Source organism: Dryobates pubescens, chromosome 12 (genome assembly GCF_014839835.1).
Source record: "Dryobates pubescens isolate bDryPub1 chromosome 12, bDryPub1.pri, whole genome shotgun sequence".
In the NCBI taxonomy this organism is placed as follows: Eukaryota; Metazoa; Chordata; class Aves; order Piciformes; family Picidae; genus Dryobates; species Dryobates pubescens.
The window spans coordinates 33,693,578-33,764,986 of record NC_071623.1 but is presented as its reverse complement, the minus strand read 5'-3'; the positions used below and the strand labels follow the sequence as shown (position 1 = coordinate 33,764,986).

The 71,409-nt window shown below is 44.7% G+C and overlaps 1 protein-coding gene across 3 annotated transcripts; it reads left to right on the top strand.

Moving 5' to 3' along the window:
• Nucleotides 1-21,486: 21,486 nt before the first annotated feature.
• On the top strand, nucleotides 21,487-47,816 carry VGLL3 (vestigial like family member 3). 3 transcript variants are annotated; one of them, XM_054166083.1, is made up of 4 exons: nucleotides 21,487-21,780; nucleotides 31,249-31,501; nucleotides 37,733-38,233; nucleotides 46,709-47,816. In XM_054166083.1, exons 1-4 carry the CDS (start codon nucleotides 21,676-21,678, stop codon nucleotides 46,750-46,752), a joined length of 903 nt encoding a protein of 300 aa, XP_054022058.1. In that variant the 5' UTR covers nucleotides 21,487-21,675; the 3' UTR covers nucleotides 46,753-47,816. The 3 variants fall into 3 exon arrangements, with proteins under 3 accessions (XP_054022058.1, XP_054022057.1, XP_054022059.1); XM_054166082.1 differs by having other exon boundaries at nucleotides 31,246-31,501; XM_054166084.1 differs by lacking the exon at nucleotides 21,487-21,780 and adding an exon at nucleotides 21,974-22,026 and having other exon boundaries at nucleotides 31,246-31,501.
• The last annotated feature ends 23,593 nt before the right edge of the window (nucleotides 47,817-71,409 follow it).

Genomic DNA, 71,409 nt, shown 5'->3' with positions numbered 1-71,409 from the left:
TTCACTGCTACTGGAGGTTACACTATGCCCTTAAACATCTGCATTTTCTAATTACAGAAACTGTAATGAACACCAAGCTTGGAGCCGTGACTTCCTTTATATTCACAGAATCAGAGAATACACAACCACAAGACACTTCCACCTTTCTGTGGATGTGCATGGGACCTGGCCCCAGATGAGTATCTCTATGCAAAGAAAAGTGGGATCTGTATACACTTAATTCCTGAAGTCTACTGAAAATGCCAGCTGTGAGCATTTCTGGAATGACAACAGCCCATCACTGGAAAGAGAACAATTCACTGCCTGTAAATATGCAAAGAGCTTACAGATTAAAATTGTTTTCAGTCATTACTTGCATGGTCTGGTCTTGATAGGATGATCAGTTTTCATTTTGTTCTATGTAATAACTGAATTACTCATCTCTCAATTAATGTACTGTGACCTTAGAAAGGGTAGAGAAGATCTTTCAGTCATCCCACTCCGAGACTGTGCTTTTCAAGAGGGCAGCATCTCTTCCCCTCACAGCAGTTACGGAAGGGTAGAGCTATCAGTGGTGCTGTCCAGATGTATATTTTCACAGCCCTGTCCAGGCAAACTGGAGCTGTTTATCCTTGTCTAGTGAAACTGCATGCTCCAACATGGCATTTTGTCTTCTATTTTTCTACCTGTGGGCCTGCCTGCTGTGAGCAATCATTACATAGTTAAAAATAATCAGTCTACTACTAAGACTTGTACCTATAAAGCTTCCTCATGTTAGACTTTGCCATTAAGTGGAAAACATGGGTTTGTATCTAAAAACTCTGAGTACTTTAATGGAATGTACATATGCTATATGCTGTACTTCCATTGCAGAATTTCTGATGTTATCAAGGACCCAGCCAAAGTCTGTGGCATGATTTACTAGCTGATCAATATTCGTAACTAGAGTTTCCTTTAAGTACTTACAGACTTTCTCACTGATACCTGTAAAGCTGTCACAATAGATATTACACACCAGATGACACTTGCCAAAGTCTTGCCCCCTGTATCATAAGCCTGTCACCCTGCAGGTCTCCATGCCTCCACGGAGCTCTGGGAGCTGCCTCTCCTGTCGTGACTCCTTGTGCCTCCACGTGAGTGTTCATTTCCCCAGTCATGCCCTGCAGACTGCTTTGTCCATAAGGTTTTGACTCCCTTAAATTTGTCAAGTAATTGACAAATGGAAGCTTTTTATTTGCAAAGTATGAAAACTGGCTTGCTAACTGAGGAGCATTATAAATGAAGGCTTGAAAGAATGTGGTGAAAAATTATTTGAGTAGCTTCAAACTTCTTTCACTATTTGTATGCAACCTGTATGAAATGGCATTTTTAGTTTCAGTGAATAAGGTTTTGGTTTGCTCAGAGGCTCTCACTGTTTGTCCTAAAATAAACTCAGGGAATAAAACTCAGCTTCCGTCATGTTTCTAGAAATCTGTATTTGTTAGACTACAGCATCTTACTTATCCTGCACCACTTCTCTACAGAGCCCTTTTCTTGCAGGTTTCCCTCTGAAGCCTGGAGATCAGACTACCTGCAGCAGTGGAATTCCTCACTTCCCAACCTGACCAGGGGCAAGGGTAAGAAGGAGGAGGGGAAAAAGTCCTCTTAGATAACTTCAGTGAATTTCAACCTTTTTTTTGGGTGTGAGTTGACTGAAATGTGTTGCATTGGTTAGAATTTGTTGTGACTGTGTAAATGACAACTGTTATGATTCTTGAATTTGTGAAATTGAGGAGGAAACTGCTACACATGGTTCAAAGTGTGTCATCTTAATTTCATGCTTGGATAATTTCTGCTTGGTAGCAAGATTGATGCTTAGGAAGTACAGCAGGGAACAGTGAGCAGAGTATGAATATTCTGTTGTTGCATCTTGCAGTCATAGGAAGGGTGTTGTGAGCTCTGAATTAGTTAGCTGGACAGTAACTGGAAACATACTGATGGCCAAACAGCTAATTCACATCAGGGTGTCATTAAACATGTTATCACTAGAAGGCATTAAACACATGAGTAGCTACCCAAAATGTTTAGGAGGCCTCAGACTGGAGGAATATTTGGTTACAGTAGCCCCTTCCTAGCTTCTTTGGAGGCCACTGTTATGCAGCAAGGAGCAAGCTAGCAGCAGAACTGCTGTGCGTATGACACACATCTTTGTTCTAGTCATAAGCAAGGCATACTCCAGCAGACCTATGGAAGTATTCCATGCACTGAGTAGATCCACAGGAAATCAGGGTTTTCTGTGTTTGCAGGGTAGGTGTGGATGTATTTCATGAAAGAAGCCACTTAAGGCCCTAAGTGGCTCTGTGTTTGTAAAAGCCAGTCCCCAGGGGCCTGAGTGCGAGAGCTACTGGTTAGATTATACTTCTTCCCCTATGAAAAGGCAGCTGTGTTGTTGCATTCCCAAAGGACAGCTTAGTTCTTGTGGACTGGAAAAATCACCTGTGAAAGTGCTAAAAAAATTGGGCTGAATTTCCCCAAACTCACAATAGAAGCAGCCTTACACAGTAAAGAGAGCTGAACCCAGCACTTGTTTCTGTCATAGGTAACTAGCAGCAGAGCTGCATTTTGCAAGGAGTGGTATTGTCTGAATTCAATGTGCCAGTGTGGAGAAGCCTTAATTTCTTCAAAGGAATGTTTTATTACAATTAGGTTATGATTATCTGTATCAAAACAGAGGCATAAGCCGAGCAGGGCAGACCTTGCACTCTCATGAACAGGCAGTCTGTCCCACAGTCGCACACCACGGCGAGGCAAGGGTCCTCGGTTAATCTTGCATCTGTGATTGATGTTCTGCTTGACTTCCTCAGAAGGTTCTTCACATTTCTTGGATTTTGGAAAACAGAGTGGTAACATGATAAACTTTGATCTTAAAGATTTAAATTCTATTTGTTCCCCCAAATCCTTTGATACCTTCTTTGTTTTCATGCAGCAAATGCATTAGTTAATTCCTCTAAAACCACCAGCAGCTGACCGGTTATATTCCTGTCAGTGTTAGTCACTTGCCTGACTTTAGCATGACTTGCTACTCTTACAAATTACCTCCTATTATGTGCCACTTTGCCTTAATTCCTCTTCAGCAATTGCCATTAGTGCTTATATAATAAAAGCAGAGCAACCTGTACATACTTCACCCAAGAATCTAGCTCTCAGGGCTGTTATTCTTCTCAGTAGCTTTTCTAGAGGTAAACCCAGCAACATCTTAGAGGCTTTTATCAATGATTAGCCTATTGCAGAACTTATCTCATATACCAAGAAATGTGCTATGTACCATTTTGGAATGGTATTGTGGTTCATAGCATCCTATCAGCATGTAAATACTGCAGTAAGAAGTGCCTGGCTCGTGCTTAGCTCTTACCTTGCTCTGGCATAGCTCCATTATTTCAAAAAGACATAAATGAGTTCAGGTAGATCCAGCAGAGTTGCACAGATGAGCTGGTGAGCTAAGCAGAAATTCTTGGACTTGGTTGGTAGCTATAAACATTCTTAATTCTGCAGGCAAATCTTACTTCATCTCCCTTGGCTTGTCCATAAATGTATCGCAGTCTCGGCGCTTGTAAGCCCCAAACCTTTTGGCTGCCAGTTTTATTTGGTTCCCAATGTCCTCTTACCAGGAGAGTATAAGTGGAGCAGTACCAAGCATCACTCACAGTGGAATTCTGCTGCTTTCATGGTGTTACTGCTGCTCACAGGGCACTTCCCAGATTAGGTTTAAAATACCTGCTTGAGTCCCTCTGAAAATACAGCTATGATTGCACAGCACACATTGAAGCTGCCCAAGAAGTTTGGTCCCTATCCAGTCCTTCAGTCTGTGCTGAGATCCTGATGATGCAGCACAACTGTCAGCACATGACCTACTGAAATTGAAGTCAGTTTGAGCAGTACCTTAAGCAGCACTCCCCCCTTTTTGTTCCAGGTGCATGAAGTCGCAGGTCCAAGTGTCTCTCATTGCTGTGCAAGTACAGTGTTATCTATGTGCTCATACACTTGTATGCAATTAACTGCGTAATTTCCTCTCCATATTACCCCCAGTGTAGTTAATGAGATGATTGTACATTGGCAGCTGTTTATGGGTACTAATTTTTTAGAAATAGAAATGTTGCTTCCCTTGAAGTTTTTCACTGTGGGACGATGAGAGAAGTCTGATGTAGGGAGTTTTTCCTTTGTAGTGGCTAAGACTTTTTGTACTATCCAGCATGGGTGCCCATTTTGCACTTCATAGAGTCTTGCAGCCAACCAAAAGGACAATCTAAATTTCATTCTCAGAAAGCCAGAGTCAAAATGCATCTGAAAGTATTTTCCTGGAACTGCTCTACACATCCACACACCCAGCTTCAGTTCCTTTTCCCCCCCCTTCCTTTTCCTACATCTCAAACCCTTGCAGGCCCACATCACAGAAATATGAACCTGCATTTTTGCTGTGCTGTATTTCAATTGCTGTTTCTGCACTGTGTATCCTGGTAATGACTTCCATGATTATCTGTAATTGGAAGCACTGCCAGTTTAATGAGTTTCCTGCTGGCTATGTTGGCCTACCCATCTACCCTCCTTCTTGGAGCTCTGGTGCTTATGGCTCTGTCCTCACCGGAACAAGCAAATAATACAGACGAGTTTTGAAGTTCCAGAGAAGCTCTCCTCTCCTCTCCTCTCCTCCCCTCTCCTCTGCCACTGTGAGCAGTGTCAGACCCTTGACCAAGGGTACTGCAGTGCAAGTTGTGTGACTAGGATTGCTTGCCTGCTTCTGTGTTCATCTCTCTGATAACGTTCACTTTGCTCAGCAGCCAAGGTGTGTTAGAGACAGCATTAATAGCTCAGGCAGCTTTGGGATTGCTGTGGTGATAAGACTAAGAAACTGCCTTCTGGCTTGCGCTCGATGTGCATTGTATCTGCGGCTGGGGCAGTCAGAGCAGCTGTCTGGGGAGACGACATGAGCCTGTCCACATCCTGCTGTTCATTCCCTTGCTGCTGTTCTAGAGTCAAAATTTGTGAGAGAGCAACAGAACACTCCTGTATATTCCTTTTAGTGTCTGACTATGGACCTGTTGTCCACAAATGTGTGCAGCTGCTTTTTGCACCTATCGATACTCTCTTACTCCACAACCCCCCATGACAAGTGTGGAAGGGGAGAATTCAGCCTAAACCACCACAGTTACACAAAAACAAGCAGGTTTGGGGAGTGTTTTATGAAAGGTAACTTCTGCCATAAATACAATCTGTCAGTACCTTGACTTTTTTCTGTAGTAGATATCAGCATGAACCATGAAATCAGCAAAGCATAGTGGCATTTTAATCTATAAGACACTGAAATGCCAGAAAAGCAGTGCTGGGGCAGACAAAGGTCATGGGTTTCATTCGGTCTCATCTTCCCAGCACTGGCCTGCATGCAAAGGAAATACCTAGATTACTTTCCCAGTACTTTTTCCAAGCTTCCAGTGATCTGCAACTCAAAAGAGATCCTGATCCAAAAGATCCAGGTTCAGTAGCAGTTTTCTGGATTTTTCTTTCACAGAATGATCTATTGAGTCCCTGCAGTCTGGGCATCCAAACCACTCTGTGGCAGCCTGCTCCCTCCATAGCAATCCTGAAGCTCCAGCATTTGCACTGAGGTCAGGCAGCACCTCATGTGTGTGGGGAGCTGCAGAGATAAACCCCTTATTATTTTGAATAACGGATTCCAGCATGTTTATGAGCTGTGAACAGAAAGAGGGAATGATTTGTTTTCATTTATTCATTTGAATTTTCTATTAATGCTACTGACATGAGATCTATGGACCTACTGCCTGATTCCTGACTATAATGATGATGGAACAAAACCAGACACTTCTGAGAATCACAGTTTTAATTCGTGCCAGGCCCTGGAGAATACGCTGCATTTTAAACAAAGGTTCCTTCCTGCTGCAGTCCACAGTAGTGTTTATCCGAGCAAGCCAGGCTTCAGCCTTCAGACCTGGTGCTGAACTGGAGCCTGTCGACAAAACCGGGATGGTGAAGTGTGGGGAAGGTTTGTAAACAGGTGAAGTGGAACCTTCTGGGTTTAGTGTTCCATAATCAGTTCCAATTGGGCAGAGACTGAAAACCTTAGATGTCAGAGTTATACAACAGCTCCTTCAGAAAAGCAGCTTTAAGTTTTCAGTGGGCTTTATAATAAAGAGCATGCATGAAATGTTCACCCACAGATAGTGAAGTGTTTGCTTTGCTAGCAGTACTCACCCACCATCAGCTCTCAGCTCATCCTTTCATAGGGGGAGAAATGCATTTAATATTCTTCTTCATCCCTAATGCATGTTTTTACATTACCCTTATGTTATCGTGTGTGGGTTGTGCAGAGCAGACTTAATGCAGCAATTTGTAGACCTGCATCAATTTAGTGCTTTGTTGTTGTTCTTAAAGAAATGCTATATAGAGTGCAAAGAGTGAAGCTTTTCCACCTGGGCTAAGGTTAAGGACTTTATCTAAAAAGAGAGGGGTTTTTGAAAGTAACAGAAGTTGTCTATTCTCTATTCATACCTGTAGCTTTGTATGCCAGCAGGGTTTGATTGCATCTGATCTATTTCAGCCACCTACCAGGGGATGTGACAAGCTGCATCCTATGAGCATCTGTTTCTCCCCTGCTTTGAAGGGTCACGTCTAAGTACAAGCTGCTTAAAGATTCTCACACCAGGTAACCTGGCTTTGCATTTTCAACATTTCTGAAATCTCCCTATGAAGTTCTGCAGAAGTAGTGTTTCTTGTGGACTGTGAAGCCAGGTTCTGGGCTGCACGTGCATTTGGCAGAGAATTCTTCCTTTCTACTGTGTTAGGCATGTGTAAGAGCACTGCTGCTTGTTTTACTGTCTTGCCATAGCTGAATTGAAAACATTCAGTCTTTTTAAATAGAAAGTTGTTTTGGTATTAAGGAATGATTGAAAAGGACTAACACTGGTCTTTGTATTCTCATTTTGGTTCAGTCTAGTGCTTTGGCTTGGTTAATAGTCCAAACGATGATGAACTCCCAGTAATGTGGACTCACATAGTCTCTGGTATCAGTTTAGTTAACTAGCTTTACTTTAATGCAACCTTCTCATAGCAAATAAAAAGAAGGCTGTAGCTCTGCCATCCTTTAAAATCCAAGCTGTCATCTCCTCAAATTTCACAGTGGCAGGCCTACTTTAATGTGGAGCACTTCAGGTTCTGAATGCTGTAGGCCAGAGAACTTCACCTGATATTCATTGCAAGGCTCAATGTGCCTCTGCTGCATCGTACATTCCCTTGTTATCATGTGCAAGACTCTTTGGCTTTGATGCTTCCCATCTGCTTTTGTGAACTCAATTTTGTTTTGAAGGGTCAACTTTCATCTAAATGATGAGAAATACAGGAAAATAGCCTCTTCCATTTATCAGCCTATAGATATTTCTTCCATAATTTGTGTGAAATAAAAATAGAAGTAAGGTAAAAATGTGACAGAATTAATGCAGTACATAACTCTGGAGGCACTGCTGGAGGCATAAGGAATCCTAATGAAATCATCAGTCAAAGGATGCTCCAGGTTACAGCACGAATATGAGAACTGTAGATTAATGTGCTTAAAAAGAAAGTAGATGAACAGACAGGAGGCATGACTGAAAGACATTCAGAGATCTTGGGTAGTTAGCATTTAATTCTCTATTTATGAATCCAAGTTATGGATGTCTAGCAAGGACAGCATTTCCCCCTGATTTTCCATCAGCAAATAATCACTGTGGATTTCTCTGCTGTACCCCTGGTTGATATCACTGACTGTCCTGTGGCAGCTACTCCCCAGCAGTTTGGCACATCCAGATTGCTCATTTTTAATCAGATAAAGTATTTTCCTCAGCAGCAGCTTTCATCCTCAGCAGGCTTTCTTTAAATTTATGTGAGTGTTACTAAGAAACATTGCTTTTCTTGCACTGTAGAGTAAAACTTGCTTTAAGGACTGCTTTATGATCACACTTGATAGCATTTAACAGGAAGTGATGCCTCTTTCACTTAAGGGGCTTTATCTATGTCCAAGAAGTCACAGCCTCATCCTTGGAGTCTGCCTCCTCAAGCAAGTGTCTGAAATGAGACAGTTTTTATGTGCTTCCTGTAGCTGTTCAGAGGGGCATACTTTGCTGGCTTCTCTTTCTGTGATGCCTGTAGTTCCTGTGCTCCCATTAAAATGCACATTTGACTGTGATGCCTGAGTTGGTATCAGCTATTCCACACCTCGAGAGAACTCCACGTGTCAACCTCTGAATTTCTTCTCCCATGATGAGCCACTTTCTCTCACCAAGCACAGAAAGGCATCACTCAGCAGGGCTCAGCACTGCAGTCAGGAGCAGTAGTTTCATTTCCCTTGAGGAATGGTGGTCATATTACTCAGTTAAAGTGGTCCAAGTTTGGATTTTTCATTTAAGAAACTTATTGCTCACGAATAGCCTCAGTTATGAAAGATTTACACTGAAGAACCCTACAAAACTGCTGATGCAATTAAAATGAGAATACTATTCAGAGGTAAGGTTATAGGATGAACAAGGATGTATAAAAGCATTTGATTTAATAGCTTTGGAAGAATTACCCTTCATCTATTTCAGATCTACTTTTATACTAAAACAAATCAGCCTGGAGGTTAATTCATTTTTTACTCTCTGTTTGTCTTTCAGAAATTCAGTGATTTAAGCACTGTTTTGCACGGCAGTGCTCTAGAAGCTCCAATTCACATGCACTGGACTTCCTCTGAAAACTACACAGATGGCTTTTTAGTCAAGCTCCTTTCAGTGGGTTGGGGTTTTTTAGATAATGCTCAGAGCAGGCTGCTCCACTGCAGAATGGTTCCATGATCCATAGTGTAGTTTGCTTACACAGGCTGTGCCCTATATCTGTGGCCTTTCCCATGATGATCTTTCACATTTACTCCCATGTAACACCATCAGATCACTGTGCTCTTAACTTCCCTTTTTTGTCCCTCAAAGCCTACATGTCTCACTGCAGGCTCTACCTTCCTTCTCTGGCTTGATGGCTGAACCAGAGGCAGAAAAACCTGCTGGCTGACCATCTGGCTAGCACCAGACTGTCTTGCTAGAAACAATAACTTCTGGAGTAATGAGTGCTCTGTAGTGTTAATTAAAAGGGTGTTCATCTAATCCGTACATGGTGGCAGGTCATACTGTGAGGCAAATCTTTGACTGACAAAATCTTGTGCACTCTGACTAAACCAAGCACTTCTTTTGGATGTAAACCAGAACCTAATCCTGAAAGTGGTCAGGTAAGAAACTGCTGGGTGATCTCAGAAGCTGAATTTATCACATCTCTTATCCTGCAGTTTTCTGCAGGTTACTATACTAATTCATTCTTTCTTTGAGCCTGCCCAGTGCTTCTGTGCTGCTGCTGCTAAATGCCTCTTCCAGAGATTCAGTATGTTCCAGGACTGGCTGGAGAAATCCACTGATTTGCTTGGTTTTGACACCAAATGGCATTCACCTCCAGAAGAAGAGGGCTTGTTTTGCAGGTTATTAAACAGAAGCTTTGATAGCTCAAGTCTTAGTTTAAAATATGTGTGGTTTCAAGCAGAGCCATGTGTTTACATGAGTGCCTGGGTGTGCAGTGCCAAGCATCAGCCTAAGACAGTAAGAAAACAAAATGTACGTCTTCCAGTTTTGTCCAAGTGTTTTATTCATGTTGTGAACCACAAAGTAATCGCTCAGTTTACGTGGCCTCAGACTCATCTGACTATTAGTTTTACATTCCTTACCTTGCATATAAAATGCAAAGCAAGCTTTGTTCTCACAGTTACTGAGAGAACAGCAAAATGGTGTTTTCCAGACAATCCAAAGCACATAAAACCCAAGGCAGGGTAAAACCAGAGTCAACCAAAAGCTCAGAAGTCCGGAGTCCAACAAGGAATCCAGATGGGCTCATTCTTGAAGCAGTTTTTGTAAAAGCCAATTTTAAGTTATTATTTAGAGGCACACCAACTCTTGGGTTTGATTGCATTAGGCCAAAATGAATGTCTTCATTATAATCAGATAATTAACATGGAGAAAATAACCAGCAGCTCTTACCTTGTGGGCAACCTTCCAGAAACAGTCACATTCATTGCCTGTTTTCCCTAATGCCGTGGCAATGTGGAATGGACATATCCCACCATCAGCGGAGGCTGTCACAGGCAGCTAGAGCTACTCGAGTGTCAAACAGTGCCAAACAGAAAAGAAAGTTCCCCGGAGTCGTTCAGCTGAGCCCCGCAGCCCGGCGCGGACCCAAGCCTTCCGACTCCTTGAAAATGAAGTCCATCTAGTGGACACAAGGGGGTACTACAGCAGCAACCGGCGCCTGGGCAGGTATGCCGGCGGCGTCTGCGTGTATACATGCGCTTGGTTTCGTTTACTTAGTTATTAGTTATATGGTGTGGTTGGTTGAAGTTTCGCCCCAGCATTAACTTTGCCAGGGCAACTCAGTTGAAGCAAATGAAGCTGTATTTACAAGCAAAATCTCCACTCTAGGATGGAATGCAATGTGTACAAACTACACAGCATGTGCAATATGATACAGGTATTTACAATTGATAAACTGCACAAGGATCCCCCTGGCCAAGGACCAGGGGAAGCTACTAGCTTCTCCATCCCTACCCCCTGTACAAAAGGGACAAGAGAAAGGAGCAGAGAAGTTAGCCTTAGCCAAAACCAGCCGAAAAGCAGGTTATCTGTCCTGGGCAAAGCAAAACAGCCAGAGATCAGAATAGAAAAGGAAGGAATTATTATGGTACAGCTCCTCTTATTCTAGATATTTACCCAATGAATTTGTTTAGAATAATCTTTTGTTTTCCTTTTCACACCCAATAGTGATTTATTTATATTTTTCGACTTTTCTGCTCAAAATCTGTAGCTGAATTTTAAAGGCATAGCCCAAAACCACCACAAAAGGTAACAGGATTTTTGCACATTCCTGAGGCCTGTGGGGAAGTTACTTTGATGGCTGCTTTCCTCAGTAAGCCTTGATGGAGAGAATGTTTGTAAAACATATCCCCCCCCAGCTTCTTACAGACATCCTGATGAGGCTGCTGGAATTCCCTTCAAATACAACATCTAAATTTATCACCAGAAAACACGTGGCATCTTGAAGAAGAACGACTGATAATGGACTGAGAGACAGGTGGGGGTTGGTCTCTTCTCCCAGTCAAGCAGCACCAGAACAAGAGGACACAGTCTCAAGCTGTGCCAGGGGAGGTTTAGGCTGGAGGTGACAAGAAAGAGTAATTGGCCATTGGGATGTGCTGCCCAGGGAGGTGATGGAGTACCCATCCCTGGAGGTGTTCAAAAAGGGATTGGACATGACACTTGAAGCCATGGTTTAGTTAGTCATAAGGTGTTGGGTGATAGGTTGGACTTGATGATCTCAGAGGTCTTTTTCAACCTTATTGATTCTATGATTCTATGACCTAAGCTGCATAAATGAATTAAAGGAACAGTTCTGCAAACCTTCTCCATTTGCTTCAGCAGATGTTACACCAGGAAGCCTCCTGAGAGGTTTGAATGCATCCTCTTACTTGAGTACACTAGATCTTGCTGCCTAGGAGATGCACAATTGACATATGTAATAGCACAGGGTTACCTCAACTGTGTTTAAAAACAGGAACACTGTGAAACAGAAAGGTAAAGTCGTGATTAACAAACAGGTTCTCATATAAATTTTATTTATGAAGAATAACTGAGAGCACCCCAAGTACTTTATGATCTTGACTACCATAGCCCATGGAAGTAATCATAGGTCAGAGCACAAGAAACAAACCACAAAACAGTTTTGAAAATGTTGTGTGCCTTTAGAGATCATCTAATCAAAATTACTCAGAATTGAAGCCTTTTGCAGCACCAAACCAAAGAGCTGGACTGCCAGAAATGAGAATCCTGCTGCATTTCACATCCTCCTCTCATATCAGAGCGGAAGGGTAGCACTGCTGCTGCCTGTATGCTGCCGTCCGTCATCTACTCTCTCTGGAGCCTCTCTTTACCGGTGATGCCTGAGAGAATTAACTTGGAGATCCATGTCTCTGAAGCCCAGCCAACACAGTGATCATTTACACCAGTTGTTTAACAGAAGGGCCGAAACCACAGTGTAACTGGAAAGTGGCTGCAAGTCTTGCTTTGATGGCTTCTGAGCAGTGGAGCATCCTGCTGTGCATGCTCTATTTCTCCTTCAAGTACCCGTATCAGGCTAATTAATTACCCAGGGAGCTGTGTTGTCCCTAATGCTTTGCAGAACGAGCAGGGCAGCATTCTCAACTATTGATGTCCCTTAAAATCGATGTTTGTAATTTGACAAGACATTTTCTTCTTGTGATGTGCTCTCTATGCTTGTTAGGGCAAAGAAATTCCACTGAAATGGTATAGCACTGTCGAGAAGTTTCAGGATTACCAGCTCAGCAATTCTGCATGAAACCCACACTTTCCCCAACAAGTTTCACTTCTAACAGCCTGTAAAGGCTAGTCTAAACAGAGAGAGTCAACAAAACCCTACTCAAGCTTTCATTTGGAAAAAGCAGACAATAAATAGACCATTGGTAAGTTATGTGTCAGTGTGTGCTCGTGTTTAAAGAAATGCAATAGGTTAACTTTCTGATTTGACTGACTTAAGCCTTTCCACATCAACTCAGCAGCTCTTCTTACTTTTCAAGGGAAAACCCATGAATGAATGTAACAACTTTATTCTCCTTTTCACATAAAAAATGTTAGTGATTGCTGTCAATGCTAGCATTCATACACCAATCCTACTTCTTGCAAATAGCAAGAGAAAAATCTACTGTAGTATCAGAGCACTTTCCAGCAGTGCACAGTAATGTTTGCATTCTCTTCAGAGAGGTGCAAGTGTGAAAGCAGAGTTGGTTCAATGGGTGTCACTGTCTATGTTTTAGAGGAAGCAGTTCCTTATACCTGATGGAAGCACTACTGAGGATTGCAATGACTCTGGGGGAGGCTGTCCTCTTTATATCCGTCTTCTGTGGAGATTTGTGTCACCTTTGCTCTAAAGGTTTGGGAGCTCTACCCTCAGAAACCTCATGAAAAAGAGGCTTTGTTTCCAACTGGTTTTCAACATGGAGCATGAGGCAGTTTTCCCAATATCCTGGAGCAACCTCCGAGCACTGAACATAAAAGCAAGTGATCACAACTATTCCTGGACCATAAGCCCTATGCTGATGTAAGTTTGCTACACAGATGCCATTCAGAACAAGGGCAATGTCTCTGCAAGGTTAAATATTCCAAGGAAAGAGCACTTACTTTTATAAAGGTTGCAACTGCTGTGCTTAAAGTTTACAGAATGCAGCAGTGCATGTAAGAGACCTGGCAGTCCGATGTCTGTCCATCCTGAGGCACAATGGAGGGGATCAAGAATAGAACAGCCGCCTGATTTTTGAACCACCTTGTTTTTGTAGGCTCTTACATAAGCCTTTTCTCTTCTGACTCTGTATTCATCAAGTCAAGGATCTATCTCTTTGTTCCATTAGTGCACTACCTGAATTCACGGCAAACTAATGAAATGTGGCAATAAATCTTATTAGATGCTACATGCGGAGCATAGCTCAGTTCAGAACACGCTCCTTGGAGAGCCCCATGCCTCTTAAGCAGCTATCCATGAGAGTAAGATTAAATGCAGCAAAAGAGGGCAACAAAGTTTTTCAGAATGATGATGTCTAAATTGCAAATTCTCTCCATCTCCTTCACCTTGCACACATCCTTTCGATAAGTGACAAAAGCTAATGAAAATCAGGCCACAAGTGCAATAGGAAAAGAAACCGGGAACTGCTGACAGACTTTATGACAATAGTCTGACGGAGAAGCAAATGTCATTGTTATGCTGACATGCACTCTCAGCCAAAGGAGTAAAGAACTGAACCAAAACAACAACAACAAACCAAACCAATAATCCCCCTGTCCCCCCCAGCCAACCAAACCCAAGTAATTGTGAAATTGTTAAAGGCCTTTATGAAACTGTGTGTTGCAGCAGCAAAACAACTTTTGCCTTGTACTTAACATGTATTCAGAGCTAGGAAGTGGTGTGTGGTATTCAGAGAGCGGCTGCGTTTCGTGTGGTAAGTGTGTTCTTGTCATTGAGTCACAGGCAAGGTTTGCATTGCCTCATGCCTGATAACCAGAAGAGTGTTTATCAAATGCTCCTACAGACACTAATAGCACATAAGGAGTGCTACGAGATGAATTATTTTAGAAACCACTTATGCCAAGAAAAGGAGGAGAAAGTTAAATGTGTCCACAGCAAATGGATGCAGCACTGGAATGGCCTTGTTTCATGAGAAGCTACCTGAAGTAACCTGCCTGGGATCTGCCATGTTTGGTGGCAAAACTCTGTGATTTTGACAGAAGTCCAAGGGTGAAGGAGGAGCATGAAAATAATACCTGAATGCAAGCTTGGGGCCAGGGGGGAGTGGAGAAGGGGGAATATTAGCTACAGCAGCAGGGATGGTTGTCGGAAATCTAGGCACCATTTGCGTGCAGGGAAGTCAGATTCTAAGATTGTGGGGGTTTGGTTTGGTGGTGTGGGGGTTGTTTGGTTGGTTGGGTTTTGTTTGTTTGTTTGTTTTCAAACTAAGAATTAATCCAAGATAAAACTGATCATTATTTTACTAAGTTCTAGTGTTGGCTGGTGTCTGTGCCCTATTAACTTTTTAGGAACACATCTGTGCTGACATGAGGGGAATCAAAGGTAAGGGAGGGGAAGCAAAGGTAAGCAAGGAGAATGGATTTTGTTGTTTGGGTGGTTTGGTTTGGGTTTTTTTTTATCAGCAATTATGCCTTAAGTGTCATCAAAACCAACCTTGGTAATTCTGTGATGCTGTGAAAAGCCTTTATGCTGTCTTTGAGCTGGCTGGGCTGGCTCAAGCCCTGTGCATTTAGGTGACACAAATGGGCCTCTCTACAAAGTCGCTTTGCTGGTTCAGATTTGTTCTAAGTGTGCTGCTGGGCTAGTGTTTTGCTATGGGATCCAGGCCAGGCCAGGCATCGTCAGCTTGCCCCCAGCTGTTGTATTCTGGCTAATTCATCAAGACAGTGTTCCTGTGCATGCTATTCAGCAGTTACAGGTGGTGTATCAAAGGCTGGAATACCACTGAAATACTCTGTGAGTGGCTATGCTGATGACAACAGGACTGATTTCAGAGCAAAGCATCAGTCAGTGATTATGAACTGGTTCCTGGTCCCCAGTCTGCAGAACAATTACATGATATTCTCCCAGGCTTTCTAGTTGTTGGGTGCTGCTGGGCTTCATTGTCAATCGCTATATTAACTGCTTTTTCTGTAGCCCCAGAATATTCCAACAGGACTAGGGGCTAAGTCTATGCTCCATCTGTGACCAGTTAGAGATGAAAGAAACCTTCAGGGTAACTGGGAACATCATGGAAGCTACACTGCATTGGGGCAGCTACTAACTAGAGTTTTGAAGGAGCACCCTAACATGCCTTCCCCCCTACCCCTTTTCTCCTGTGAGACAGAGGATAGAAGAGAAAGGTATCATCCAGCATGTGAAGATTTCAGTCAGCTTTCTGTTCTCCCCAGCTGCTTTGCACTTCCCTCACAGATGCAACAGGGCCCCAGAATTCAACTGCTGAAATGGAAACATGTTTCATAATATATTATGAAAAAGACATGGTGAAAAATTCCAATGTAGATGGAGGATCTTAGTGCCAGATTGTGCCCTGGGACTCCTATACATATCTTCCATTAAAGCTATTAAAAATGTTTGCATTTCAAGGAAGAATTTGGACTTTTGACACAATTCCCTCTTTTTCTTTGGGAGCCAAACATTTTCTGTGGTAACAGAAAATATTATAACAAGAATAAATATAATGCATTTAGGCACTAAAATGAATAACAGTCCTTGATCTATTTGCTGAAGATTACAGGCATGAGATGTGAAAGCTGTTAGTGGCTTGAGGAAAGATATTTGCTGTAATCGGCACTGCAGCCTTCCTTGTACTACAAAATGTGAAGGGAATGACTCGGGAGGTTTCCAGATCCTCACATCACTTGGAGGGCTTGCTATGCATCTTGTGATCACAGTTTTGGCCAGTGCTTTGCTGTATTTCACTACCTTTTAAATCAAGAGATCCTGAGATCTCAGGGTAAGGTACTTGCCCCACGTGAGCTTCTCCCTCCTGTCACAGAGGGGTCAAAATCTTAGTGGTGAGTGTGTAATTGCTGTATGTGTAAGGGAAATGCCTAGCCTGCTTCCTGTCCTTCCAGGGTGCTGTATGAATTAAAGTGGTGTTGTATCAATGGGACACTTATTTCTTCCTTCCCTTTTTCTGCATTGTTTCAAAGTGGAGCAAGTGTGTCTGATGAGAAACTTTGTCCTCTGGAAAGGAAATAGCTCTCATCCTTCTCTCTCTCCTCAAATGTTTGGGGCAGTCTGAGTATGCTTCATAGAATGGTTTAGGTTGGAAGGGACCTTAAAGACCATCTAGCTCCAAACCCCCTGCCATGGCCAGAGACATCTTCCACTAGACTAGGTTGCTCAAGGCCTCATCCAGCCTGGTCTTGAACACCTCCAGGGAGGGGGCATCCACAGCTTTCCTGGGCAACCCGTTCCTGTGTCTCCTCACCCTCACTAAAGAGTTTTATCCTAATATCTAGTCTAAATCTACCCTCAAGCATCAGTCCATTCCCTCTTGTCCTATCACTACAAGACCTTGTAATAATCCCTTCCTGGCTTCTTGTAGGTCCCCTTCAGATACTGGAAGGCTGATATAAGGTTACCCCCGAGCTGCCTTTTGTCCAGGCAGAACAGTCCCAGCTCTCACGGCCTTTCCCCATAGGGGAAGTTCTCCAGCCCTCTGATCATCTTTGTGGCCCTTCTCTGAACCAGCTCCAGCAGCAACATGTCCTTCTTATGCTACGGGTGATATGGACAGTGGGACTGAGTGCACCCCCAGTGTCTTGAGAGCATTCTTCAGGAGAAGGACCTGGGGGTGTCAGCTGAAAAACTCAACATGACCTGCCAGTGTGTGCTTGCAGCCCAGAAGGCCGACTGTGTTCTGGTCTGCATCACAAGAAGTGTGACCAGCAGGTGGAGGGAGGTGATTTTCCCCATCTACTATGCTCTTGTAAGACCCCACCTGGAGTGCTGTGTCCAGTTCTGGTGCCCCCATTCCTTTTATTCAGGAATGAAAGACAGTGGCTGGCTGGCTGCCTGCCTTCATCTTGTGCATATTCCCTGAGTTACAGGGAGAGCCTGAGCTCAACCCAGGAATTTCTGAGCTCTCTGTTGCCTCCTTCACATTTGGGATCTGCACTGTATCAGCTGGAAGTGTAGACCACAGTGGTGATGGCACTGCAGCTTTACAGGGAAAAGCCTGGCAGCTCTGGTGTCCCTAGGTCAAGCTAAACTCCCTAGCTGGGCTACCCAGCATCATGTAAGCTGCTGTGAAACATTTCAGAAATGCATGGCAAGTTCTACCAGAAACTGAACCTTGCTTTAGACAGTGTTTTGTCAACACTGAGTCACCTCTACAGCAATGCTGGTTCATCAAAATCACCTTAAAAAACCCCCAAACAACAGCTATATGTGTTTTTGTTTATCTCATCAGAGAATTCTCAGCCTGTTATGAACAAACAGTATTTTCCCCCTTCCTGTTAATTTTATACAGAAGGCATGGATAATGCCTGGTGCTTATTTCCTTGGGATGCTCTCTGTATCCTCAGACTTGGTCTTGCACTCAGGAAAGATGAATGTGTTACATATTTTGGCTGCTGAGCGAGCCGTAGCAGCAAAGCCAAGGGGCTTGGCCTGCAAATACTAGCCACAGCTAGCTAGGGTGTGGTTTCCAATGATTTAAATACATATAGAATGCCAGCAGAGGGTGAAACGAGGCAGGGGAGGGGATGGATAACGAAGAGGACTTGTTCCTTTTTTCTGTTTTAATCTTTGTGGGACTGCTAACTGAACAGTAGTGAGGAGGAGGGGGCAGACCCTTACCTGTTGTTATTGGTCAAAAGGTTTGACTGTTTTGTGGCATTTATTCAGACCTCTAAATTTTGTGATGTATGGAAGTGGCAAGCACCCCCAACTCTAACAGGAGAAGCTCAGCTCAAAACAGACCAGCAAATGAACACTTGAAGAGCCTGTGCAGACTGATTCCACCATGCTGCCACACTCTTCCTCTCTTCTCCAGGACTACGGTGAACAGGACAAACTGCACGTCTCGTGATGCTACAACCCACACAGCTGCTGTGCAAAGTTGTGCTTGGCCGTGAGGCACTAGGTAGTGCTCTGTCAGGATTTTCTGGTCTGTGGCTGTCCTTAGCACCACTGAAATTCAGCTAGAGCTGAAGAATCAATAAGCAGTGTACCCTGATGGATTTAAGAAACTAGAATCCCCTGCAAAGATGAATGAACCTTACTTAACATAGAGCCAGTTGGTTCTTTTCCTCATTGAAAGAAACAGGCTGTGGCATAAAGCTGAGGCATTTCTCTTCTGCAAAGATCTCGTGCCAGTCATACCTTAGCCTGTTCCTCTCCTCTCCTTTTGTTGGTGTGATGCTTCTGCATTAGCAAGCTGTGCTTTTCTTTCTGGAGTGTTGAAAGGGGACAACAATAAATTACAATGCCTTTTAAGAAATCTTATCAGATCCTGCGTCTCATCCTGCCTGCTCTTTCATGCCATTCTTTTACTATTACCCTAATTACCACTGAAAATGTGCAGTGTGCTGCTCTTCCTGGGCACCTAGTGCTTGAAGCTACCGTTGGGAAATAGTGTGGAGGCGAAAGTGGAGTTCCTTTCTTCCTTTTTTGTAAATTCCTATTCCTTGTGAAATCCCCAAATTCACAGCTTCACATGCTTCTGGGAAAAAAAGTGACCCTCAGTGTGCTCTGAGGTATTGTTATGCTGCTAAAAGTGGAAATGTAATGGCATTTCCTGTCGGGTCGAGGGGAAAAAGTTGAGAGGTGGTAGGTTTGCCCTAACTGGCTTATGATGCTTGAGTGCTGGGAGCAGAAAGCAGTGTGACAAGTATCTGAAAATGCAGCCACTAACCACTCTCTTATATAAATTCCAGATCACAGGCCAAGCTCACTGTTGACATAAGCAGATGCAAATCTAATGAAGTCACTGCAGTTACTTCTACTTATGCCAGAGGTGGCTTTGTCCTATTTTTGGAACATGCTGGTTTTGTGCTACAGCATTGGCACACTGTGTCGTGTCAGAATCCTTTTCAGCAGTGGCTGCGTGCCACTGGCTGACTAACATGATGCATCATGTCAAACATCTGCCTGATAATAGTCCCGTCCTGCCTTTTGACATGATCTATCAAGCCACTGTATCATGCTGGAAGGCATCTGATAGGAGTTGTGGCTGGGTCTGATAGTGAGGAATGTGTGCTAACTGAATGTCAGGACATTTTGGCATCCTGTGGAAAACAGTGGTATCTGTGTTAGCACATCTATAAATCTCTTGCGAGTGCCTCATGTACTTGAGTGTAAAGTGATCACTAATTGCGGTGCTTTTAGGCTATGCCTTTACAATTTAGTTGCAGATTTTGAGCAGAAAAATATAAACAAATCACTACTGGGTGTTAAAAGGAAAACTAAAGATTATTCTAAACAAATTCATTGGAGAAATATCTGCTATAAGATTGGCTGTGCCAAAACAATTCTTCTTACTCCTACCTGAATGTATCACATTAGCACAGTAGATGATGATTAAATAATGTTCTGTTTCTTGATCTGATTCTGCTTTAAGGATGGATAGTGACGCTTTTTCTCCCAGGAATGATCACTGGTATTGAAAGAAGTTGTTCCCACTAGTGATTTTACAGACTTGTTTTGTTACTAAGAGTAGGAGGGTGTTGGTTTAGGTTTTTTGTTTTGATAAACTAGCATCAGGCCTTATTGACATAGCATCTGAAAGCATTTTACCTCAGACAGAATGGTGCTAAACAACATCTAACTTAAACCAGGAAACATGTTTCACAATCCTCTGTGGCAAGAGCACAGATTCACTGAGAGGATCTGTGAGGGTGGATAGCAGCCAGTCGTCCAAATGTGAGGAGGCTGGGTGCCAGGAGACGGGCGGCCAGAGGAATGCCTGAGAGAGCCTGGCCATACGCTCCCGCTGAAAACCTCCGGGTCAGGATCAGGCTCACGTCCAGCAGCAGCAAACGTTGGGAGACTACTTGTTCCTCCCCGTCCATAGCCTCTGGCTCTGCAAACACTGCTCTCGGCATCATCCTCTGCCTTAGCCTTGCTGCAGTAGGGAATGAGGGAAAAAGAGACTTCTGAAGTTGTTAGGGCCCAGATCAACCAGAGATGTGTAGATAGCAATCATCTCTTGGGTTTCTGATTTCCCCAAAGAAACTGTTCAGAAACTCTAAGCAAAGGTGTGTGCTGCACACGTATTGTGCCCTTGTGAAAACTTCTGAGTGGCTGCAAAGGTTAACACTTCAGATTGAATCCCTTTCAAAGTACTGCAGTTGAATGTTTCATAGACATTCTTTCTATAAACAGGGAATCCTACTGGGGTCAGACATAGCTATTTTAACCTTGTGTCTTCATCTAACCGTTCTGGACAAGATGTGTGTGAGTGTTTGTGTGTATATAGATACACAAAGAGTACCAATTCAGGCTTCAAGTTTTGGCCATTATTAAATGTAGGTAAACTTACAAACAAATTTTGTGAGAAAGAAACCTGAAATAATTCATTTTAGACCAAATGAGAAGAAACCAAGAGCCAACAAGCATAGTCATTCCCAGGCTCATAAGCTGGGATCATGCTAGCAAGCCACAGGCGTAGTCTTTTCCATGTGAGGAATGGTATTGAAAGCCTCCGAGTGTGGGACTGCAGTAGGGCAGCTCGCTGACAAAATATGTGCGTACAGAGGTAGGCTGTGAATGTATTTGAGTAGGACTGGAGCCATCAGAACCAGAACTTGGCTTTCTGCATTTTTTAAGTAGAGCAGTGCTTTTTTCCCCTCCTCTCTTTTTCTGTGTGTTGCATTGGATTTGATTTTTGAAAAAGAGAAACATTCTGGACCCCAAACGTGGGGAAACTTCCTGGGCTAGCTGAAAACTTATCCAACCTGCCATTTCCTGTGCTACAAATAGGTTCCTCCTTCCTTCCAGACGAATTTCCAGGATGAATCCCTCGGGAAGTGAAGGGTGGCAGATGCAGGTGACACCTGACTATGTAAGGGCCGCGCTGCTTGTGCGTGGCCGAGCTTCCCAGGACCGAAACCCAGAACCGAGATGCTTCCCTCTCCCAGCCAGCAGCGACAGGGACTCGTACCGCAAGTGAATAAATAAACCCTCCTGGGGACTAAACCTGCCCCACAGCCAAGAGCTGCCGCAGGACGCCCGGCACGGACCCTCCGTGGGATAGGATGGGGACAGGTGCTATGCGCCCGCGGGGCCGCTGCGGGAAGGGGTTGGGGGTTGGTGGGGAGAAGGCGGGCGGTTGGGCGCGGTCCCCGCCCCCGCGGCCGTGCCACCGCTGCTGCTGCCGCTGCCGCCGGGGCGCCCCGCGCTGCCGCCGCCGTGCTATAAGTGCGGGCGCGGGGCGCAGCGGCCGTCGAAGATGCGCTGGCAGCTGGGGCTGCGCGGTGCCCCGCCGCGGCCGCCCTGCGCGGAGGAGAAGGAAGAAGGAGCAGGCGGCGACGGCGGCGGTGGTGGCGGCGCTGGGCAGCCGCGGCGATGAGCTGCTCGGACGTGGCCATGCAGCAGCCCGCTTCGGCGGCGTGCGGGGCACCCCGCTATCTGAGCGGCGCCGCGGTCGTACCCGCGGCGGGCTGCCCGCAGGTGAGCAGCGGGTGAGCGGGGAGGGAAGTGTTGCGCGGGGTACCCCGCAAGTCGTGGCGATAGGGCGGACTGAGAGGTCAGGGAGGTTTTTGGGGAGCCACCCCGCCCCGGCTTAGTAGGCTGCATATAGCGCATCGCTGCTGGCGGAGGTCTCCGCCCCGGCCAGCCAGCGATGCGCTATGCAGCCCCCGGCCTGATTTGGAAAAGCGGGGAGTTGCTGAAGCGGCCCCTCCGCAGCCAAGCCCGGTAAGACTTTTAAAAATGATTATTATTTAAAGAAAAATGATTTATGTCCCCGAATTCTCCTGTTTGGGGAGTGAGTGTTGGCTTGCTGGGATGGAGTGGGAAAGAGAGGAAAGTTATTTCTTTCTCCCTTCTCCCCCTCTTCGCTGTCGTTCCTTACTTGACGAGCCTCCCTGCTTTGCCGCCCTCCGGCGCGGTGCGGTCCGCGGGCGCTCACACGGGCGCTCACACGGGCGCAACCTCCGCTGCTCGTCGCGGATAGGGCATGCCATGCTGTTCTACAGCAGCTCTCGTGGGAGATGGACTCCGGCGAGTTTCCAGCTGAATTTGGTGATCAGCTGTAATTTTTGATATCCATCCCCCCCACACCCTCCCTACCCCCCCCCCCCCCCCAAAAAAAAAAAAAAAAAAAAAAAAAAAGAGAGAAAAAATGAATCAGGAAATTCTTATCAGGCTGACAGCATTTTTAGACTATGCAGTGCGTGGGTGAAGTGAGACTAATATTGACTTGGCTCTAATGTATTCATCTGAGAATACATTTTTTGGTTGTTGCTGCATTCCATAAGGTTTTATCATTATTATCCACGAAGATTGTTTTTTCTGTGCATGGGAAGTGACCCCTAATATCAGTTTGCCTGGGAGACACAAATACGGGCTAAAACATCAACATTCCTATCGTGTGCCACGGGCTTTTTGGTTTTGCTTTTCTTTACTGTTGGGAGAGAGAGTGCTTTTGCAGAAGTGACACCCCAGCAAACTTTTTCCAGGCTGCTCACGCTGTTCACTGTAGTCACAGGCTCTGGCAAGCCTGTGAGTTTTGCCTCTTGCAGTGTGCCTTCGCCACTCTTTCCTCCGTACCCCAGGTCACAGCTTGCAGAGCCCTCCATCCACTCGCTAATTTTAGTTATGAACTTTAGTGATCAATATGTGGAGCCACATTTGTTAGCCTGCACGATTTGAAGGGCAAATAAAAAAACAATCCCAAATAACCTGACCCTGACTAGCCTGTGTAGAGGTAGAAAACTTTTTGGTGCTTGACTCGGTAGATGATAGTCTGTATTCCTCTTCCAGATCTGGAGTGTAGAACACAGCCACTTTGTCACACTCAAGTGCCATTGCTTTGTATTTTTAAACAGCATCATGAAGTTCTCCATCAGCTGAGAGCAGCCCCATGCATGAAGTGTCCCAGAGGCACCCTAGTGAATGCAAGAGTCATCTGAAGTTGCATTTTAAGCAAGCTGAGTTCTTGTGGTTTAGGCTACTTAGGAAACGACAGATAGGTAGATACGCAAGGCAACGAACATGGTTGTCTCCGTTCGGCCAATACAGCTCATGAGCTCTGGCCAGCACAATCTGTCCCATTGCCACCAACCCCTGTGTTAAACCTTGCTATCCAACGTGTTATTAACAATTCACTTAGGTTAATCCTGGTCATGCCGGGTTTTCCTGAAATCATTGGAGCCGAGTCTTGACAAGGGCTAGTCACATGTCAGACTGGAAAACCAAGCTGCTGTTGCTGAACTAAGGCTGTTGAGTTTGCTAACTCTAGCAGCTGCAAGCTTCAGAGCATTGGCTGTGTTTTCTGAGAGTCCAATGCTTTTTAAATAATGAAAAGGTGGCTGTAGAATGAACTGCTCCTGCCTCTGTCGTCACAGTGGGAAGAGGTATTGCTTGGGGAACGGGTGATGCTTTGCGAGTCTCTGTTTCTTCACAAGTGCCCTGCCTGGGACATTCAATTGACTGCTAAAGAGCATGAGAAAGGATGAAAAATCTGTTACCAGGTTTTTGTTTCCTCTTACACATGTGTTCAACATGTAAAAAGCCTCCTGTGATCTTCACGAGGGTGAGAGTCATTCTAAAGAATGTTCTTTGCCGGAATGGAGTCTGGTTTAAAAATAACAGCAAAGGAGAAGAATTAGTGTGATAGCTTAAAAATAAAGCTCTGCATTGGAGCTGATGAAGTGGAGCTCACTCTGAAAATATCTGAGAACTGCACTGAAGCATGGTTTGGTGGTGGTGTACTACTCTGTTGTCTTTTGGCACCCAGTAAAATGAAACTTTTGTTTGCTGAGAAAGCAAGCTCCACTGTGCTCTGCTTCTGTTGGGTTTTCTTTCCTTCAGGGTGTGAGGGGAGGTAGATACGTTGTTCTAACTACAGCTTGTGCATCTTCATTGGTATTTGTAATAAATCTGTCACAAACATCTACTTGGTTATGCCAGCTTTCGGCATCAGCCTTGTATCCTTCAAAGAGCAAAGCAATCTCCTTAGCCTGGAGCTGCTGTGGCAGATGTATGAGCTGAAGTTCTGGGCTGTGGTGTCTCTCTGGAGAAGCAACCTCATGCCGTTTCTGTAGGTCATGTGCTGCACACGTGGGCCAGCAGAAGGGTCTCCGCTGTGTAAGTAGCATTGCTTACAAAAGTCAGGTATGGTGCCAGCAGATGAGTGGCTGGCGGCACTGCTGCTCAGCTAAAAGGGTTGGAGTGGACCTCTCCTTTGTAAAGAAAAAAAGAAGAATTAACAGACCTTGGATTCTTTTAAGTGATGGGCTAGCAAGCATGCTCTCAAATGGTGCAGAAGTGATTTAATTTGGGGGCCATGCCTTTTAAAGTTCCACCATTCCAAAATTATTCCTACATTTCTCTATTTGTAGTTTTCACTTCCTTAAAATCAGCACAGAAATCCTTTTTGCCTTGCACAGCAATGCAGACTTTCTGGCAGCATAACTTTCACCAATCCGTAGCCAGCAAAGGATTTACTGGCAAATTAATTTGGATGGGATTTTTAGATGGGACTGAAGCCTGAATTCCTACTGAATGTTAATGGCAGTGGAGGCTTAGCACCTTACATCTTTGAGATTGCTGAAGTCCAAGGTGTTTGCTGGAGGGAAATAAGTTGAGTATGGATATATACATGCTTGCATGGTGCCAGAAGGAACTGTTGAAAACAGGGTATGGCTCCAATTCTGCAGATAAATTGGGGTTTCCATATTCCTTTGCCAAAGGACAGAGAATGTGTTACAGTTAAGAATGTGTTCCTGGTAAAGAACTCTGCCTGCCACAGGTGTAAAAGGCCTGCAGAATGGCAAAATTCAACCTTTCCTCATTGTATGCTTTCCTGAGGGGCTATGCAGCTGTAGTGGTAACTTCTGGCTCTTCTATGGGCTGGGTGAGGACTGTGTGTAAGAGAGGTGCTCGTTTGAAGAGATCCTGGAAGCACATAATTGGAGAGAAATCCCATTCTATTCTTTGTGCACAAGAAATGCTGTGAGGTCTTGCCATGCCCTGTCAACCTATATATATCAAGCTGCAGAGCTGAAGCTAAGGTGGGATTCTCCTTGTCTCACTAACAGTTGAACTTGAGAGCTTTGAAATGAGAAGTTACAGTAAATGGTAGTTGTGGAATTTCTGCATAGTATGTACATGCAGCAAGCTAAGCCAGCACTGTCCTTGCTAAATCGAGTCTTGCATAAAAAGTTGTGATATGCTCAAGTCAGGCTTAACTGCTGGCAGTGCTGTGGACAGAGTTTTTCCAGATAAGGGCTCGTCTCCATTAGCAGATTAGGTCACTAACTCAACTATTTCTTCCAAACTAAGAACACTGCAGGCAGGGATGAGCCACACATGACATGTCCTTGGTCTGTAGCTAAACCGTAATTCACGCACTGCGGCTTAGTTTTCCGCTCAGGTTCTTTGTGTCACACGCAGACAGCTTTGAGGACTGGTGTGGATTGCTGCTTGTGTTACACTATGGGCCGGCCTGCAGTGCCTACACAGCAGATAACAGTGTAAGACAGCTTCACCTTATGTTTTTTAGTGTACACGCTTTCTCGAGGCTTGTTCTGAAGCCTGGTGGTTGCCCTGCTACTGACTTTGCTAGAAACTGGATCAGACCTACATAACTCACCTTCACAGGCTTCTCTTGGCATTACAGGATTTAAGCCTTGGCCTCTGGGCCGGGGTCTTTTGTTTTGTTTTGTGTAATCCCACGAGACACTGCTGGTTTAAAAAAATCGGCTTGCTTTGCGCTGTAGTCTGACTGGGACCAAATTCTATTTGATATTCTTCCATCTACATCAAAAAAAGACCTTTATACTTGAGTGGTACACCTCTGCTTCGTTGTACAGCAAAAGATATGTCATTAATTCTTTTTCCACCACTTCCCTCCACAGAGTAGAAGGTCCAGGCTCTATCCAGTAGCTCCCCCTGAAACCAGGCATGTGGCTTTGCTCTTGGCTTGCTCATTAGCAAGGGTAGAAGTTAGCATTTCATGTTTTCAGGGCATGTTGTAAATTCCACTTTTAGGCCCATCATTCCATGCTCTGATTGCTTGAAATTGTCTTCTTCCTTGAATGCTTTCTGTGTTATCAGTGGGAGCCTGCTTGGCAGACAGCTCCACAAATGGAGGACTGTCCGTGATTTGCCTCGAGTTTGTTGCTGAAATTCCTTCTCAGAAGCTGAAGTCAAATGAGAGCCTTTTTCTCAGGATAGAGTCATATAGTGTTTCCTCAGTGTAGTTGTTCCTTTATTTTTGGTTCCTGTTCTTTCTCTCATAATGGAAAATTTGTAGCAGGTGGCCACAGGCATATTGGACTTTCATGCCTGAGAACATAAAGGCCCATATGGTGTATGATGGCATGTATGGAGATAATAAGTTGTAGGAATAGGCAGCCAGCTTGTGTGTAAGATAAGAGCTGGCTTGAATTTTTGATTCAAATTTGACTAAAAACCTTTCTCAGCTGTGGTTGGTTGTTTCTCTGTTTTGCTGCCTACTCTCTGGTTTCAGCTGGAAGTTAATGTTTTTCAGTTTGCTAAGAGGAATGCTCTCTCATTTTTACCAGACACCCTGGGTGAGATCTGGGACCCTTGAAGTCAGTTGGACTTTTGCCATTGGCTTTCATGTGGCCAGAATTTCATAGCATGGGAATTATTCTGCTTGGTTCTGGATAGGGTATGTCAGAAAATAGCAGGCATCTTCAAGATGGGTTTATTTGTGAAATTTTGGACCACATGCTTTCTTGGTCTTGAAAGTGGTCATTCTTCCTCAGGAAGACAGGAGGAATCTTATTCAGCATAAACCTTCCCTTTAAAATTGCTGCATGAGCAGTGATTGCTATTGACCTGTTGTCTCCTTTTGCTAGACAGGTTGCAGTGAGAGTTAAAATTCTCTTTGGAAGAGCCTGTTTAAAAATATATGTAAGAATGAAAGTGATGTTGGGGTAGGCTGAATTCAGTCCATGTAATACAGCATTATTTACTCAGAGGTTTTAACATTCATCCTTCCAGTGTGAATTTATTACCTAAACTGACACCAGGTGCCATAGACATCACATGTCCCCATTTCCCAGTACATTAAGATGATTTTTAATTCTGTATTGTGGGTCATGGCCAAAAAGAGATTCTGTGGGTTTGTCTTGTTTTGTTTTGCAGAGGGTTCTTCATTTCAGTCTCTAGCTTTTAAGGAAGGGAGACGTGGAATTCATGAATATGTGAAGGTATTTGAGATCATAGAATCATAGAATGGTCTGGGTTGGAAGGGACCTCTGAAGGTCACGTAGTCCAACCCTGCCTGCAGTAAGCAGGGGCATCCTCAACTAGATCAGGCTGCCCAGAGTCCTGTTGAGCTTCACGGTGAATATCTCCAGGGATGGGGCCCCAGCCACCTCCATGGGCTACCTGTGCCAGTGTTCCACCACCCTCACAGTAAAGAACCTGTTCCTAGCATCCAATCTAAACCTGCTCTTCTCCAGTTTGAAGCCATTGCCCCTTGTCCTATCACCACAGGCCTTTGTAAACAGTTTCTCTCCATCCTTCTTGTAGTCTCCCTTCAGGCACTGGAAGGCTGTTACTAGGTCTTCCCGGAGCCTCCTCTTCAGGCTGACCACCCCCAGCCTGAATGTGGGGCAGAAATGACATTTTGTTTGGTCAGAAAAGACTCTCTGTAAAGATGCTGCACATACCATTTGCTGTTCAAGTATGTGCCAGCACTGCTCATGTGGATAAAGTACAAGTGAAACTGGGCTAGCCCAAGTTAGTTATCAGCAACCCAATCAGTTTGTGTTTGTTCTATTCCCCCAGCAGCTGACGATCTGGCACAGTTTCCCACTCAGACAAGAGGAGTCAGAATTGCTATGGCAAGATTGCTGTTAAGGTGACACCCAGGAAGACCGAATTTGTGTTCAGGAAGGGTTAAAAACAGGGCTAGCAGGGGAAAAAGCATCATTAAAGCAAGCATACAAGGGAGAGGATGTAGTCTCCTACTTAAAGAGTCTGATACTTGCCTTCTTGAATACAAATTTAGGCTTCATGCAGTTTTGAAAATCTTTTAATGTAGAGCTGGCATCCTGTGCAACACACTCACTGCAAAGCACCGCTGTCCACTGTCAGTGACTCCAGTCCAGACTGGGGGTGTATTGTCCATCAATACTACCAGCGTTTTGGTGGTGGGATTTTTACATTACAGTCAGACTTGCTTTACAAAAGCCCACAACACATGCTCAGGATATCTTGTAATGACTGTCCATGGACTAGAGGGGAGGGAAGAGAGTTGAAGTGGAAAATGAATTTGATTCTTAGTCTGGGGGAGAGGGAACATTCCTGCACAGAGAAGCAGCTCTGGAGATAAGTTTTAATTTCCTGAGCTCCAATCTCTATATAGGAACACTGAAATACTTCCTTCCTGATAACCAAGTCAAGCCAGGGGCGATGTTAAATGATGTGTTTCTGTATATAATTGCATTCTTCTGCAAGTATTTGCATACTCTGTATAAAAACAAATAGTGTGCCTGTGGTGACAGAAGTCAATTTTTAAATGCATTGCATGTACTCAAGGTCTGGCATATGCACTACACCTGAGACAGCAGATATCAATATCTACTTAGACTTGGAGAAAGGATCTCTTTCATACTTGGTTTCACATAAAACCAAAACCCAACCCAACCAAAAAATGACAAAACCACCTTTCTCAACCACTTCTCTGCTGTTTTTAGGCAGAGCTGGGTTATGATGCACCTTGAAGAGTCACTGAGATATGTTACAGATTTCTGATGCCTATATCTCCTGCATGCACAATTTAGTTATAACCATTTCTGTCTAAACGAATGTCTCATCAGTCAGTGATTATGGAGCTCACTATGAGTAATACCTCAGTAAGTAATCCACTAGCCAATATTAGGGGACTATTTAGTTGTGGGTTTTTTTCCAGGTACAAAGCATTTACCAAAAAAGCACAGGTCACCCAAAACTCTGCACTTGCAACAACTAATTTCAGAGCCTCAGACTGTGTTTCCTTGCAGTGATGATTGTGTAGTAGAGCTGGTTTCATCTGCAGTGTCCACCTTCGTGGGGCTCTTTGTTTGGTTGTGTTGTTGTGTTGTAAATAAATACCACAGTTTTGTTCTTGATATATTTTGGTATAGTATTTGGGATAAAACCACATATCTAAGGAAATGATGTTGTATTAAGCATAGACACAGTATAATTTACTTCTTGAAGCACAGATTTACTTGGATTCCAGATTATTGTCTGGATATCCCAAACTGTAAAATAAAACTACTTAGATCTCTGGTTTGTGTAACAGTGTCAGAATTAAAGGCGTTGCTGAGCAGTCCTACATTGAACAGTTAACCTACTGTGATGTCAGGCACATTGCTTCATTTCAATGAGCTTTTATTGTAGCAGGTTTTAGTTCCTCTTGTCAATAGGTTTTCTTACAACTCTTTTTTTAACTATTCAGAGTATGTATTTCTCATCACGAGGGAATATGTGCCTCCTTGCATGACTTTAGAAAGCACCCCATGTAAATACAGCAAGGGTGCACGAGACTGAAAAGTGGCTTTTGATTGTTTCTAAATCCTAAAGCCTATTGATTGGATAAATGATAGAAGTGGAAGTTTGTAGGCTGCTTCTCTCCTCTTCGCTTTCTTTTCTCTTCAGAACGACTTTGGAAAAAGGGAAAGCAAGCCATAAACTTCAAAAGATTGTGATGGCACTAAAGTGCTGCCAGGCAAACCATAAAATATATGTCAAACTAATTCTATAGAAAAGATATGAAAAACTTCCAGGTGTGTGTTGTCGCTGTTTTGGGGCTCCCAAGGCTCCTAGTGTGCAAAGTCAGCTGTGGAAAGGGCTAACGAGCTGAAGGGTGCGATTCCTGCAGCCTGACTCTTGTGGGGAGGGTTCTTCTGTGCAAACAGCTGTAGAGTGGAACATCTGAAAAATATGTTCCATGCAAATTGCATCTTCACACACATTTATTTTGACATTTAGGTTTGGTTTGAGAGAGAAGATTCTGAAGTAGTCATTCCCAGCTGGCTTGTGCGGCTTTTGCTCTGTGTATGCCTCTCTGCGCTTTTGGTTTGGGGGGGAGGTTTTGTTGCACATGTTTGCAGACTTGTCAGTCTCCCCTCTTCCCCCTGGCCACGTGTTTGATTCTTTGTGACTTGAATCTTTGCCCTTTTTTCCCCACTCCTAGAAGCTGATGTTTAAAAAAGAAAAAGGTGAAAAATGGGGGGAGGGGGAGGAGGGGAAGGCAGAGGGGAACAACACACCTCAACCCCAAAAGAACACTGAATTAACATTAACAACACCACCCCTCTCCCCTCCCAAACCCTACTTGCCACCCTAGGGGTATAGCTTTCCTATGGTAAAAATCACAGTGAGTGAGAATACCTGCTTACACAATACAGTGAAAAACCTCCCAGGAAGCGTGGAATCCTCCTGTCTGTACTCTTTCCACAGTGAATAGATGTGGGGAGTCTAGAAGGCTGTGTAGTCCTGACTGGGGGAGCGCTGTAGGCAAACCCTGGTGTGCGTCCAGCTAAATGGGTGAGCTGCCGAGGTTGTGTGTCTGGCCACCTTTCTGCAGGCTTGAACTCGACCTCTGTGGCTTTTGCTGACAGGAATATCCTTTCCAGGTGGGAGTCAGGAGCAGATTGCTAGAGTCTGTTTTCTGTCGAAGGTGTTGTGTGAAAGCAATTGCCAATGAACTGTGACTGTGAAGTGTGCCTGAGAAGTGGTCCATCTGCGTGTGAGGAGTGAAAGCTCCTAAGTGGCACTGGCAATGTCTCTGTAAAATGCCGGTGCAAAGCATCCCTGTCTTCCAACTGTAATTATGAAAGGAATATCCAGTATATTAAGGTTTTTTTCTTTAAGGAAAGCAGATGTTGAGCTTGTACTGAATGCCATCAGTGATGCATCTCTTGTTTGTTTTGTTTTTGATCCCAGAAGAAGTTAGCTGTATACAACAAGATGCAGGAGTCTCTGGAAGTGACTCTTTCCGGCAAGCAAGAAGAGGATGAGAAAGAGCAGCCTGCTGAGATGGAGTACCTTAACTCTCGCTGCGTTCTTTTCACTTACTTCCAGGGAGACATTGGTTCAGTAGTGGATGAACACTTCTCAAGAGCTTTGAGCCAAGCCAGTAGCTTCAATCCAGAAACTGCCCTTACCAAGAGCAAGGCAGGGCTAAGTCCTCTGTGGAGAGGTAAGAGAAGGAGTAACTTGCTCTCTGTGGTATGGCTTACTTGATCTGTGTCATGGTTGATCTGTGTTGCAGCTGAGATTTTGCTCCTCTCTGGAGGTGGAAAAATCCCCCCAGATTTGAAAGGGCTGAGGAGCTTCTAGGGCTTGAAAGATCTGAAGTGGGAAAGAGGCACCAAAGGTGTGGAAGAATAGAATAGAATAGAATAGAATAGAATAGAATAGAATAGAATAGAATAGAATAGAATAGAATAGAATAGAATAGAATAGAATAGGTTGGAAGAGACCTTCAAGATCATCGTGTCCAACCTATCATCCAACACCACCCAACCAACTAACCCATGGCACCAAGCACCCTATCAAGTCTCCTCCTGAACACCTCCAGTGATGGTGACTCCACCACCTCCCCAGGCAGCACATCCCAATGGGCAATCACTCTCCCTGTATAGAACTTCTTCCTCACATCCAACCTAAACCTCCCCTGGTGCAGTCTGAGACTGTGTCCTCTTGTTCTGGTGCTGGCTGCCTGGGAGAAGAGACCAACCTCTGCCTGTCTACAACCTCCCTTAAGGTAGTTGTAAAGATCAACAAGGTCACCCCTGAGTCTCCTCTTCACCAGGCTAAGCAACCCCAGGAGAAGGAGGCATCTCCTTTCTTGCCATAGCCCATGGCTCTGCTGAGGCCAGAAAGAAGTGGGCAGAGCTCACATGGCTTCACAAACATCTGCTGCAGTGTTGTAGGCTTATTTTTAAGTTCTAAGCGTGAAACTTGGCCCATGAGGCAGGAGCAAAGCTGTTTGGGATGTTGGCCTTGGACCCTAGAAGACCCACGCAGCCTTCTCAGATGACTTTGCCAGGCCATTAAGATTTGTCTGTGGCTGCTTTCCAGGTTGAGAAGAGCCAGCAGAGGCTGGAGCAGGCTCAGGTGCAAGCCCTAGTCCATGTGGCTGCAATCATGTGGCTCAGTACATTGCGGGCTTCTCACGAGACAGATAAAGCCATCAGTACTGGCTGCCCACGTGTGAGGTGGGGATGACATTGCTCTGCTTTCAAGCAGGGAGCAGGAACATGGTCAGTATGGTGAGGTACTCACACACTGCCAAAGCACTTACCTCTGGCTATACATAGAAGCATGATCAACACAACAAAGAGCAGATCTTGACTGATACTTCAAAACTGGAGAAAGTGTGCTGGTAAGACACTACTTCCATGTTACTGAGTGTGTCACTCTGGGTAGTTTTTTAAGCCCACAGTGGCATTATTTCTGATCACATCCTTATATGGACTAGCAAGGCACAGGAAGTATTGTGAGCAATGATCTTGCATCGTACTGAGTGAGAGAGACCTCGAAGATCCCTGTAGAAGTGATGGTGTTGACAATCAGCAATGCTGAGGTGAGAGTGAATTGATGAATGTCACAAATAAGGAGAGACAGGATTTTTGGAGACTGCTGTGGAGAGGAAAACAGCACAGAAGGACTTGCTTTTCAGAAAGCTGGTTATGAACACAAGGAAGTTTAAGCAAAGGTCAGCACAAGTGGCTGGGGAGCTAGAGGAATTTATGGCTTGAGCTGGGACCAGTAATGTTAATGGGAAATTTTCTGTTGACTTGATGGAGAGCAGGATTGAATCCATGCTTACTAAAAAGGAGACTGGAGCATTCATAAATGGCCCAGACAGGCTATAAGTGTTTTAGAGATGGGATCAAGGCAGTCCCCAGAGACCCCATGCCTAATACAAGCCCTTTTCTCTGGGTTTGGAGACATATCATGGAAGGGGCTGTGTGTCTTCTCTTTGGCCTCAGACATGCCTGTTGCTTTTTTCCTGGCTCTCCCTGTGGTTGCACAGCCTTCCCCAAAGGGCTCTGCAGGGAGCAGGGTGGGCTGGCAAAAGGGTCCTTTAGCCATGCTGCCTCCTGACCCCGTGTGCCCCATGTTATCAGTCAGTGATGGAGATCTGCATGTCCTGAAAGCCTTCCAGTAATAAAGTAAGGGGATATGCCCTCTGCTGTAGCTGCACCTGCTGAAACAGTATGAAATCCCTAGGAAGGCTGCTGGGCAGGGGTGTTTGGTTCTGAACAGTGGATGCTGGGAAAGCTGAGGGTACATGCTTCTCCAGAGAAGAGGACAAGAGTTTTATCAGGCCCAAATGAGTTTCTGAAACATGCCTGCTTGAAAAATGTAGGGCTGGCATGAGGCGAAGGCCTCCCTCCTCTGCTTTGTGTGCAGCTGTCAAAGATGCACAGCTACAGCAAATGGATGTGACTCTACATCCCATTGCCTAAAGAAATGAATGTGTCATTAACTTGAAGATCTTTTATCAACAACCTTCATGGACAGTCACCATTTTTGTCAATAAATTACTCAAAGATAAATGAAGCCAAAACAACAGCTTTTGTGTTTTGGAAGGTGCAGACTTGAATGGACGCTGTGGCCATGGCCTGACTGCTCAGCTCACTGTGCCATTGTTCGTTTACCTGGCAGGGGGCACTGGCAATGCTTCCTGGTGTTGGGTTTTTGTGTGTGTCCTGATGCAAGACCAAATTAAGGGGGATGTCTTTTGTTTCAAGGATTTTGAGTATATTATATATATATATATATAAATGTTGTGTATATCTAGAAAATAGAACCTCATGTCCTGAAAAGGGCAAGTGTGTTGAAAGTATTGATCAGTCTAGGCTAAAATTAGCTTCAAAACTGACTTTTTATAAAATGTTTTTCTACAATAGGCTCTGGTAACATGGGCTTTGAACATGCAGTTAAAGGCTAATGGAACTAGTAACGGAACTAGTAATATCTTCAAACTAATGTTGCCTTAATGGGGTTTCTATCGATGTGTTTTTCCTAGCTGAAAGTGTTGGGGTCTGGTGTGGGGTTTTCTCTTCCTGCCTTACCTGATAAGTAATGTTGTACTAGAGAAGAGTCCATGCATTGCCTTCTGTACAGCACAGATACTTTGGCACGTTGTCAGCGTGCTGGCCAGCCACAATGAACATTTGCATTAGTCACCACTTTGTAGTATCTGAGATGTTGCCATCTCCTGGCCTCCCTCTACTGAGAGCAGGCAATTGTGATGACTGTGGCATCTTGGCAGACAAGTTTTGTTAAAATACCTCCCTGCCCACTCTTGAAAGCCCATGGAGGCTATTTTATTTCCCTTTCCTTTCTCAAAGACAGTGCTGAAACAACCATTTCTCCATAGTGGTGTCCTTTAGAGGCCAGATATCTGTATGTTGGTATCTGTAAAGATTATTACTGGTTGTGCTCACTGCTTTAAAGGTAGGAAAGAAGTGAGGTCCTCCACGGCGGTGTGTGGTGGTCTGTGGTTGTGTGTTCAACACAGATATGGTTCTCATTGATAAGGTTGTCACACCCTTAATTCTTTGTAGCATCCTCTGGGAGAACTCAGGGTGGATGAAGGTTTCTTGCCTGTGCATATGATGTGGCTGGACCCTGTATCTCCAGTTAGACGACTTGCCCTTTGTCAGTGAGGTTTGCCTCTGCAGTTACATGCAGTGGTTTCTCAGGACAGTTTCTGACAGCGGGGATGGCTTTGTAAAACGTGCATGAATGTCAAGATGGAGAAGACCAAACGTTTCCTGAGGCTTAGCCTCCCGTGTGATTGGTAAAGCCAAGCCGACGAGCAGCGTGAGGTGAACTCGCACTGGCAAATCCAGTGCTTTAAAGAACTCTCTCCTGGCATTAAAGTTATCTTGCAGACACTTGGCGTTGTTCTGCGCGTTTTTGAAGTGAGGTGGTTTGGATTTGGGGCTCTTCCATGCAGGTAGCAGCCAGATAGTTTCCACAGACTCTGAGTTACAGGGGTTAATTTTCCAAAATGCTGGCGATGTGCTGCCAAGCTGTGCTTCTTGTGGAGCACTGGGGGGAACAACAGACTGGATGTGAAGAAGCTTGGGTTTGTTTTTTTCTTGTCAGCCCTGCTGCTAACAGTGTAAGCCATGCACACTCTCCAGCTCAGCCTAATCCCTTGTAACAAGGAACAATTTACAAACGAGGACCAATAGCAATTTTGTAGGGGTGCTGAGGCTACTGTGATAGGGCTTGAAGCTCCTTCTAGCATGAATTACAATAGTAGCTAAAAAAACCCCAACCTTTTGAAGAGAGTCGTGTTGGAGAGCAATTTGTTAGATAAGCTGGCAGCCTCTGGAGCAGTTTGGCACAAAGAGAGGTTCTCCACGTTTGTCCATAGTGCCTTTGCAAATATTATTTCCAATACCAGAAATTAGTCAGACTCAATGAACTGCCTAAATCATAGCAAACTGATGTGTGTGGGGAAAAATCTGGGATCTTGGTGGCTCTTAAAACCACATACACGAGCGTCCTAGTGACGCAGAAAACATCCACAGATTTTGTTTCTGAAACATTCTTGTGTAAGCAAAGTCCAGAGGCAGGAGGAGCATTTGAAGAATCTGTTCATTCTCAGTGGTGTCTTCACCCAGGTCTCATTCCAGTTGCTTGTTAAACAAAGCAAAGCAAAGGGTCATTAAAAACAACAACACACAAATATGAGGAACAGAGGATTCCTTGTCTCATCAAATATTAAACTGTCCTGGCTTTATTTCTCCGTAGGCTATTTTTATGACTGCTCTTTCCTCAGAGGGGAATTCCTGTAGTTTTATGTTTCCCTCTTTGACCAAAAAAACCTTATTAGACCTGAGACATACTGCATGAAACAGTCCTTTCAAACATGAGCCAATACTTCCCTACACATGAAAAACACTAACAGCCTCTTCAGAAGAGTAATTTTTAGAATGTGATTTCATATTATATATACAGAAAGCACAAATATACAGGTTGAACCAGGCTGGAAAAGACCTCAGAGATCATTGAGTCCAACCTATCACCCAGCACCACCTGATCAACTAAACCATTGCACTAAGTGCCTCATCCAGGCTCTTTTTAAACACCTCCAGGGATGGCAGCACATTCCAGTGGCCAATCTCTCTTTCTGGAAAGAACTTCTTTCTAACATCCAGCCTAAACCTCCCCTGGCACAGCTTGAGACTGTGTCCTCTTGTTCTGGTGCTGCTTGCCTGGGAGAAGAGACCAACCCCCACCTGGCTACAACCTCCCTTCAGGGAGCTGGAGAGAGCAAGAAGGTCTCCCCTGAGCCTCCTCTTCTCCAGGCTAAGCAACCCCAGCTCCCTCAGCCTCTCCTCACAGGGCTGTGCTGCAGACCCCTCCCCAGCTTTGTTGCCCTTCTCTGGACACCTTCCAGCAACTCAACGTCTTTCCTAAACTGAGGGGCCCAGAACTGGACACAGGACTCAAGGTGTGGCCTGACCAGTGCCAAGTAGAGGGCACTTCTGCTGGCCACTCTGTTCCCGATGCAGGCCAGGATGCCACTGGCCTTCTTGGCCACCTGGGCACACTGCTGTAGAGGTATTTGAATCCATTTAAATATAAGCTGAGACTTAATTGTAAGACCATTCTTTTTTTCTGACTGAAAGTTATTTCAGTTGTGTAGTTAGGTCAACATTTGGGCTCACTGACCTCAGAGGTCTTTTCTAACCAAAGCAATTCTATGATTCTGATTCTGTAGTTGTGTCTGCTTGTTTGATCCTATGGGGTACAGGGCAACATGATACGTTCTGTAAGGAACTAACACAAAGATGTATTAGCTATGATCTGTGTTTCCTGTTCTGCAGTGTGACCTGGTTCTGCCTTCAAGAGCATTGGCAGGCACAACAGCTGTCTGTCTAAATTACCTGTTCTGGTCCGCTCAGTGTTAGCCTTTCCTTGTTGTTCCTGTTCCAGGATCCTGGGAGAGCTGTGACTCTTCAGCCTTAAGAAGAAAAGTCTTCTTGGGGAGGATCTTATCAATATCAGTAAACACCTAATAACAAGGAGTGAAGATGGGGGAGCTCTCCTCAGCAGTGCTTGCTTTCAGGATAAGAGGCCATAGGCACAAACTGGAACTCAGGAGATTCCATCTGAATGTCAGAAAACCTTCTTTCTTTTTTTATTTTCCTTATTAAAGGAAAACAAACCACAAAACTTCAAGGGTGACTAAATCCTGGAGCAGGTTGCCCAGAGGGTCTGTGGACTGACTTGGACTAGGTGATCTCACAAGATCCCCTTCTGCTTCAACTGTCCTGTGATTCTGTAACTGTTGAGAGAGCTTGAGTTCAGGGTCACAAGTTTCAGAGCAGAAAATAATTGTCATTACATTTGCTGTGCAGCTTTAGTTATACTTTATTTCTCTCCTCTCTGCCAGAAAGCTCAACAATTTCAAGCCAAAGGAGCAGTTTTCCAACTTCATTTTGGACCAGCTCTTATCAGCCTCCCCCTCCACCATGCTTAAGTGGAGTACACCCTGATTTCCCTGTTACTGCACCAGGCACCTTCCCAACACCAGATCCCAGCAGCTGGCCAGGACATGGTCTTCATCAGACTGTCCCACCTCCTCCCCCTGCTGCATCTGAATCCTGGCATTATCCTTTAGCATCTCAGGTGAGCCCTTCATATGCACACATGCATGATGTGTACATGCATCGCCATCACCCTCATCCACACATGCACCATCACCATCCCAGCTCGCACCGTGACCCGCGCTATGGGTCCCTGCTGATGCCTTCAGTCCGCACGGCCAGGATTCCTGCTCCTCAGTGTGATGTGACAAAGACAGATCCCGCTGCTGTCACCAGCGCTACCTCAGCATGGGCTGGAGCCTTTCATGGAACAGTGGACATTGTGCCAAGTTTTGGGTTTGACACAGGTAAGATGGTTCAATTGTGTCCGTGACTTGTCTTGGCAGGAGGAATTTGAGCAAGGAAGTGGGCTCCCTGCACTCGAAGCTGGACTTGTTCTTAGAGCATTCTCCAAGTATTTCTAGGTGGGAATTCCTCCCAAAATTGCTGTCAGAGTAGACGAGCTGTGAAATATTCAGCTCTCACTGCCATTTGCTGAGAGACCTTTGTCTGCCTTGGTCCCATTCAAGCCAAATGAGTTGTGACATGGTGCACTTTTTTTTGGTCTGGTTGGTTAAATCTTGTGGGAAATGGTTAAACTTCTATGTGGAGGCTTGCAGCTTGTTCAGCCAGTTCATATGTCATTCACCAAAATATAGCCCAAAGGAGGACTGAACTTGTCATTACATGACTACATGAGTACATCTTACTCATCTGAATTGGAACAGATCAGCATTTCCTTCCTGTGTTGTGTCCAGGTGTCACATAAAGAATAGAAATGGTGGTTGGATTGTGTTGCCATCAAACTAGACTTCTTTCTATAGGATATAGGCAGAGGTCTGTGAATTGGATTAATTTTACTGTAGAGTCCTTAGCTATAGAACAGCTTCCATGAACTGTGTCTGCATCTGCAAGCTTTGCCTGGCAGGCACTCACCTCAGGGTTAGGAGCAGTCTAACGGCCCTCACTGTTCATGGTTGCTTGTAAACAGGTGATGGGTAGCTAACAGTTTCCATCCTCGAGCTCATATGCACTGCTGAGGTCTTTTTCTGCTTGGTATTTATCTCACCAGCAGCAATTCTTGCAGGTCAGTACTTCTTAAACATGTTAGGTTATTCATTAAGGAAACAGTAAGTTTGAATCTCTGCTCCCTTTTCCTTAAAGTGTCTGTCTGTCTTCTTGGCATCTCTTGCTAACTGATTCAATGTGTGAGAAGCACTTTCTTGCTTCGATTAGTGTGCAGGGCAACAAAGAACTGGTGGAGAAAAAGAATGCTATTTTGTAAATAGGAAGTGTTGTGAACCCCAACCCAGTTATTATTGAGCTGACCAAATACAAATCTCTCTCTCTTCCCTGAATAGCCACCGGGAGCCAATAGTCTCTCCGAAGTACAAGGCTACTTGCTGCCTCCAGAAACCAAGGAGAAGCTTAACAGGATTCTTGACAGTCAGCGCTCTTTTAATCTATTAACAACACTTCCAGACATGCCAGTGATATGAAAGGAATTACATTTTATGCTTCAGGGTATAAAATGATAATCTGACAAGACTGGGATCTTGAGTTTTACCTTTGTGACAAATTCCATAAGGCAAGTGAGCTGTCTTCTGATGGTCACTGCCAGCAGTAGAGGGGAGTGAGCCCCCGGGGCCTGCTGGCCCCAGCAGTCCAGCTCCAGGGCTCTGGTATTTTGCTTGCCTGTCGGGAATGGAGCAAAGAACTGTGTAAGGGATTGCTAGTCAGGGGAAACCACTACCTGAGTGAAGTTTAAATCCAGCTTACATTGGGAGTAGTTTCAGTGCTGAGCAAGTTGGTTTGCTTACTGGTACTTTCTGAGTAGTTGTATGTCCAATAAAGCAGGTGCTTTTCCTCTTTTCTGTAAGAGCACAGTACCTCAAAAAGGACTGTGGCTTCCAGCACTGCCTTCCAGTACTAATATCATCTCTCCTTGATGCTGCTGCCTCCTTTTGAAAATCCCTCCAGAGGGGAACAATTGGATGCTAATTTACAGGACCTGCATTTGACAGGGCTCAATAGCAACTTCTGTGTCGTATAGTTGCTTACTTAGCATGGGAGGGAGTGGAAAAGGCCTGTACTGTTAATTTTTGACCCATGCCTAATGTGTGGGTTTTAGTACATGAGTTCCTGTTGGGGAAAAGAAAGAGGAAAAATGTGTGTCTGGTATGCAGGAATGGAGGATCTCAGCAGACCAACATCTCATGGTTTTGACTGCTTAAAATAGCCATGAACTGAAACACAGCAGCAAAACTTATCAGGCATCCACAGTTTGGCTCATAAGGCTTTGGAGACAAGGGAACAGGCAACAAAACACAGCACATAGTGCTAGCCTGTGATATCACAAATATCTGCCTCCTTACCATACACGCTCATCTCTCCTGTGCTCTCCGAGCAGGGGCTTGCTGGGAGGGGCAGGAAGGCTCTGAACTCCCTTTTCAACCTTGCCTGCAACTTGTACATTTGAGACAAATGCTTTGGTGACAAACATTTAAGGAGTGACCATGGTGAGAAGAGGGAACTTGACTTGCCCCAGTGTTTCGTGGGCACGTCAAATCCCAGGGAAGGTGTGATGTGCTGCCAGGAAGAGGGGTGGCCTGCTAAAGCACAGCACTGAGTCACACTCCAGCACTCATCAGCAGAGGTGAAGCTTTTCTTACTCTGTATCTGATCCATGGGAGCCTTATAATGGATAAGTCTCCTCATCACACAATGTCATTACATTTAACTCTAATGTGAGAAGACAATCTCAGCAGAGAGGCTGAACCCTGAAGGGCTTGGAAGAGTGTGCAGGCTTTCTGTGGGATAGAAGTGGCTCCTACAGAGTAGAGTAAGGCCACGGTGGCAAGAAAGCTTCAGTTCTGGAAGTCTTTGGTCATATGGCCCTGGAGAATAAAACTCATCAGCCTCAGGAGCTGTCAATATATCATATTCCACGAGCTTCAGATGATTTATATAAAAAAGCTCATTTGGTATGCGTTTAAACATTGCTTTTCAGCGCTGTTCAGCTACCCCAATGATTCCCTTGCCCTCTTCCCCCTTACCGTGGGTCATGTTTCTTGTGCTCCTGTCACATGCGATTACAGAGCCATTTGCAGGATTCCTCACGCTGCATTACAGGGAAGGATGGTGCAGGGATCAGCGCAGCCCGGCTGTAATCTTACCCCCTTCCAGCTACATTGTTGCATCTCTCCCATGCTAAAGCAAATACTTGATCTCATGAATGGATGATGCTCATGGCTTCAGAGGCTAAGAGAGTATTGCCCTTGCCTGCACAGTGTCATCTTGGAATGTGTGTTTCAGAACAGATTGTGTATGGCATCAGCACGTCACTGTTCTGAGAGCTGACAATGCACTGAGCCGTCCTGCACATCTGTTGGAACTTACATGGTCCCAGTTTAGAGGATGAAGGGGGATTTAGCTACCTGATTCTTATTAAATGTGCCTTAATCCTCACATTGTGTGCTGCAAATTAACCCTTTTAAAAGCTTCTTTATTGGTACAAGTGGGATTAAAGAAAATGTTAGTCTGCATCAAAGTCTATTAAAAACCAGCTATGTTTGTGGCTGATGGTATGCAATGTCCTTCCAAAGCCATAATGCTCTACATAAAAGTATGTTTTGCATCAAGCATTGATATAAACACATCGATCCAAGCACAGCACATTTGTGCTTTAGGCCACAACTCCCTGCCTTGCTGATGTCAAGCAGTGCGAGTTCAGCCTCTGACAGCAAAGACTGCCTTTGTGTCATGTGCACAGAGGGCATTGCTGCAGCCACGATCCCACGGTGCCGGGGTTAAATCCTGGGGTTTATGTTCAGGGTGTACAGGCCAAGTTGAGCACTTATGACCAGAGGGGTGAGGAGGGGAATTGCTCTCTTGCAGTGAAGCTGACAGTTCCAGCCATTAGTGTTTTCCCCTGGAGCAGAGTGGAGGCTGCCCTGTCACCGGGCGCTTCAGGTGCTATGCTGACAGCTTGCCAGGTCTGTGAGCAGCCCTGTGGCAGGAGAGCAGAGCAACATGCCCTGCTATGCCTAGGAGGGTATCTTGCCCTGCTGCTGGACGGATGTGCTGGAGGAGGCTTTCTGTGGTCTCAGCACACTAAAAACAGAGTAGTATTGTGGCATATCTGAGGGCAGTGAATCTATCTTAAATTTGAGGTGCACATCCTTTATCATTCAGAGTTGTGTACATAGAGATCCATTATATTTAGGTAAGTTAATCAACATCCTCTAATTGTCCTGGCTAACTGTGGGAAGTCCACTTGTGGAAATGCCTGTGCATCAGTGTATCAGGTTGAATATGGAATTGTAGTGGTTGCTCTTCTGCCTTCTGTAGAGTTACCTGTTCACATGCAGCCCATGAGTTTGCTGAAACTCACTCACTTGTTTGGAACCTGCACTCTGCGTGTGTGGCAGTTAGCTGTAACATTGGTATCCCAGAGATGAAGAGTTGTGCTGGCATGGCAGTACTGACTTGTGCTACACAAGCAAGGAAGTCCTTGCTAAGAGGAAGATGTTCTTGCAGAAGGCTGCAAGTGAAAGTTCTAGCTTAGTAGCAGGATTGCACTTGGATGATGATGCATTAGAACTTCAGATAGCTTTGCCATGAAGGAGATGGGGTTGTTATGAAGAAAAGGTACGGAAAGTGTTCCACATTCAGTTCTGTAACTAAAGCAGCTCTAGTTTTTTCTCTGGCTCTAGATAGAATACATAGAATACATAGAATACATAGAATAAACCAGGTTGGAAGAGACCTTCAAGATCATCGCGTCCAACCCATCCAATCCAACACCGCCCAAGCAACTAACCCACAGCACCAAGCACCCTGTCAAGTCTTCTCCTAAAAACCTCCAGTGATGGCGACTCCACCACCTCCCCAGGCAGCCCATTCCAATGGGCAATCACTCTTTCTGTATAGAACTTTTTTCTAACATCCAGCCTGAACCTCCCCTGGCGCAGCCTGAGACTGTGTCCTCTTGTTCTGGTACTGCTTGCCTGGGAGAAGAGACCAACATCTGTCTGTCTACAACCTCCCTTCAGGTAGTTGTAGAGAGTAATAAGGTCACCCCTGAGTCTCCTCTTCTCCAGGCTAAGCAACCCCAGCTCCCTCAGCCTCTCCTCGTAGGGCTTATGTTCCAAACCCCTCACCAACTTTGTTGCTCTTCTCTGGACTCGTTCCAGCAAGTCAACATCCTTCCTAAACTGAGGGGCCCAGAACTGGACACAGTACTCGAGGTGCGGCCTAACCAGTGCAGTGTACAGGGGCAGAATGACCTCCCTGCTCCTGCTGGCCACACTGTTCCTGATGCAGGCCAGGATGCCATTGGCCCTCTTAGCTGCCTGGGCAGAATAGCTATACCTTAATAGCTATACCTTAAACCTTGTTGTTATGGTCACTTCTATTTGTTGCAAAGACATCTAACCAGAAAGACAGCTGTTCAGCTGGTTCTTCCCCTTGCACTAGTTGCTCCTATCAGGTGGACATTCTCTTAAACAAGCGTGTGTTTAAAATTGTTTTAAGGCACTTAGGAGCCATGTAACCTGTTTCTCTTTTCATTTGTTTCCATAACCTCAGGTAGCCTTTAGTGCTCCACTGGTGACCCTAAACACCTCTTACACTCTGAAACACTTCTGCAGTCTTCTCTGGTTATGGAGGTGGGGGAGAGTTGTGGTGGGTTTTGTTGTTGGTTTTTGTGTGTGTGTTTTTCTGTGTGGTTTCTTTTCTTTCTGTCTGTCATCTTCAGCGAATGAAGAGCCTCTGAAGGTGATTTTATAGGCATGTTTTAGTTGAGGCACGTCCTAGTTTTTCCAGTGTAAAGAAACTGGTGCAATTGCATGTGAAATGTAGCAGCAGAATGCCACTGAAAGGGATTTGGCATGCTATACCTGTATGCTCTGCTTTTCCTGTCTGTTCACTGCTGGACACAGAAGTGTCTGGACACTGCTTAGGAATCTTCATATGAATAGAGCCATGTGTGGAACAGAGCCATATGCTGTCATCTGTTATCACTCTTAACCCATTGCTTTGTAGCTCAGCTTGGAAATGACATTGATCATCATTAAATATTCAACTGTTTCTGCTCTTAAAACAAGGATGTAGTGATCAGATCAGATCTGAAGCCCTCAGGCCTGTTAGGCTTTCTGAAAACATGAGAGTCTTCCTTTGTGTTTCACTGTGTGATCAGATATGGAAGTGAGAGATCCCTGCTTCACACATGGGTCTGTCATTTTTCACTGATTAAATGCTAAGTGAACACGGAGCTTCAAATGCTACATCACTGAGGCCTGGAAGTGCACCTACTTACAGCAGTGGTGAAATTTGCCCTACATTTTTAGCAGATTGGGTAGCTGATGCATTGGTCTTGGTACATTATGTAGCAGGGCAACAAATAGTGTGACACAGAGCAGAGAATGTGGATGATTTTGTAGTGGGAATCACAGAACTGTCAGGGTTGGAAGGGACCTTAAGGATCATCTTGCTCCAGCCCCACTGCCATGGACGGGGACACGTTCCACAAGAGCAGGTTGCTCAGTGCCACAGCCAGCCTGGCCTTAAAAACCTCCAGGGATGAGGCTTCCACCACCTCCCTGGGCAACCTGTGCCAGTGTCTCATCACCCTCATGGGGAAGAACTTCTTCCTAACTTCTGATCTAAATCTACCCTCCTCTAGCTTGGATCCATTCCCCCCAGTCCTATCACTACCTGACACCCTAAAGAGTCCCTCCCCAGCTTTCTTGTAGCCCCCTTCAGATACTGAAAGGCCACAATAAGCTCTCCTCTGAGCTTTCTCTTCTCCAAACTGAACACCCCCAACTCCCTCAGTCTGTCCTCAAAGGAGAGGAGCCCCAGCCCTCTGCTCATCCTCGTGGCCCTTCTCTGGACACCTTCCAGCACCTCCAGATCTTTCTTGTAATAGGGGCTCCAGAGCCGCACACAGTGCTCCGGGTGGGGTCTCAGCAGAGCTGAGCAGAGGGGGAGAATCACTTCCCTCAGCCTGCTGGCCACACTTCTCTTGATTCAGCCCAGGATCTGATTGGCATTCTGGGATGCAAGTGCTCTCTGCTGGCTCATGTTGAACTTCTCATCCACCAGCACCACTGAATCCTTTTCTTCAAGGCTGCCAGCCACTCTTTGGGTGCAGCCATCAAGCCAGTTCTTTGTCTACCAAGACCATCCATCAAACCCATCCTGCACTAGCTTGGAGGCCAGGATGTGGTGCTGGACAGTGTCAAAGGCTTTGCTCAGGTCCAGATAAATGACATTGGTTGCTCTCCCCTTGTCTAGTTGCTAGTAGTCCATCCCTTACTGTGTCTCACAGGCAGACATGAGATTATTAACCCCTTCCTGCTTCAAACCTCATTTAAAGCCCTGTCACTGAGCCCTGCCATCTCCTGCTCCAGATTCCGTGTCCCTCTCTGGGACAAGTGCAAGCCATTTGCTCCTCACAGCTCTGGAGCCCTGCACACCAAGCTGTGATTGGAAAACCCAAAGCCCATCAATGGCACCATCCCGGAGCCATGGATTGACTGTGGGCTCTTCCTATACATTCCCTCATCCATTGCTGATGTTAGAGGTGTGAAGGAGAGCACAGGCTGAGCTCCTGATCCCTTTACCAGTTGTCCCAAGGCACTGAAACCTCTCTTAATTGATTGTGAGCCTCCTGTTCTACATCACCACTCCCCACCTGACAGAACCAGGGGCAGGTAATTATCTGAAGGCCCCACAGGGGTGGGAAGTTTTCCTGTGACATCCTCTACCTGGGCACCAGGCAGACAGCAGATGTCCCTCTGGAGCGGGTTCAGTGTGTGTGTCGGGCTGCCTGCTCCCCAAGTGTGCTTTCATTTCATGACCTGTGATTCAATTAGCTCAGAGGCTCAAGGGGCAGGCTTTGAACCGGTGAGTCCAAAGCGCCTTACTGTGTCTGAAAATACTGGCTTGGCCCTCTCTCCTCATGTCTTTCCCTAAGAATGAGCAGGAATGTATCTACTTTGGGAAATTTCATCCACACCTCCCCCTCTATTGTCCGGGTTTGAGGTATACGCCCTGTTGGGTGTAAATCCAGCAAAGATTGAGTCCCTCTCGAGTAGAGAAATCTCATATTACAACCCAGATTCCAAGTCTATAATGCTAAAGCCACAACACAGCACCACATTTATTAGACAGTCCTTGCTTTTTATAAAGGAAAATGCTAGAGGAACTCATAACAAATGCAAGTTGAAAATCATTAATTTTTCCCATGTGGAAGCACCAGTTGTCCTTGGATGAAAATCTGACGCTGTAGGTGAAATTACTTGGGTTTCTTACATGCTGCAGGAACGTTTTCCCTCTCTGCTCTGTAAGGTGAGATGCTGTAGATACTGCAAGACCCTAAAGTATCACCAGCCCTTTCCTAAAAGCAATAGCATCTGTTGCTGGCCTCTACCAGCAAGAAATATTGTTTTCTACTGGATGATCATCACACTATTCCATGCTCCAAATGAGGTCAAAACAAGGAAGCACACACAGGATTTTATCAGCTTTCCTGAACTGCTTGAGCCAGTCTAAAACTTAAGTGTGGTTTAAGCTTATCCCTCATAGCCTCAAAAACCCCTCAGCCAAGAGCCAAAACTACTCAGAGCAGTAGTGCTATTGCTCACTAGTCCCCTAGGCTGGTAAGCTGTGGGCTTTTCTTCAAAGCCTCTCTGGCCTTGTATCAGTTGCTGGAGGAGGAAGAGGAAAGTGTAGTGTAAGATTTTAATTTGTCTTTTCTTTTCTTTTCTGCAATGTAGGTCTACAGCATCAGGACAAGAGCAAGGAAACTTCTTGGTTCTGAAGTTCAGATAAATTAAGACCAGCTAGAGCTGGAGGCAGCAGCTGGGCAGGTGATAAAAGAGTCATTGCCTCCTTCTGCAACGGGCAAAGGACACGCGTGAAGATGAAGAGCCAACCGTTCTGGTTTTGCTGTTGAGCCTTTTGTTTATAAGGCCATTTCTGGGTCCCACAGTGTTGGAAAAAACAAAGCCCTACCTTTTCTTTCTCTCCTCATCTGAGCCTGCTGCAGCTGGGCAACCTAAGTCCTTTCTGCTCCTTTAACAGTGTTCTGTTTTGTTCAGCTTGATATTTGTATGAACGATCTCACTTGTCAGGAAAGACTCTCCCTCGGTTACAGTGCGCCTCCTTTCAGGAGTACGGTATTTTGTAGCTCTTTGTGCATCTATTTTTGTAGCAATACAGAAAGTTTGGGTAAGGATTGCTGAGTTATTTTAGGATGACGTATTTTTTTTAAAAAAATTGTAAAATTGTAAAGTTCTGTTTAAAGAACTTGCTCTCAGAGAAGCACTGGCAAAAAATGTATAAAATGCTATTTTTAGATGTCTGTGATGTGTTTGTGCATTTTGGTTTTTCTGTGTGTTACCTCAGATGTCCACCTTTCCTTTCTTTCCACAGGTCTAAACCTTGCTTCTTTCCACAGTACTAGATTTTGATGGCTCTGTCCTTTGACTCTAGCTTAATCAAGTACAACCCACACCTGAAGCTTCGATGACATATCTTTCCTGATGTTCGATTGTAGTCAGGGTGTTTTTGTTGTGTTGCTTCTGAAGGTGGTTTTGTTCCTGTGCCGCTAATCAGAAGCCTGCAAACACCTTTAGCACTGAGGAAAGTTTGGTGTTTACAGAACCTGCGTTTTCAGGGCATCCATTCTCTCTAAACTGACCAACTACTATCAGAGCTTCAGATCAAATGTGAGCCTGGGCCTGATCAACGACCCATTGAAGCTATTAAACACCATCCCCTATGGGTGTTGTTTGGGGCCCACACAGTGCTCATAAATATCAGTGTGTTTTAACTCATGAGGCAGGGCTTTCAGCGAAGCCATTTCCGGAGTGGTGACTTCTGTTCAGGAATAAATGTCCATTTATAAAACCCTGTGAATTGTGAAGACAAACTGCTTTCAACTGGCCTGGCTTGTCTGTTGAGCACCTCAGTGAAAGTGCTGACATTTTCTGCTCCTGTTGACTTCAAAACCTGTGTGTTTAACCTGAGGTTTGCTGTGGGCCCTACGAGACCCCTCCTGCAGCTCTTGAATGCCGTAAGAATTTGCACCTCCTCAGGGTGCACAAACTCGGCTTGGCTGCCGCCTGGGTGAGAATCTGAGCTTGGAAGCGACATGGCTGCATCTAGCCACAGTGCTCTGCAGGGTGGTTGGAAAACCTCATTTCTGGCCTGGGCCTTGGGTCTAACTTGCATAATGAGGACTTTAATTGAAGCCAAGCTGAGCACAGTTGAATCCTGAGTAAGGGCTTGACAGCCCCAGTCCTTTGATGGACTGGATCGGGGTCAGCCTCCAAGCCCGGCCTTTGGTGACTCCATTCTGTCGGTGTGCGCTTAAGCGGGACTGAGTGCAGACCTGGGCAGAGGTTGGCCAGATCCTAGGTATCGCCTGGAGATGTTGCCTTTCTGTTCTGTGCACACAGCCTCCCTCTCTAATGCTTTCTGAAGCTCTCATAACCTATTATATTTTAGTTGTCACTGTTTTCAGACATCCCTGTCTGAAAGACAAACCAGCACATAAGCACATGGCTGAGATAAGAAACAGTTTGATTTCAAGGCAGTGAGCATTGTGAATTCAGGTTTGTCAGGTGGAGACCACATGGATCCATGTGTGAAAGAGGAGGGGGAGTGGTAGGGTGTGCGTGCCACTGCAAGGTTCAGGCCTCCCTCCCTGTGCTGCTGCTTCTCTCCAGGCTTTTTGATCTTGATCCTGTGAGGTGTTGAGTCTTCTCCCTTACCATGTGACAGGGCTTGGCATGCTGGCACTGGAGGCATTAGGATTATGTCATGGCTTGGCAAGAGCCTTAAGTGCCTACCTTGCTGATTTCAAGTTTTGGGCAGTGTAAAAGTGCTGAATGGACAATGCTTAAATACTACAGTATAATAGTAGGGTTGTACCTTCAGTGTTGGGTTGCTGAATTAAGTGTGATTTTTTTTTCCCTTGTTTTTATAGTCATTTATATTTTCTTGATTTCACTCTCATGACAGTTGTGTGTGTTATTGCTGCTCTGGTGAAGCTAGCTTCTCAATTTGTCAATGAATTAATAATGCAAAGGGAAAAGCTATGGGAGGGAACCCAACAGTAGCTGCCACAGTTCACATTCTTATCAGAACAGTATAGCTCAGGAAATATCTCAAGAACAAGAGTTCATACTTAGGAATTCCTGCAGTATTAGACGTGCTGGGAGGGGAAAAAAATATCCAAAATTCCAAGCTTTTTAAATTTAAAAAGATTTGTAACTTTTTTCTGGACCTGGCAAAGCCAGAAGGCAAAGAGGCAACGTGTCCTCTGAACTTCAGGGCTGGAGAGTTTGGGGAGCAGAGGGAGCAAGAGAAAAGGCAGTGTTTCTTTTTGAGGTGTAGTGTGTTTGAGTTCCTGAAATAAAGTCTATCAGGAGCAGTCAGTTCACTCCCTTCCATTTTCCAAGTTCAAATGGTGAGGACCTCTTCCTGCTCCCTGTAGATGTCAAAGCAGAATGGGACAGGAGAAAAACAGGGCCACAGTTTGCAGAGAATCCCTTTCTGGATTGTTTTAGTGAGTTGATGGGTAGTGGGGATGAATATGTGGTGAAGCTATTGCCTTTTCCACCTCAAAGACTACTACTGCATGCCCAGTTTCCACTGCTGAACCTGTGGTTGTGCTTAAGGAACTCCTGTTGCACTGAAGGGTCTGGGAGACAAGTGCCAGTTAAAGCCTGCTGTCATCTGTAGCCACTCGAGCACCAGTGAACTGACTTGGAAAGTGAAATAAATGATTGTTCCTCCTCAGTCACTAACTGTCCCCTGTACTGAGTTGGAAGTAAAAGCACAAGTGCAGAGCAGAAGCCCTGCTTTTATGTTCTACATTTTGAAGGATAGAAAAGAAAAAACTCCTTCCCTGTGACAAACTTTTAAATTAAGTTCAGCAGATTTACCTCTCTCTCTCTCCTTCTCTCTCACACACACATACTTATCCACACGCACAGATGTGCTTATGAGAAGCAGATGCTGTGATGGTTTTGTTCTTGAGAGAGGAGGGGAGAGCTTGCTCACAACATTGCAGTTACAGGAAAAATTGATGGCAGTGAGAAAGAAACAGAAATGTTAAGGTTGATCATGTTTCCTCAGATAGGAAAAAAGAAGGCCCTGCAAATGGGGTCACAGGCAAGCTTTGTGCATTACTAAAGGAGTTGTTGCATTCTTTTTGTGTGGTGAGTTTAGGTCCTGTCCCAAGAATGTGGATGATTCATTTTGCAAGGGCTTATAAAACACGATGTACTCTCTCACTATTTCTGAGGCAACACAGGGAAATTACTGTTCTATCTCAAGAAAATCTACATACTAAACACCTTGAACTTGTCCAGAATTTTATTTCATTCCTATTGAGAAATCTGATGTCAATTTTTGCCTTCATTTGGAGACTGGGAGGGTTCAAGCTGTCCACTACTTTTGAAAAGCAAGTACCAGTTTGCTCCTACTGGGCATTTCCATCCCAACAAGATGCCATAAGAGTGCAGCTACTGCCTGCCCAGCGAGCTGGATTTCTGGGAAGCTGGAGAAACTCTGCAAGAGTAAAATGCACTTTATTCAGATGCACAAATCCAGTTATCCTTTTATCTGATACCTCTTTCATAGTGCGAAGGTCTTCAGTCAATAGCATTCTTCACTAAGTCATTTGCTTCTTCCTCAAAACATGCTTTGAGGGATGAGTGTCTCACCGCAGCTTTCTGAGATGGCAGAGGTTGTGTGTGGGGAATGCCACATTTCTCCCCATCTCCACACAGGACTGGATTGCCTGTACCCAGCCTTTCTGCTTCCAGGCTCTCATGCATGGCTTGCCCTCCTCCTCCTGCAATCCCTCTGTGCACATATGTGTATTTATGTACGTGTGCAGACACACACACGAGTGTGGTACTCCTGGTTCCCTCCGTTTCACTCTTGTGCCTCGAATGCACACTCTTCGCAAGTAGAGTGAACAATATCACTAAATGTCATCTGAGACTGAGAAATGTAGGCATTTGATTACACTCTCTGCTAACTCAGGAGTGAATTGATATTTTCCATACTTGTAACATGCAAACAACAGCAACAAAAGACCCCAGAACCCCCCAGCGCTTTCCAAACCTCTGTTTTGCTATAGCTGCAGATGACCATGTAGTCAGCAGAGCTGTGCAGAGGTGCAATGTGCTGCCCTTCAGCAGAGAAGCAGATCTTTTTGAATATGAGTCTTGTAATTAATTTCAGGTACAAGTGTGTTTGTTGTTGGGGTTTTTTTCCATATCAGTGAACCAGCAACATGTATTTATTATAAGCAATTCATATATATATACTTTTAAAATTGACTTCTTGGCCTTAGTATGTCAGCTTTTAAAGGGTATTTGGATGATAAATATTGTTTGTGTGTGGATTTAACAACAAAAAAAGGTTGGCACAGAAATCTCATGTAAAGTGGGAAGGTATTTAAAAATAAATACTGCTTTTACAAATTAGCCCTGTGGGCACAATCTGACAGTTGTGATGCAGGAAGATGTCCCTCAGTTTTTAACTAAGGGACTCTTGCCTGAGCAGGGTCAAAATCTGGTCCCTGTGACAGGAGAGGCAGGAGCAGTGTTCCTGCAAAGGCTGAGCTGGTACTGCTGTGAGCAGAGATGATACTCTCATTGTATATAGATGGTTGGGTAGCCTCTGCTCAACACATTAAAATGGGACTGTTGGAAGGTTTATACTTGCCTGGTGTTACAGGGTAAACTGGTTGCCAAGGGTAATTAGATATGTACCTGGAAAAGTGCTTTAGCTGCCCTTAGTGCCCTTAGCTGCACTGTGCAGTGCCCATGACCCCCTCTGTCCTTGCTCTGCAGTCTCTATGACACTGTGGTGGGACCCGTGAAAGCCGGGCTGGAGTCCCCTGTCAAATGCAGGATGTTGTTAGCTCCCAGTAAAGATAGTTCAGGATGGGTGCAATTAAAATATCACAGTTATCTCATGCTCCTGCTCAAAGGCTGAAGCCTTTGTGTCATTGATAATGGCCCTTTGCCTACAGGAGCAAGAATACTGCTGCCTTTGCTCACTGTCTTTGGAAATCTTTGATGGCATCGAGATCAGTGGGACCAACCTTGAATGCCTAAGTAGCAGACCAGTGTTTGTTGGCACTGTGTGATGGCCTGGGGTCTGGTGCAACACTGCTTAGCCATCAGTTGGAATCAGCATTGATTCCAGTGAGCTTGGGCTCAGGTAACTGGTACCTACAGAAAACCAATGTTTATAGCAGTTGAGGTTTACAGTAGTGTAGTAAAGGATCTGCAGAGCTCTGCTGCACTTTCCCTGCTAGCTGTTTGTAGCTGTTGTTTAAACCCATCAGTCGAATCAGGGTTCCTCCCTTCCCCCTACCTGTTTTCTATCCCTGCTTCCCTCAAAACTCCTTCTCATCCAAACTGATGAAGGGAGGCTTTGTAGAAAGAAAAGCATCACTGTTTTCATTAATAAATAAATAAGTTAATGTGAATTTTATTGTCATATATGTTTTTATGTAGCATTTTCGGGTCGCTCTGTGTTTCTCAACAATTAGCTAATGCTTTTTATTCTTAGGCAATTGAAGAACTCATAAATCTCCCTGTAAATGACAGCACCCCGAGTTTCTGGTTTTGTCATAAGGTTAATTTTTAGAGCCAAGGATTTGTCTTCTGTTTAAAACACTGTAAAGTAAGTGTTCTAAACACATTCTCTGGTGAAACTGGAAAAAGCAAAAGCCTGGCTCTCATGAAGGCTCTAGCTTTCCACTTCAGATCCTCTCACTTGCTTCTGCTACAACATCTTTCCTTTTACAGTCAGACTCAGTAGAACCACAGCCTGGTGCTTCTTAATGTAAGACTCTTTTTAGTTCTATCATATTCTGGCACTTCTGACATCATCAAATAGAGACTTTCCATGCACGCTATTGATCTTAAATTGATTTTCATTTGGCCAAAGTTCAGTGATCCTTCAGGCAAGAAATGAGAGCAGGGATGTGATGCTCAAGAGTAAGCTTTATATGTGTTGTGTTTGTGACAGTCCACATCCTCTTAGTGTGAATCAGCATCACTCAGTTTGCTTTAGTGACCTTAAGACCCATGAAGAATCCCATTGATTACATATGGATAAATCATATTTTGGGCATTACCAGCTGGAAACCAGGTCCCTGTCTGGTGCCTGGAGGAGCTGCTTTCCTTGGAGCCAGGATCCAGCTAGGTGACTTCAGTGGTGCTCAGCCTGGCTTGTGAGGGGGAAACACCATGGACAATGTGATGAGCAGGACTGATATCCTCTGTGCTGTTGAAGGAGGTGAGCACGGCTAGGGGCCAGTTGCAGGAACTGGAGCTGGTTGTGTCTGGTGGGCCAGGGGTGCTTTCAGCCCATCATGGAGACTTCAGGCGCCGCGGGGCCATGCCTCCCCACAGGACGTTGGATTTCAATGGGTTATGCTCCCTGCATGACGTGGGAGGCCGGGTGGAGACCAAGACATCTGGTGAGAATTCCTCACAGATGAGCTGTATGTTGGTCTGGGATGCCAATTGATTTAGCTGATTTCTTTTTTGGGGTTGTTGGAAGGAGGAGGGGGGCTGGATGCTGCTGCCTTCCAGTAATTGTCTCTACTTCAGAACAGCACTTTTGCTTTCTTTGAACACAAGTGAGGAATTATGTTTAAAAAAAACCCCAACAAACAAACAAACCAACACCAGAAACTGCACCAATGCCTCTGCCTCGACAGCAAATGTACATCTGCAACAGTTTATCGCTACGGGAAAATAACCGAGTAATGGTTTTGATGTTGGCAGTTGCATGTACAGAGGTACCACAGGCTTTGAAAATGGTTTGGTATGTGAATGGCCATAGTAGCACCAAGGTTCAAAGGGAGGTGGTTTGTTTTTCATGCCCATTTATTTATTAATAACACTAGCTCTAATTTCCTCCTCCCACCAGCAAGTGGAGAGTCCTACACTAGGAGCCAAATATAGCAACAACGATTTCTATATCTGGCCAAAACCAAAAAATCTGTTCCACTTTAAGAATAGCAGTACTGAGATGGATAAAGAGAAAATTCAATGAAACCAGCTCCTCAGGGGGAAAGTCCCTCGTGTCTCTGAAGTGCCCAGTGTAAAAGGTATGATCTTGTGGTTTAACATATGAGTACAAGTCAAGGGGCAGACTCCTGCAGAGCCTCATTAATAAAACACTTCTGGGGTGGCAGTCGGGATACTCAGTGCTGTGCTTTTTCTGCCCTGATTTGACTGTCTTCTGAGCAACAGAGCCAATGCTGCATGGAACTCCATGAGGTGCACAACTACCCCTGCCTTTTCAACACCTTTTTCTTTCTGGTTTGCTTTTGTGGAGCATTCCTTGGCTCTGAGGGACAGGTCCCTGCTCCACCCAGCAAGTAAGCTTGACGAGGCAGCACGGACCAGCAGCTTGCTTACTCCTTGGCCTTCTCATCAGGGGACTATGTGGGAAGCCAGATGTATGGTTTTTCCCATGGCTAGAATATCAAGTTAAGGAGTATCCACAGAGGGTGACCAGGGATGGTGGGGCTGCCCAGTTCCCAGGCTAGCTGGTTGTGCTGGAAGAGAAGAAATGTCTTACAGATAAAAACCAAAAGTGCTCATAGCCAAATGCTTCCTTTTTCAGATAGGAACTAATGCTGCTTGAAGAGGAACACATACATGACATGGGTGTCATTCTACCTGGCTTTAAGCTAGAATATGCTTTTAGGAGGTAACACCTCCAACCATACCACCTCTTTCTGATCTTGAGCAGTTTCTTTGACTTCTCCACACCATTTGAGGAAAGGTATTTGGCCTTTCCTCTGAAGGATTTATTCCCATTCCAGCCCACACCCACCACCCACCTGTAAGCAACTGGTATCTGTAGTGTGTGAGCATGAAAATACCCTTCTCTAAGGTGCTGGCAATCCTTGTTTCAGAAGTGCTGCCTCACTCATTTTCAAAGTGTTTGGATGAAGGCCTTTGCAGTAAAGTGATCACTTCAGGATTGTGGAGCTAGCTCTTCCCCCCGTGGAAACCTGGGATTTTACTCTTTGTTGTTGTTGACTTCAGTAGAAGCAGCCTTGGATCCCTGATGTATTTTTAAACCAGTGCAAGGAAGTGTCGTCCAGTGAATATTTTTGCACTGGATGTGTTCTGCCAGGCATGTTGCTGATGGTGTTTTAAATAAACAAAGGGATGTTTGGAAATATTTAGTGTATGTAAATATGTAAACTATGCAAAACAAGGCTAACAGCTGTGGGGAGTACTCTACTCACACGAGGAGGCTTTGTGCCACGTTTTTTCCATCATCCTGTCTTTTTGTTTTAAGCATCTCTGTCTGTTCCAAGAGAATTCCTTCTCTGTGATTCCCACTAGACAAAGAGGGAGGAGGCTGGATGGGCCTCTGTGATGCCCTAAAGTCAGCCTGAACTTCTGTGAAGAGCCCTGTGGTACTTGAAACCTAATTTCCATGGAGCTCAGAACATGCCCTGAGGGCATCACACACCAATCACTTTTCATTAGGGTTGGGATAGCAGCGGGGTCCCATTGAACTTAGCCTTTCAAGAAGGGGAACACAAGATACTACACACTGCACTTGCAGCTTTCCTTGTGTCCTTTCATAGCTAGCCTGGCAAAAACATTAGTCACTGGTGTGTGAGTCTTATTTTCCTGAATTGAATCTGTTGCTTAGGAGAGGGTGACAGCTTTGCAGCCTTGAGTCCATTGCTTAGCCAGGGAGAGCTGAAGCCTACCTGTGCATGCATTCCTACAGAAGACATGGGGAGAACTGCAGTAAGAAGAAAAGAAACTCGCCCACACAAGCTCAGTCCATATCACTTTTTTTTAAATGGTGCTTTTTAGGCATTCTTTCAGGGAGGGTAATTCGTCCTCTGCACCGTAAGTCTCTGCACCACTTGTGAATTCTACAGAATGCTTTATGTGACTTAGCCACCTGTTGGTTTTAATATTTTTTTCCCACCCTTATTCCTGCTCTTGTTTTCCAGTTCCAGTGCTTTAAGGGCAGTCTTCCAAACTCCTGGCTGTCTGGCAGGAGTCTGGCCCTGTGAATGTCCAGGGCCATGGCACAGCTATTCTGTGTCACATTAGTTAGTGTCTGTCTGCACGGCAGTTTTGACTTGTCCATAAGCTGTCATGCTTGGAATTGTGGATGTCAGAAGGTGCAATACAAATACAAGCTGTTTGTTTATTTGGCTTCGATGACAGCAGATGGAAGTGTTTGGCAAGAGTAACAGCCCTGGGTAAAGGGCAAAGGGGAAGTGGAGCATTGTTCAGCAGGATCCCAGGAGATGTTCTGGCTCCCTCAGAAAAATCCACATTTATTCTAGCAAGGGAAATAGGTAAACTGCATACTGCAGAGACCTGCTACTGCCTATGCTCCTTGCTCCCTTGCTCCTTGGCCTTTTCACTGTGCTTTCAATGACATTTCTTTTTGAATATGCTTGAGGGGATCTTCATGAGATCCAGTACTATTAGGAACCTCATCCTCACCTTTCTTGAGTTGCAATGCAAAAAAGCAGCACTCTAGTAGCAGATTTTACAATGCCTTAGTGATAGACTTTTGTCATTTAGAAAGTGACAGGTTCCCTCTTTCCTCAGCTCTTACACTACATGGCATCTTCCAGTGGTGATGCACATTCTACCACCAGTTTCCCCTTGCAGTGACTGGAAATTGCTACCAGCACGGATGATGCTGTAGTCTTTGAGACCACCGTTACAGCCCATGACTTGAAAATCATTTACTGTTTCATGGCTCCTATTTGCCTGCTTAATTTTTCTATTGTTTTCTGTGATGGAGGACTAGTTAGACCAGAGCACACTACTCATGAGGAAGCCCCAGACATGGGTGAGCCAAGCAAAGACTCAGAGGCAGAAACAGCTCAAGAGCAGGGCACTGAACTCTCCACTTTCCACCTCACTACAAGGTCTGCGTGCTATCCTGAAGAGACCAGCGCAAGAGATGCCATTCCACTCTTCATTCCAATATCCCTAGGCAGAAAGTAACTTGGTTTTGTTGCTTTGTATCTAAGGTGGTTTGCAGCATGTGCTGGCCTCAGCAAATGTAGACAGCAAGCGCTGAAAGCAGTTGGTTAGTGATACACCTGCAGTAGCTGATGCTCTCCATGTAAGCAAACTCATCAGTCACAATATGGACTTGCAAAGTATCATTAAAGGAACACTGATATTAATCAGGACCTTCACTCTTCAAATCTACCCCTTCAAAATTATTCCTTTCTAATATTTTGGACTGCATTTCAGTGATTTTCAACAAAAGTTCTGCTTAGTAAAGGGGAAAAAGTAGCTGTCATCCGTTACAGACATTGCTTTTTATTTTACCTGTGGCAGTTTGCTGATGTGAAGGGGTCTGAGGGGAAGGGCAGAGAACACAGATCAAATGGTAAAGCCTTCAGGTCTCCCATGCACAGTTTAATTCATTATTACAAATATCAGACCTGTTATTTTCTTTATATAAAATCAGCGATGATAATGATTTAATCTCTGATGTTTTCCTTCTCCTTTTGATGGGTCAGATTTAAACCATCTGCAAGCAAATGGAAAGGAAAAGTGGAATTATTGTTTTCACCAAAAAATTTTGCAGCTGTCAGGGTGTGTTTGACACAAGCCTGATGGCTGAAAACAAAGACAGGACACATTGTCCCAGCTGGATATCAGAGAGCTTAAGAACTCTTCATGGCCAGAAGAAAACTTGGGGCTAAATGAGGTAAACAAGATCATTACTTAGACACACTCAAGGGCTTTTCAGAGAGAATTTTTCACTGACTTATGTACTGATTTTCCTGGGCCTCAGTGAGACCCTGTTGGTTTCAGCATGATGTGGGTGACTAAGTGAGAGTGGTTTGTGACTAACCTGCCACATGGCAGAGGCTGCAGCAATTGCTTCCAATGCCTGTCATGACATCATATTACTTTTACAATTCAGTTTAGTTTCTGGCTCCATTATTCATAACTGCAACCAATGAGAAAGGGCCTAAAGCAGAGTTTCTGAGGAGCATCAGGTCCAGCCTTCCAGTGTTGACTGGATTACTTCACTGCTTTTTATTCAGACACCCCTTTGAGTTATACCAACACGTCTTCTTTTCAAAGCAGGCCTTTCCACAGAGCTTAGTCTGTGTGAAAGTCAGATCTACCCCTGGGAAGGAAAGCATCTTCCTGCCGGTGCTCTTGTCCTTAGGGTTTACAAGAATAACTGTTCTGTCAGCTCACAGCATCTTCAAGAATCTTAGATGTATTTTCAAAATGGACTAAAACTCCAATTTCTGAAATGCTCTTGCAGGTGGCTTCGCCTTCGGAAGCGTGATTGTTCATTGGCAGTGGGAATTGTACAACTGCAAGGGCTTCCTGATGGTTTTTTCCCATTTAATGGCAGACTTTTGCTGTGGGTTTGTGTGTTTTGAGTTGTTGGGGTTATTTTAAACTACTTCAGTATTAGCATCAGCAACGTAGACTAAGAGAGATAACGTTTTTTTTGTCACTTCCTTCATGAATTTTGATAGTCATAATCCTGTGAAGTCATTGGGATGTATATTACACTTCTCTGAAGTGACCACAACCATTCCCATCTTCTAGGGCTGACACTGCCATGTAGTATTTATTCAGGGTTTATTGTATTCCCCAACTAATCTGTGTACATCTAAAGACAGAATATACTTGGGCTAAGCTAAAACTAAGAGAACAAGACATTCAGCAACTGTGAGGTATGAAGTCATTTGAACTCTTGCAATGCACTAGTTTTGAGTTGGACGAGTGGATACTGAATGTGTTGTACAACATCTTTAACTGAAAGCAATTCTGGAACTATTTCACTGGATAGGCAGTCTTGTGAAAGAGCTCTGAAGACCCAGCTTCACACTAGTCTTGGATCAAGGTAAGATGGGACATGCCTGCTGCAGTTGTTACAGTTTGGCTAGTCTGTGAGGAAGAGAAAGCCCTGAAAATGTTTCCTTTCTTTCACTAAGAAAACTAAGCATTTGGAGATCTAGTGCTATATCACACAGACCAGAGGTCAAATGTCACTCATTAATCTAGTGAGTATAAACTTACTAGAAAGTGTAATGAAATTTAGCATTGAGTGCATCAAAACTCATTTTCATGAAGGGAATATTTTCTCCCACCTCTGCGTTTGATAGCAAGTGCTTGAACCTGTACAATTTACAGGCTTAGCTGAAGGAGGTAAGGGAGCCATGCTGCTGGCAATGTTCCTTGCATAATGATTTACATCTGCACAAAGCAAGTGTGAAATGTTCCTCTTCAGTGCTGGTTACACTCACTTGTACCCACTTGACACCAATGTCAAGGAGCAGAGAAGTGGCCGACCAGCGAGAAAACCATCCCCAGCATCCTGCTGTCCCTGGCTCTGCCAGACTCCTCACAACATAGATGCCATTGCTGCGGCTTGGATCTCTGCTACCTCCCACAGTGATCACTGTGAGAGTGAGGTGAAGGAGCCACATCCATCCTACCCACCTCTACTGCCCCAGCAGCTGTGCTGCCACAGGAGATCTGGTTGCTATGTTGTTTTCTTTGAAGTTTTGGAAGAAGAACCCGGTGCTCACTTGTACATTTATTGCTTTGCTGCCCACTGCTATCTTTGTAATTGGGAAAAGAGAAGATACAAAATACTTTCAAGGAGCTGAGACTGTCCTGGTCTCTCAGGGCCATGCATTTTCATGTTGTTTTCTGCTGTCTGTAGGTTTAAGAGACTATTCCCCATATGAAAGATCCAGTTACAAGTCCCTCACTGTGATGCACTGAACAGGTGCATCTGTAGCAATCCCTGTCCCTCCATGAAAGGAGGAGGAGAACTGGCTCAAATAACAACAGGGCCTGAAATAAAGAAGAAAGAAAGTGGTATAAGAGGTGGCAACTTACTGAGCTGTGAACTGTCTCCTTCTGTGGGACATTTTAAGGAGAAAAAAAACCTGAGGTCATCATACAGCAGTTAGTGGAGAATGTATTGTGTGATACAAATTCAGCTTTCAGCTACTACAGAGAGCACTTGGCCTCTACCTCTCAATAAAAGAAGGTACAGATTTACATAACCCCTACAAACACTCAGAGGTACAATGTGCAGTTCACTTCGTGGTGAAGATGTGCTCCTTGGCAATATGTTTGCCAAGGTAACGCCATACTGCTACCCTAGCCGTGGTCTCTGAGAGTTCAAATGGGAACAGGAAAACAGTTTTCAGATTGTTTCCCCGCCTCTGCCCACAAACTGACTCACTAGGGTGAAGCAGCCCATGTCCATTTCCCAAAACTTCATTTAAACAATGCCTCCTTTGTTTTCCCTAGTATGGAAGGCTTTAATACCAAGAGATTATCCAAAAGCAGTGTACCCTAAACCCTAACCCTCAGTATGATGGATGCTGTGCTGATTTTCATAGGCTTACTGAACAGGCAACATTAAGAGAGACTTCATTTCCATGATACTTTGTGATCAGTATATCTCAACATAAAGCATGGTAGTGTGATTAAATAATTAAAGGTCAGAATAATGCTAAAGATGTTTTCAGTTGAGCATACTGCTGACCAAGCTGAAGGAAGAGATAAGAGGTTTTGTTTGACAAAGATGAAAAATCAGGTTGGCCATGATCTATTTCTCACCTGCTCTGTTTTTTGTAGGGACTGCTTGGGACCACTGAAATCAGTTGAGCAAATGATCCTGATCTGAGTAGATCTCGTATTTTCTGTGACTCTCTTCATGGAGTCAGGAAAGTTAGCTGGTTTCTCAGTAACCTATAACTGTTCACACAGTAAAACTTACAAAAGCTGGCTGATTTTAAGTAGGAAGAAGCTCAGAGGCATAGCATAATACTACTGTGCTTAGAGGCACGGCTATGACACGTGTTTAGTTTCTTCACTGAAGGAATCATGCACTCTTCTTGAGGTTTGCTCCCCTTCTTTTTTTGTTTTCCTCTGGACCTAAGGGGTGCAGTCTTTTATTGTGCTGAGTGCACAATAATCGGTGTGCTTCTGGGAATGGATGTGACAGTGTGCAGTCGCATGCTGTGGGTGTCCCACGTTGCTCATATCTAATGTGAGAGGCTTGGGCATTCTGACCAGCCCTTCAGAAAAAGGCTTTAAGGCTGTTATGAGGATAAATACCTATTTTTCTGAGGACAGCATGTATCAGTTGCTTGGTTGAGTATTTAGACTGTTGATACACAGGTTGTGCAGGCAAAAGGAGGTTTAAATGCGTCAGTGGACAATAATATTACTATTGTTTTCGCATTGTAGTTTTACGTTAAGGGCTCTCGTGTGACCAGAGGCTCAGTCTGTGTTAACTGCAGCATGTCAACACAGTTCTTCCCATTGAAAAAAATTGCCTTCTGCCTCGAAGTGCGGCTGAAAGGAGTCCGGAGAACAGGAAGGTCCCCCTGCTGTCAGGAGGCAGGTGAGCGCAGGCAGGGAGGGAGTTGTGGAGCAGCGCCTTAGAGTAGGACCCTGCGAAACAAATGTCTTGTTGGCTGATAACAAGGGGTGACACGAATTACAAAGGCAGAAGGTTTAAACAAAGCAAGGAGACAGAGATCTTGAGAAAGTATTATTTTGTGTGGGTGGTTACAATTGCAAGCAGCAGGCCTGGCCCATGGAGCAGCTGGGCTGCTCCCCTTTACACGTGCTTATTAATAATATTGCTTAATTTCAAGCTGATTTCCTCTAATGTGTCTTATGCTTGAAGCGTCTGTGATTTAAATACAGAATGACCCCATTACTCTTTTATTTAATTGACATTAATTGAGACTAATTAACTTACAAAAGTTAAATCAGCTTTAATTAGAAAACCATTATTGGCACCTCTCTAATTAGGCACTGGAGGCAGCAGCATTTTCAGTGCCACTGAACTGTTAACATTTAAAGTAGCTGTATGGACCACATTGGAAGCAAATGGCTTTCAACAGAATATACCTCTACAAGTTTTGTCTTTTTGGGTTTCTTTCTCATTTTGTGTTGTTAAGATATAAATTTGAACTGTAAATGTGCCTTTAAAGAGTAGGCAAAAGCTCTCATATTTATAAACTACTTTGAAGACACCTGTGTATGTATTTAGCTCTCACAAGACACTATTCCAACAGGCTGCTTTTCTGTTCTTAACAGGGAAGTTAAGCTTGAGCTAATTTTCCCCAGTTACACAAACAGAGTCATTCACAGCAGGGTAAATTTTTCCAGCTGTTTATAGACTGGATATGAACAGCTGATCTTATCTAAAGAAGTCAAGCCGGGAAACAAGGATGGGGGGAAAGCTGTTAAACTGGAGGTGGAATGGGTAATGATGTACCTTATGAAACTGGTTGCTCAAGGAATCTGTCTCCTTTTCCTGCCCCTGCTTTACAGGGCTCTTTGGGTTGATGTTTTGTTGTTGTTTTTTTTTTTCCACACAACCCTTTTACCAGTGTAGAATAAATCTTTGCTATGATAACCACCTCGATATGCTAGGAGGCACATGGCATGGTTTCAGATCTAACCTTAGAAAGGAAAGTTTTTACACTGGTTAAAAAATGAGTGTACATGCAGGAAGGGAAACACAACAGGAACTAGAATGGAAGCTGCCCAGCTCTTGCAGCCTTTCCTGGGGATGGTTTCACTGAATGCATTCAAACCCTCTCCAAACTGTCATTTCTGCAAGCAGTGTTTGAACCCCTGTGGAATGGCCACAGCACTACTGGAGAGAGCAAGCCTGCATGCCTTTAAAAGAATGTTACTTCCCATTTTCATTACAAGGCATTCCAATATGTGTGTTTGTTGCTCTATCTAGAGAAAAATGGAGAAGGAAATTGTGTGGAAAGTGAAAGCACTGAAGAGTAATAATTGATGATAGCAACACATTATTTCCAAAACAGATGAGTGCATGTATGAAAATGTGTTCACAAAGAACTACATACTGAGGCACGTGTTTGACAATTCTACTGCTAGGAGTTTTTGCCTTGGAGAGGCTTCTGAATGTCTAATGGCTAAATTCAACCACTGAGCTGTTTAAAAGCCATTTATCCCAGAGCTGGGGGCAAGACCTTCAACCAGCTAAGGCACCATGCAGAAGAGCTCAGCCCCATCAGGGAACCCCAACCAGCACCCGTGAAGGATATTGGAGGAGTTATGAAGCATGTCCCTAACAGCCGGGGGGCCACCAGGCCCCCCGGCCTTTTGTCACCACCACCATCACCCAGTGTGCACCATAGGCACTCACCAGAGATGAGAGGAGGATCCTCAGCCCACAATGGGCTCAGCTTAGGGCTTCCGCCTCTCCTGGTGGGGAATAAATAGGGCAGTGGGTGGGGAGGGCCAAGTGGCCACACCTGGGGTGGGAGGAGACTCCACCAGAGCCCAGGTGTTATGGGTTTGAGGGGAAAAAGGGGGAAAATAGGGCAGGTGAGGGACTTCAAGGTGTCAGATAATGATAGGACTAGTGGGAATGGAAAAAAAAATAGAAATGTGTAGATTCAGATGGGATGTTAGGAGGAAATTCTTCACCATGAGGGTGGTGAGACACTGGAATGGTTTGCCCAGGGAGGTGGTGGAAGCCTCATCTCTGGGTGTTTTTATGGCCAGGCTGGATGTGGCTCTGGGCAACCTGATTTAATGTGAGGTGTCCCTACCCATGGCAGGGGGTTTAGAACTGGATGATCCTTGAGGCCCCCTCCAACCCCAACAATTCTGTGATTCTAAAACAATTTTACAGTTTAGGCTGGATGTTAGGAAGAAATTCTTCACAGAAAGAGTGAGTAGCCGTTGGAATGGGCTGCCCAGGTAGGTGGTGGAGCCACTGTCCCTGGAAGTGTTTAAAATAAGACTGGATGAGGCACTTGGTGCCATGGTTTAGTTGAGTAGATGGTGTTGGGTGATAGGTTGGACTTGATGATCTTGAAGGTCTTTTCCAACCTGGTTAATTCTGTGATTCTGTGAAGGCTGTGCAGCCATTCAGCGAGACTTGGAGAGTGGAGAGCTGGGCAGAGAGGAAGCTAATGAGGTTCAACACAGATAAGTGCAGAGTCCTGCATCTAGGAAGGAAGAATAAACTGCACCTGTACAGGTTAGGAGGTGGTCTGCTAGAGAGCAGCCTTGTGGAGAAGGACCTGGGAGTCCTGGTGGATAACAAGTTCTCCATGGGACAGCAATGTGCCCTTGTGGCCAAGAAGGCAAATGGGATCCTGGGGTGCATTAAGAGGAGTGTGTCCAGCAGATCAAGGGAGGTTCTCCTCCCCCTCTTCTCTACCCTAGTGAGATCTCACCTTGAATATTGTATCCAGTTTTGGGCTCCCCAATTCAAGATGGACAGGAATCTGCTCGAGAGAATCCAACAGAGAGCTACAAGGATGATTAGGGGACTGGAGCACATGTCCTGTGAGGAGAGGATGAGAGACCTGGGCTGTTGAGTCTGGAGAAGACTGAGAGGGGAGCCTCCTCAACATGAAGAGGATCTTCTTCACTGTGAGGGTCACAGAGCACTGAAACAGGCTCCGCAGAGAGGTTATGGAGTCTCCTTCTCTGGAGACGTTCAAGACCCATCTGTATTCATTCCTGTGTAATCTGTGCTAGATTCTATGGTCCTGCTCTGGCAGGGGGTTTGGACTCAGTGACCTCCAGAGGTCCCTGCCAGCCCCTAACATCCCGTGATCCTGTGAACTGTATTCTTATTTTTCAAGTTCATGTCTTCTCATCCTATCATGTAAACGTGGTAGAGGCATAGAGCTAATATGTGATTGTATTTAGGCAAAAATCCTTTCATGAGTCAGGGTCTTTGTAGTCACCACCAACTAAGGTAGGGTTAAGCTACTGAACAATCAACTACACACCCAACTGAAAAAAAAAAGGCCTCCTTCATCAACAGTGATGTATATAAGTGCTGAATTAAAAAGAATCCATTGGATATGGAGCCCAAATGAGTTGTGTGGCACATGCAAACATAAATAAATGATTCTTGCTTGAACCATTTCATTTTGAAATGACAGACTTATAATACCAATTATACCCCTGCCTCCAGCTGAGGTTCCACTTGTGCAGCTATCCCTGAGCAGAGCTTCTTGGTACAAATAACCTCAGTGCAGGGATTTGAAAATTAAAAGTGCCTAGACAAACCTGGCTTTCTTTGACTTTGAGCTGAGCTGTCTCAGGGAGTCTCACCCATGGAAAAACATTCTGTACAATTTCAAGGCAGAAATTAAATTGCCAAATATTGTGTAACAGACTCAGACAAGCACCAAAAACGAGCCATAAAAATGTTTGAAAAGCTTTTCTTACCTTTACCTAAATGAGATTTGAATTCACATGCTACTCTGCTTATACAGTGGATATGTGGTTTTTTCTTAAACTCTGAACAAGAGAGTGGTGGAAAAGACAAGATCTGGATGCTGCTGTGCAGTGGTAAAAGAAATGTAGATGAAGAAAAAAAAACTTGTTTCTTTTCATTACAGAGAAAAGTTTAGGCCAAATCCAATTGCACTGGAGTGAGGGAAGAGATCCTCATTAACTTTTGTGCAGCTGGATGAAGACCTCTCCTGGTGTAACTGACTCTCAGTGGATCACGTTCTACATCTCATCCTGTATGCTGCTAAGCTTTCTCAGCTGCATGCTGCTTTAAATAATATTGACAGTTCTCAATGGGTTTTCTGTTTTTTCCTTTTTCCTCTAAGCATGAAGGATGTCACTGAGTCTGAGAGAGGAAATCCATCACCACTGGACAGTGTTTGGGTCAGTGCACTGAAAACCTATTATTTGAATGCTGTGGGAATTAGATCCTTTCGTGTAAATGTACACAGAGCCACGGCTTAAATCCTGCTGTTTGACAACGAACCTCTGGAAGTCAGAATGTCTTCATTCCTCATCAGGAATTCACCGTAAGATTTGTGACAGGTTTTGCATGTTCATAGGAACCAAAGGATGTAACTGAGAAAATAGAAAATAGAAGATCTGTAATTTTGTTTATATATCATAATGTGACATAAAGAACGTTACTTTAGCTAGAGGAGGTTAGGTTTCCTGCAGAAAAAAGGAAGTCCTTTTACAACAGGAGTAGGTCTATATCCCATTGCCGAGCAGTCATTAGTTTTTACAAGTTCCTTCCTTCTTTCAGGTTCTAATTGGTGGCCTGTTGGGAGCCCTGACAGCAGAGCTGTCAAATCAACCCTCTTTTCCACTTTTTGTCACATTCCAATGTAATTAGGACAGATGATTACAGTAACAAACACAGCACCAGCTGTTTGAAGCTTGATGCTATTTAAGTGTTACCGTGCCTTTATTTGAAAAGTAACAGAACATATGGGAATCATCAGCCACCTTTCTCTCCTTTCTGCACTAAGCTAGGCTTTGTATTCAGATGCTAAGCCTATGTTTGAAGGAAGAGGGAAAATAAATAATATTTCTGAAATACCCTCTGATACCTCCAACTCATCTGCCTCACCATGCAACTCCATCTCCCCTCTCTACTCCATCTCTTTACTGATGTTATTTCTCTGGTCACAGAAGAGTAGCAATAATACAGAGACAGACTGATGCAGCTTTTGCAGCCTGAGACACAACTAATGGCAGTAAAAAGAGCACTAACTATAATAAAGATTTTTTTTTCCCCCTGAATGCTCTTTTCCTTGAAACACTCCTGAGGCAGCAGATGTAGCCTTTCTGTATGGGGCTACATCAGTGCTTGGGCAGCCACTGGAACTAATTTCTCTCCCATGATTCAAATTTTCTACCGTGGAAGTTGCCGTCTGTTTCCAGATAGATGCTTGCTTTTTCTCACTTTCCCCCTATGTGTAAAAGGAAAGCTTATATAAAAGACTGAAAAGACAAGAAAGGAAAACACAGCAGTAAGCAATTTAAAGATAGCAAAAAAAATCAGCCAAACTCACCCTGTGCAATATTGCTCAGAATTCTGCAGAGCTATTCCAGGGATTAAGCTAACCACAGAGCTTGCATTCTTGGTTATACAGAGCTATCTTTCTGCCAAAGTACTTTAAGACTTTGGCATCTTTTGCTTTCATGTAACTGAGAATCAGGTCCTATAGCTTTATCCTCTCAACTTGATGCTCTGTTCAGTGAAATCCCTGGGCTTTGCTTTCTGTGTTTATGGTGGGTGGGAGGAATGTGCAACAGGAGGCTTGAAGGAAAAATGAAGCCGAAGATAATAGCAGCCTTGGTATTACAGTATGTAATCAGGTTCCTGTGTTGGGCCTGTCACTGGGGCCTCTTGGTGTCTCATGGTACCGTCACCAAACAGCGTACTTAGTGCCTGTGGGCTACGAGTTCTAGTGCTCTTATTGCTCATAGCAATATATTTACCACTGCATTAGAAGATTGTACATCTTAGTGACATAATTTCTTTAAACACTATGTATGTTCACATATCCACATTCACAAGACAGCAAAGTGTCTCTACTCTTGGAACCACATCCCCGGAGTTGTCTGTAACAGAGCTTTTGTGGTGCAGGTTTGGCTGGGCCCCCGGGAGCCCTCCCCTGCCCCTGGCTTGGGTGGCAGCTCGCCAGGGCTGCCGGCACTGAGAGCACACAGCAGGTGCAGTCTCTCCATGTCAGCCGAGCGTCCTGTGGGGTCTCGGAAACAGGTCGTGGTTTTGCTTGGACTAGAGATTAAAATCTCGTTGAATAAGCTCTGTGTTTCAGTTGCTTTTGAAGGATTGTGAGGCTATAGCTGCTCTTCTTTTAAATATGGGATGAAAATAAAGCATGAAGGCTTCCGGTACCCTAGCCAACCACACAACCTAGTGCCTGCTTTTTCTCAGAGGTACCTGAATTCAGATAGCATGAAGGGGATTGCTTCCTGCAAGTTCAACAAGAATTTGCATCAACTTACGCTTTAGAAATATTAGCAATCAAAGTGAAAGGTTAGAGAAATTTAAGATAGCAGAAAAATATTCTGATTAATTTTGGGGAAAAAAGTTTGTCACGTGAGACAATATCTTCAACAGGGCATTAGGAACATTTACTCTGCTGCAGAAAAGATTAAGTACTGGTGGGGGGGGGTTTTGTGGGGGTTTTTTGGTTGGTTGGTTGCTTTGGTTTTGGTTTTGTTTTCCTTGCTTTCTCTTCCTTTTCCTCCCACTTCTCATCTCCATACTATTTTAAGTTTTGGAAATGATCCCTTTCCAGCAGGCTAATCTTTTATTGATGTTTAGTCAGTGGACAACTGAGCTGCTTCAAACTTGGGGAGCCAAATGTTGTCTCTTCTTGCGCTTGTTGAAGCCTGAATTTGGACATTGGGTGTTTTGATAGACACACAACTGCTGCAGGAGCATTGTGTAGAAATTTGCACTGCAGCCCTAGGTACGCTAGTGTCCTGAAGGGCCAAACCCCAGAACGTGCCCTAGCCCAGACAATAGGCTAAGCCCTTGCAAATGTGCTAACCTGGGCGGTTCCTGGGGCCCAGGTGGTCCAGGCAAATGTGTAGCACATGTAATTAACCTTTAAGCGCTCGTGAATGTGCAAACCTGGACGCTTCCTGGGGCCCAGGTAAACATGTAGCATGTGTCATTAACGTTGTGACACAGCTGTGAACTGTGTGTGCCCCCGGCCAGGCTTGGATATGCCCCATCCTAATGGCCCAGGTATCAGGTTTCTGTTACCAAAGGGCATTGTCTTGGGACAGTATTTAAACCGGCCAAGAAGTTAGGCAACTTGCCTTGTTCTCACCCAGCCAGCAATAAGAGCCAAATGCTGCTGGAGCAGCAGCTGCAGGGCCTGCACTAACAGGCAATGACTACACCCAGGCCTTGCAACTGGACCAAAGCAGAATGCAGAAAAAGCTCCAAGAGGATTGAATCCCAGAAGAGGCTACAGCCTGGCAATGGAGCACACAAGAGAGAGGCCCCTAGCCCCCTCTGAGCCAAAGACTGCTTGAATTATAGCCACAGCATCTGGAAAGATACTGGACAGAGGAGCAAGTCCTGAGTACCTGGCAGATATGCCATGGAATCCCCTTTGTGGGAAACCCACAGATCAGAGCACCTGCATTTCCAGTTTGAATTGCTGCATTCGAAATGTCAGATCTGTGCTTGAATCACTGAACTGTCTTTGTGTGTGGAATGTAACAGAACCTGTAGATACACTGTGTAAAGAAGTTACAGCAGTGCGTGAAGATGCCACCAACCAAGACAGCAAGTTATAAAATAGATAAAAATAGACATTTTATTACAGCTGGGGAGATAACACTTTCCAGGATGAGAAATCATTTCACCTTCACTGAACAGTGTTGGTAATCAGAATGAGGTCATCACAATAAAGGAGTGGTCAGTGGTCTGCTGTGCTGCTTAGATGCACATAAGTCTGTGGGGTGCTGAAGGAGTTGGCAGATGTGCTCATCAGGCCACTTTCCATGATTTACCTGAAGTCCTGGCTAACTGGGGAGGTCACAATGGACTGGAGGGTAGCAAATGTGACACCCGTCTACAAGAAAGGAAAGGAAGATCTGGGAAACTATAGACCTGTCAGCCTGACCTCAGGGAAGGTCATGGAGCAGGTCACCTCAAGTGCTATTACATGCCATATAGAGAACAACCAGGGGATCAGGCCCAGTCAGCATGGGTTTGTGAGATCAGGGGATCTTCTGTGAGAAGATGACCTAACTATTGGATAAGGGAAAGGCTCGGAGTTGAGTCCACTTCTGTTTAACATCTTTGTTAGTGATCTTGATGAAGACATAGAGTGTGTCATCAGTAAGTTCACAGGTGACACCAGGTTAGGTGGGACTGATGATCTGCACAAAGGTAGGGAGGCTCTACAGAGGGACCTGGATAGATTGGATTGATGGGCCAGTGTTAACAGAATGAGCTTCAGCAAGGCCAAATGCCAGCTCCTGCACTTGTGCCACAACAACCCCAAGCAATGCTACAGGCTTGGGGAAGTGTGGCTGGAAGGACACCTGGCAGAAAGTGACCTGGGGGTTCTACTCAAAGGGCAACTGAAGAGGAGCCAGCAGTGTGCCCAGGTGACTAAGAGAGCCACTGACATCCTGGCTGGGATTAGAAATGCTGTGTCCAGCAGGAGTAGGGAGGGGATTGTCCCCTGGTATGCAGCTCTGGTAAGGCCACACCTCGAGTGTTGTGTTCAGTGTTGGGCACCTCGATACAGGAGAGATGTGGAGTGCTGGAGCCAGTGCAGAGGAGGGCAAGGAAGCTGTGAAGGGCCTGGAGAATAAATCTGATGAAGAGCAACTGAAGGCGCTGGAGATGGTTAGTTTGAAAAGAAGGCTGAGGGGAGACCTCATCCCTCTTTACAACTACCTGAAAGGAGGTTGTGGAGAGGCTGCTGCTGTACTCTTCTCACAGGTACTAGAGTAAGAGTGAACGGCCTCAAGCTGTGACTGTGAGGGTTTAGACTGGACATTAGGAAAAACATTTTCATGGGAAGAGTGGTCACACATTGGAATGTGCTGCCCAGGGAGGTGATTGAGCCACCAACCCCAAATGTGTTTAAAGGTGGTTTAGATGTGGTGCTTGCGGATACAGTTTAGGGGTGACCCTTGTAGAGTAAGGTTCTGAGTTGGACTTGGTGACCCTGAGGGTCTTTTCTAAGTGTTTGGTGTAGTGTGGGAGCCACAAGTTAAGCAACTTGAGAACTAAAGGCTTGTCAACTCTGACCTAGATAGTAGAGTGATGACTGTTCTGCAAATCCCGGAGTAAAATCCTGTCTATACAATGAAATGCTTTGATAAATCGATTATTTTGTGTGCAGCCAATCCTGATTGCTTGCTTTCATGTTTGAAAACGTTCTGAGTTGAAAATTGCAGCTGATAGGATTCTTTCAAACTGTAACACAAATTGGATTGACTTTCAGGGCACTATTACTTATGTAATCATGTTTGAAAACATTTACTGTTTCTGTCAGGGAATTCTGGAGCTAGCTCATGCTGTTTGCATATATAAATACTCATATGTCTGTATACCAAAAGCACATAAAATGCAGTGTTTCCAGTACTGCCAGTTGCAAAACTTCACGTGGCATTTTGGAATTAGTTCATACTTCTGAGCCCCCTCTAAATGTATTGCAGGTCAAAGTTTTGTTTGTAAGCAATCTTGCTAAGCCTGTCACAGAGGAGATACAGAAAAGGCCTTCTTTCCTTTTTTTGTTTTTCATGTGTCTTTTTCCCCTTCTCCCTCTTTGAAACTTTCTTGCTAGGAATAAGATGGTCTCCTACTAGGATAATTAAAACCTGATTCTGAAGTTAGCACACTGTATGTATAGTGCAGAAGATGCGAGATGATCTGAGAAAATGTTCTCTCATCTGTCTGCTCTACTATTGCCTGAAATAAAAACCCAAGCAAACACAGAAAAAAGTAACTCCCCCTCCCCTACCATATTTATTTTGAGAGAGCCATATTGAATGTTGAAACACTTGAATTGTTTTTACATCAGCCTTTAAGCTGAGCTGTGGTCATTTTGGGTTGGCTACTTTTAATAGCA

Excerpts from the sequence above, each read along its gene's own strand:
- VGLL3 (XM_054166082.1), top strand. The coding sequence starts at position 21,676 with ATGAGCTGCTCGGACGTGGCCATGCAGCAGCCCGCTTCGGCGGCGTGC. Across the intron at positions 21,781-31,245 it reads CCGCGGCGGGCTGCCCGCAG|AAGAAGTTAGCTGTATACAA; the intron begins GTGAGCAGCGGG and ends TTTTGATCCCAG. Across the intron at positions 31,502-37,732 it reads GCTAAGTCCTCTGTGGAGAG|AAAGCTCAACAATTTCAAGC; the intron begins GTAAGAGAAGGA and ends CCTCTCTGCCAG.